Raw genomic sequence first — 72,089 nt, 5'->3', positions numbered from 1 at the left:
TAATTGGGTAATTTCGCTTAAACACACTGTGAAACCAGGAGGCGGTGCAACCAGAAATCGAGTAAACCTAATATCATGCTTAAGAGCATTCGGCAAATACAACACTTCGAAATAAGAACTTGAAGTTTCAATATTTAAATACGAAAATTGTGCATTATAGAACAGAGTCGATTTATATAAGCCTCTAAGCCTAAGACTATTAAACACGAGAAACCCTCCCTCAGACCATCAGAACCAACAGACCCTCAGACATACCACTTCGGACGACTATCTTTTTAGAGGTCTAATAGTGTCAAGATTGTCAGAGAGATGGTAAAATCAATCAGAAAAAATTTAACAGTATTTCTCTTTGGTAAATTCACCAGTTTGACGATATTTATTGTAGTAGAATTTCTCACTGTTGCGTAATAATAAAAACCATTAGCAGCTGCAGCAGTTTTCGCATATCGGGTTTTTTTTAGGTATTTTTGTCCAAAAAGAACAATATTATATTTGTATGTGTGTTAATATTTTCTGAGTTTCTAGTTATCTTCTGCGATATTTTTTATTTTTATTTTGTGAATATTGAAGTGTGATTATTTTGTTATTGTCGTAGCAATAAACTGCATAATTAATTTACATTTAGAAGAATTAATTCTGGATTTTGCACACAACTGTCTTCACATGTATTTGATTAAATTTTTTTTTTTTTTTTTTAATATTGAGAAGAGTTAAGTAATTATGAAAAGGAGAATACACTATGCAATATATATACTTTAAAAAGTATGTAGAAAGAAGGTGACTAATAACAATGCATCCCACTACTGTTTTAAAAAAAACATCATTTACAAAATACACACTTTTCCTTTTGTTCGGACTTTTTTTTTTCTTGCTTCATGGGTATTTTAGTTATTATTATTTTAAATTTTATATTTTTTCAAATTTTAATATTTAATATTTTACCATGTTAAAAATGATTTATGGGAAAATATTCGTCTAAAACGTTGTCTAATATTTTCAAATTTGGAAATCATTTTTCACGCACTTGTTTCTATTTGGTCCTACCATGTCATCCTCCTTAGTATTGTAGTATTTTGTTAATTCTTTTCACCAATATATTTTTCATAGATTCTTTATTTAATGCACACTAAGTGTGGAGGACGGAGCGATGGAAACGATTAGGGTTTGCTCCTGCAGAGTTATGATTGTTGCCGCTTCGGTCCTAAAGCCCGCCGCAGGGGCCAAAGGCGATTCAGGGCCTGGGATAACAGAGAACGCTGCTGGTAGACCGTTTCTAGCGTGATTGCCTACAGTGGAATGGCCTGTCATCCGCAGTCAAACGCCTCAAATCTTTCCAGATCTGCACGGCTACGTATCTGTGGAGGCTGCAGTCAAAAGGAATCAAGCGATTCCGGATCGGGGACGAGATAAAAGCGTTCAGCGAGAATGTGAGGCGAGGAAAACAACGGAAGCCCTTTTCTCTGCATGGATATTTGAGGAGGGTCTTCTCTCGCGAAAGAACGAGATCCTGAAATGCGCATTCGAACAAAGAAGATCTTGTGGCGTATGGTGCTTAGAGGAAAGGCCCTGTCAAAGCAAGAATACTCAGAGAAACGGCAGAGGGGGACTGCTCGATGCAGATCCGCTCTCTCTTTCATCGCATGGACCCAGCTACTGCAGTATTGGCTTAGATCTACTCGATCAAGCCTTTACCCGAGTACAGTTTGTCCCCAGGCCTCAGATCGAGGGCAAAAACCATAGATCGTGCAGAGTTTCTGCAGATCCGGGCATGCACAAGGAGGACCGAACAAAATCAGGGCCAGATCTGGGGTATAGCACGCCACCAGAGCAGGTAAAAACAAATAGTTTTCAGATTTTGATAAAACCCCCTCAGGGGAAATCTCGTCTAGTGTGGGTTCATGCAGGAATGACCGTTATGCAGCTGAAATATCAAATATGGGCAGAAATGGGATACCCTGTTCAAATCCAACATCTGGTCAGTGGTAGGCGGTCTCTCCAGGACTGCAGATCGATGGAAAGCTATGAGATCGGACCAGGATCGATCATTATCTTAAATCTTAGACTAAGAGGATGGGCTCTGCCTCAGGGACAAACAAGCTCCTCAGGGGGAGACAAAGGGAAAAAAGCAGCAGCCCAGCACCTACCAAAGGGATCATACAAAAACATCTTACAGGGCAGCAGGAATTCAGGTTTCTCTCCAGATCAAGGCGGACACATGCCCATGCCATACATAGTAGATCAGTCAGAGCAAACCCCAGCATTAAACCTAGATTCTTCAGGGCTTGATGATTACGTCAAGTCCTATGAAACGAAAGCCATAATCTGCCGTTTCAACAGCTTTTGGCCAAAACCTATGGATCTGTTCCACTGGATCTTCAACAACTGGACCATGGAATGCGACATTCATTTATGTGCAAAGGGTTTCTTCATAGTAAGATTCACATCCAAGGAGGTCAGAGATATAGTCATCAGTGTCGGACCATGGTTCTGGGGAACATCGGGGCTGTTTGTGACCCCATGGTTCCCGGATTTTGACCCAAATAAAATGACTGTAACCAAAATGCCAGTATGGGTTAGACTACATAATCTTCCTTTGCACTTTTGGGACGAACGAGTGCTGGAAGGCATTGGGAACAGCATAGGGAAATACATCAAAACAAACCTGGAAAGGATCGATGAAAGGATCTACACCTTCGCACGAATCTGTGTGGAAGTAGATTTAAGTAAGGGGCTGCCTGAAAGTATAAGGTTGATCTACAAACAACAGAACTAGTTGCAGGTACTAGATTATGAAAACACGGCTTTCAGATGTAGGATCTGTAGGCAGACAGGACACTTACAAAGTTCATGCCCAGAAGCCAAGAATAAAAAGAAGCAGCAAGGGAAGCCGAGGAAAGGATGGCACTTTTCTCCTCCAGATTCAGATGACGAAGAATCAGAAGCAGCAGAGGAAGAAATCCCAGCAGAGAAAACTGAGGTAGCCCAAGAAATGGAGAATCAGAAAGAAATCTCATCAGACAACAAGGCAGTGGAGACAAGCATGCAACCTAGTACGGGCGGCATAAAACGGCACCACCTCTCAGATACTTCAGATTCAGACAAAGAACCTGGCCCACAGAATATAGAAACACAGCTAGTCATTGCTTCGATCGAGCCCTCACAAGGAGTGTGGTGAAAGGTCGAAAAGAAAAAGGGGTGAAAAACTTGATGCGTGAGTTCAACTCACTGCCGGATTCCAGTTTTTGCCTCACATTCTCTCTCCTCTTCTCTCGTTTCTTATTCTTTGTGCACGTTAGTTTTCTAACGTTGCGTGGGGTGCGAAAGCATTCGGGCCCTTGCGGCAGCGTACGGATTGCTTCAATGCATCTGGGCACAAGCAATCTCAGCGGAATGTTTACTCATTCCTTTTGTAGCTTTTTTATTTTTTGATTAATAGAAAAGCACGGTTTTTTTCCTCGGAAAAAAAATGCACACTAAGTGTGCAAATATTTCAATGGATGGATCACTTAGAGTAACATCATCTCCTAAATCCCAAGTTTCCTATTGAGAAAATAGTGCATAGAGTTCAACCTTTTACAATTCGATCTCACCCTAGAAACCCTGACATGTTTGTAGCCATTAATAAAGTTTCTTTCTTGTAATTCAACATGTTCATATAATTTAAAAGATCCTCACATTGCCATCCCATTATTCACCTTCAAACATATCCTTAATTAGCTAACAGTTTGCAAATCCTCAAACCATTAGATGCCTTCGTCCACTCGATCATTCTCTATCATCCATGGATTTGCTTGATGTTTTCTCTACCTTTGATGATTATATGATTTTGTCCTAGTGATTAGTTAGCCCATCATATGTGTGGATACTTGCCATGTGTAATAATAAATCCTTCACATATCCACATTTCCTTTTGTACCTCCACAATTGAACATCAACCTTCTTGAAAGGTGCACTAGTGTGGTCATTGTGATTAATTACATGATCGAAAATAAATATAATATGAAATTTGATACAAAAGGTGAATTTGTTTTCTTAGAAATTTGTCGTTTTAAACTAGTTGAATATGTTGGAAATTATGTTACAACACCATACTACCATGAGGCTATGCTTATATATCAAGTATTGAATGCTAGAATATATCATTATATAACAGTGATCCCAACTTAAACATTATCACTGCAAGTTATGTGAGGTCACTAAAGGTCTTAGCTACAAATCATAATTAATACATTCATGTTATGTAGACAATAAAGCTTAATATCTTATAGCTCCATCATCTCCATTTCCTTTCACTAACACCTAACATTATCACTTCTTGACTTAATGGTCAGGCCCTCAATCACTAGTCCTTTTATCACTAAGACACACTTTCCATGTCTTATCAAGACCCTAAATCAAAACATACAAACTATTTACATCAATCCATGCTATTAATAATCAACACACAAATATTCAATTGATTAGCATATAATTTAAGAAAACATGAGAAGAGAAGACTTACCTATAAAGCGAAGATATCCCTTACTAGAGATTTCAGAGTTGTCGTCCTAATCGGATCCCGCTGACCACAACAATGTTCTGAGGATGAATCTCCACCCAACCATAGGCTCATCTGCATAGAATATTTTCTCAAGATAATTGTGGATTGTCCCATGGCCCATTCTAGAAAATCCACAGTTACCCGACATCTTGTTTCCTTCCAGCTGCAAGTACCACCCTTAATGCATATAAGAGGATGGGGCATCGTCCAGTAGGATTTTGAGTTGATGGAAGCCCCATTATTTAACATAAATTTTGACTGCGGGAATGTTAGATGTGTTGGGCATAGGTCTAAAATATTTGGAGTGCTACTGTCGAAGGAGAACCCATGTTTTGAAAAGGATGAGAATCCAGGGTGTGTAATAACTCTATATAAGGCACCACGTTAATTGTTGAACAATGCTTGTGTGTGTCAAGTAGGCTGAATTGCACACGAGTTATCATTTTTTTGTTGAACGTCTAGTGGTCCAACGAAGTATAGTGTAAGGCAAAATTCTCTTGCAATCCAATATCACCCTATCACATGTTGTTGTTTCTACTCCATTTGTAATCGACTTGTCGCAATACGAGAGCATCTCAGACTCCTCATGAGATTGACTGTACGAATCCCCACATCTACTAACTACAACAAGTGCTTGATAAAATGTCAGCTAGAATCCTATATGTGTGATTCAACATGATCTCACCTACACATAATATAGGTTTGTAATGATGAACATGATCTATGTCATGATGTGAAAGGGACTCTGAAACGACAACCTCAGCGACCATGGCGTCGTACATTAGAACACCTGAGATTCACGACCCAACGGATCATCGTGAGCTGCAGAAGTTGGGGCCTGATTCGATGTCGAGTTTTATTTTGGATTCCCTCTCAGATATGGACGAGGTGATTGGGTAATGTGTATAGGTATCCGTGGAATTTCTCATATCAGGCCCTGCTAGGCTTTTCCACGTAGAACCGTGAGAGAAGGTCCAATTCATAGGACTCTCTTCATTACAAAAACCATTGGCACGAATGGGCCCTCGTCATAGCAGAGTCTAAGCTCTAGGTCACATTAATGGCTAGGCCCACATTCGCGGGAGCCAACAAGGAGAAGCTCGTATGACAAATCAGGGAAACTATACTAGTGATGGAGAAAGCTACAACAATATTAATCAAAGTTGATTTGGTAACATAATATTTTCTGGTTGGCTCTAGAATTGAAGTTTGGACTTTATATAGTGGGTCATTTTTTAATTTGGGTCTGCTTTTTTATGGTTTGATATATAAAGCTATCGTGATTTTATTGTAATCATATGAAAGACCAATTAATGAACATAAAAACATCCTTCACGTTTATGGTTCTCAATGTTCTTCTGTGCCAAGAGAACACACCATTGACTTGTTTATATGACTTTTTTAGACGTTGATGGGTCTTGTTGTGCTTCGGGCTTCAAGAGCATCAATTACAGGTTATGTTATGATATCCATGTGTGTAGAAATGTTAGTTACATAATTAATTGTTGGATAGAGTCCAGTATCGAGATTGTCCTTCGGGAGATTGAGAAGCATCAATTATGCAAAGTTCATCAAAGATGGTTAGAGATGGTTATGTCTTAAATGAGTTGAATATGAAGCTCAAAGATTGTTGTGATGAAAAGAGCATTGTCTGGAAGACTTCAGAGTGGAAATAAGTGTTGAGGAAGACTAGCCAAACAGATGTGACATGTGAATTGTAGTTTTCCATTTTTTGTATTAATCTTTGTAATGATGTAAATGTAAGCATTAAAGGGGGCACTTGGAATAATGCTTACATTAGAATGTAGGAAAATTTTGTTTGTTAGTGGTTAGAGTCTGGCGAGGGATTTTGCAACAATATTCTTGTGTCTTAGAAAGTGTTCGATCTAATGACCATTATTTATGCTCCATAATTTTTCTTGATCAACACTGTCATAATAGAATATATTTATACCATCTTCTATATATTAGTTATTAATATTGTGCAATTAGTAAACATAAAATAAATATATATCATATGCTATGTTAATTATAATAGTTATATATTATATTATTATACGTGCCACATACATCGTATTAGGCATTCAATTTTTCTTTGAATACATATTACTTTGTCTTTGACCAAAAAATTCTATGTCTTATCCATAGTTTAATGTTAGGAATTCAATTTTTGTTATTTGTTATTATTATTTAAATTTATTTATTTGTAAAGTGATTGGTTGAGATCTTATTATGGGAAATTTAGTAACTTCCATTTCTATTAGTTACTAATTTTTTATTTTTAGTTTTATTTCCCTTTTATTTAAGTTTTTTTTTTTATAACTATTTCCATTTTACTTAATTATAGTTTTTTTTCTTTCCATATTTTCAATTTAAGATGACTTATTATTATATTAAAACTTATATCAGTAAATTTAATTATTAAAAATTATATATATTAATAAAAATAGAACACACACACATAAAATAAATATATATATTAAAGTGTATATATATGTTAATATAAAAAATATTAGGTAATCATATTTCTTAATTTTTGGTGATGACATTAACAATACAATATTTTATTAGTTGTTTTATTTTTGCAATGAAATCTTTGTCTTTATTATTTTTTAGTTTAATTAAGTTATATTTAAACTAAGCCGCAGGTACTACTATGTAGCTCTTGTTATATTTATATTATATTTATTAATTGTTAAAAAATCTTCTTAAAATTTAAAAGTTTTAATTAGAGAAAATTAATTGAAGTTTTAATTAGAGAAAATTAATTGAAACAATCTTTAACTTTTCTATGAGTTATAAGTTTTTTTTTTCTTACTCTCATTATTTCATATTGTTATCTTTTAATTTTGATTTTTCTAAATTTTTTTTGTCTTTTCTTTTGTTTTATTTATTTTCAATTTAATTTTACAAGAAATTTTAATTATTTTTACCAATACATATATTATAGAAATAAAATAAAAAAATACTTAGGTAAATAATTATAATCACATATTTACCTTTATAAAGAAATCCATTTTACGATAAATTGCACTAAGGAAAAAAAAGAAAAAGAAAAAGAAATAGTTTATAAAATCATTTACACGAAGGTAATTATGAAATCCGTAATGCTTAGATGATAAATGGATTTCTATAATTCTTTAAACAAACAATAATAATTATTTTATTTCTTAATTTATTATTATTATTTAAGCCTTACTTGAAAATTTATAAACTCGATTGATAAGGTGCTGGGTTGGCATACAAATTATGGCACTAATGTCCAATGTCCAATGTCATATCCCTCACGTAACTCAACGTAAAATAAGTTATGAATTAGTTACAAACTAATTCTTGATAACTGAACAAGGGAATGCCATGTAACGGGATGCCGGGCCACTTTCTCGGGAGGGAGGTTGAGCCATGAAGATTTTGTTGGTATGAGATCAAATGGGAGGATCGGATTGGGGTTCTTGTTGCAGGACTAATACGTGGCTCTTCCGCAATTAACTTCGACTCTCTGCGCACATTATGCTTCTGGAATCGGTGAAACCAGGAGAGCTGCAATTTAATGCAACTATGTACCGAGGCAGGCGAAATATGATGAGGTGCTGGTTTCGAAAACATGGCAGTGAAACTCAGAGCAGAGAACGAGATGACATCTATTGATGACGTTACACATTCAGTTACTTCTCTATCGACAGCAAGAACGGTAGGGTTTTGCTGTTTTCTTTTAGAGTTAATCGATGCTTTAATCCATGAATTTAAGCCGCAGTCGGTGCATTTGCCCTGTTCATTTAGGAAGGAGGCCACAGAGCCGGATCCTTGAATCTGCCTGCACTGTGCGAATTGTAGATCAAGATGGTATGAGAAAAAAACATATTTTCTAACAAATTTCATCCCTTTACAGTAATTATTCGAAACCGGAAATGCCTTTAAAGTTGGGAACTATGATCCTATGAATTTCATGTGTTGAGAGCACGCTGTTGTGTACATAAAATTCACAGCAGTAACGTTTGTCAAGTTGTCTTTAACATGATCTGTATCCAACAAAGGTATTGCTCTGCTATTGCGACATTATTTTTCAATTTAATTTGGTTTCATGGATAAGCATTGATCCATACGGTACCCGTAATTGCTTGACGGTCATATTCTGGTCAATTAAAAGAGTAGGTTGATACCTCGTTTAAGTTCAAATGTCCTCCTTGCCTTTAAGAGAGTCTTGCGTTGCTAATGCATCTGACAATGTGACAAGGTGAGACAGGTTGGTGCGGCCATGAGCATTGGTTCTGTTCTGAGTTTGCCACATTTTTCATTTTGATTTGGTTTTATTGGTACATATATGCCATACTGTGTATGTGACTGCTTGGGGCTCAGAATCTAGTCCATCATAAGGGTTTTGATAAGTCTTATTAAGCTCAATGTCGTCCTCACCTGTGAAAGAATTATGCACTGCCAGCGTCTGAGATCGTGGTGAGGTGGGGCAGTACCATTTCTGTTATCATGAGGACTCTTTCCAGACCAAGGTTTAGGCTAATGCCGTGTGTGAGAATAAGTGAAAAGTAGAACAAGAATTTACTTGATTAGATGTACTAGTTAGCTAGTATGTTATGCTTGCTCATGCACATGAGTAGATATTAAAAGATCTCTTTAGATGTTGATTATTGATTGAATAATATTGTAACTAATCTTGTTGCCAAGATTGTTATTATGACATGCTTGCTCATGCACATGAGTAGATATTAAAGATCTCTTTAGATGTTGATTATTGATTGAATAATATTGTAACTAATCTTGTTGCCAAGATTGTTATTATGACATGCTTGCTCATGCACATGAGTAGATATTAAAAGATCTCTTTAGATGTTGATTATTGTTTGAATAATATTGTAACTAATCTTGTTGCCAAGATTGTTATTATGACATGCTTGCTCATGCACATGAGTAGATATTAAAAGATCTCTTTAGAGGTTGATTATTGTTTGAATAATATTGTAACTAATCTTGTTGCCAAGATTGTTGATGACTGCATTGACAGGAAACGTTGGCAGATGGTGCCAAAGGAAAGTGATGTTTAACATTATGGCAGGAAAAGGGATTATTGGTCCATGTAGATGAGTTCAAGTTGCAGGATTGTTCATTACTAAACCATCATGCCACAAAGAATGTTGCATGTGGCGGTATGTAAGTGAAAGATTACATGGAAAATTGTATTAGCTTTTAGCTAGTTATGTGATAACTTAACGATAACTTATTGTAATGATTTTATAACAATGGTTAAGGGATGGAATCCCTTATAATCCATTGAGTGAGGGGTGAAATCCCTCACGAGCGTTTAATAATAAGATTAAACGTTTGCTGGTTTTCACCCTACGGGGTTTCCAAGGTAAATTGGTGTTCAAATGGTGTGATTGCCTTTTGTGTCCATTGATAATGATGAGTCCTTGATGATGATGGTTCTTTATTTGATGTGACAACTATAATGTCTTAGTACATGATTATCTAATATGTTTAAGAATATCAAGAAATGGATGCAAGGATTCATGAGACAGTTTATGTTATTACAGTGGTGGCGAAAGGTTATGCAATGGTTATGAAACTTACTGTCTTTGATGGCAATTTACTTGATGTAATAATGAATAGTATATCTACGGTTAATGATGATTTGTGGAGTTGTGAATTGATTAATTACTTGTGGTAATTGTATAAAAACTTCTAACTCCCTACTTTTACATGCGAGGTTATCGGGGTATATGACAAGTGGTATCAGAGCTAAAGGTTGCAGCACTGGCGCCTTTGGGAATTGGTAAGCGGAAAGGATATTGAGGTACACCATCAGTAGGCATTAACTCAGGTATGAGTTTAATCATTCACATATTGATTTACATAGTACACTATTTTGGCATGATATGTGTGATTCATATTTATAACTGCTTTGTGTAGTAAGTAGTAAAGTTGTTGCATAACTACATTCATAACATTGGTTCCTGATGAGGGAAAAAGACAATGAAACTTTTGTCGCACTTACAAACAATATTGAACACTCATTACACGTAAGAACAATATTGAACAGTCATTGAGGAAAGTGACAACGAACTACTAGCTTTTGATTTGCAAATATGACAATAACAATGATTCATTTATTAAACAAAATTGAAGTTACAATGAACAAAACTTAATGAGTCAATGCATGAATATAAATTATGGGGAACAACCTTGAATGGGATGACAAATTGTTTTAAAAGGACAATAGAAGACCCCTTAGATATTGGAAAACATGCAATGAGTCAAGCAGCGAGACTTGATTGTCATAACTAACTTTTGATTCAGTTTTGTCATGGATGCATGAAGACGATTGGTAGTTGAGATTGGTTAGTGTTGTATGACTAACCCATAGAACTTATATGCATTAATTGAATTGGACTTAAGATTATTACAATTCGAAAACAAGTGAAGGTTGATTGATGTCACATGCATGGAATGTGTGTATGAAGATTTTTACTCTCTCTGTGCTATAGTTCCAGTTGTTTAGGAGAAGAGTTCTTAATTTTATTCACCATGAGAATGCATGATGAATAGTATATGCTTATGTCTTAATAGATTTAATGATGATTACCCTCTAATTAAGTGAAATCCATTAGCATGGTATGTGTTTATGTTAATCATTACTTGTTGGGAGATAAAAACCATTGGAGCCTCGATTTAACGATGGTTGAATTTATCTCTACTATGGGAATGATGGATTTCTTATGCATGTTGCATTCCAGTGTGAAGTTAATTAGGCATGTTCAATGGGTAAAATTTCTAGGACCCATTCATGGTATAATTACATGTGATAATTATTCATAAATAGACTACCTGTGTTAATACAGTTGTCAGTAAACTCTAACTACCTTCCCCCAACTATAGATGCTTCCAAAGGAAAATGAAGCAAGGAGAAGGAAGAAGACCGTGCTGTAGGGAGAGACGGGATGGGAAAAGAAATTGCTAAGTCTGGTGATGACCAGATAGAGCAAGCTTTGAGTGTCAGAATCTTGCAGAAGACTCTAAGTCTGGGGATGACTAGATAACGCTTGATGTGCATGTGAGTATTCCCTTGACCATGCTTAAGGAGTTGGAAAATGATAACTATAGTGGGTTGATGTTAATGATTTTTCCTCATTCTTCTGAACACGAGCTTGTACGATTATGATTTACAATGTTGTATAAATTATTGTTTCGGGGGTTAGATTTGCTAACTCTGGTGGTGTATCTGTCAACTCTAAAGCCATTCTGAAGCCTGATTAATGTGAATCTAAAATATGTTGGGATTCTCACCGTGGCAGTGGGTATAGCCACTGTTGTCTTTTTCGGTGGGATACCATTTTACAGGCACAAGCTTCTTGCAGGCAGCCCCATCACTCATATTGCTTGCATTGTAATCTGTATTACAAGAAAGAGAAATATCAGCATGCCTTCCAATACGAAGTTGCTTTACAAGAACCACTATATAGAATCCGTTAAATCAGGCCAAACTACGCTATCACACAAATAATTTTCAGCAAGTTCCAGATTTTTAAATCATTTTATGAGTTAGGACTATTAGTCCAAAAATATCAAAGATAAAGCAGTATTAATAGATTCTCAGTCTTAAATAACTATCAACCCAAACTCATTTGTGTATACACAATTGTATCTTGATATCTACTTTTGGTTGGCAATGCGTTGTTTTTTGGACAAAGCAACAGCTATGGTGCAAGGCTCCTCAGAAAAGTATACTAATACACAGGGAAATACGAATTCAAATCCATAAAAAGTCTACGCAATAACTCAAGTAGAATAAACACTTATATTAATAATGGTGCCCATCTGGTTCATAAAGCAAGGTAGCTCCATGGATAAAAACGTTGGTTCACATTTCCAGGCCAAAGCTACTCTTGTGGCCCTTTCCAGGTTTTGTGGGTTTGTTCTCATAATTATATATGATTGTTGTCTTGTACCTCTAGCCAAAAGAATAACAGGAAAGGATCAACTGTTCTCCAAAGGGTTGGGATTGGTATGTTCTTTTTTGTTCTAAACATGGTGACTGTAACATTGATTGAAAAGAAGAGGATACATGTAGAAAAACATAAAGCTTACCATTGTTATTTTTGGAATAGAAAAGTATTTATTTTAAAAGGATGGTAGGAATAATTATATGATCAAAGTTTTCTGTGAGTGGCTAGTTTTCTCGGCAGTGTCATTATCTCTATAGTTGAAAAAATAAGCAAGCTTTCAAGGATGGTTGGGAACCCTTTAAATGAGTAAATTGGATTATTTTTTGGAATTTTTTTTTAGATATTTAGTCTCATCAATTTATGCTTTTATGTTTGTATTGCATAGATATAAGAAAAATAAATAATTTAAGGCTTGATATAACAAAATGTAAATAAGTTTATTCTTAGTATATAAAGATCTACACCTTTTATGAAACATAAATGCAGACTTAGTCCTTCTAAATCTGCATGTTTCAATCTTAGAAGTTGTTATGCATGTTTCATCCTAGAATCCTTTAGAGGGCACAAAGATATAATGTTTAGTCCCCAAAAATCTAGTCTTTAATCCCCAAATTTTCATGTTTCATCTTAGAAGTTGTTTCAAATGTTTCATCCTAGAAGTCTTTAGAGTCCATAGAGATATACGTGTTTTATGTTGGAGATTGACAAGAAAAATAAAAGTGAAAATTTCCTTCATTCATTTTAATATTTATTTTTATAATAAAATTAGGAATGCATTTTTGTTGTTGTTGTGAATATGCACTTTTTTTCCCATTATTGAACATTTCAAAATTGTGGTAGTTTATAATCAAGATTTCCTAAGGAGGTCATTCATCTCAAGACTCTTATAATTCAAGCACCCTTAATTATCAATTTTCTCCACAATTAAGTCCACTTAGCTTACTACTCATTTGCAAAACTTTATCAAGTATTATGCCATAAGATCACTAATATCAATTTCATTTACAATTTTTTACTAAACTAAAATAAAAATTATATTGATTCTTATATATTTGACTATGAATGTAAACAATTTACAAATTTATATATATTATAAAACAAAAGTTTCAATAAAAATATCAAATTTCCACCATTCACTTATTCAATTGAATATGAACATAAATTATATCCTAATTCATAAATATTGTAAAATAATAATTTTAGTTTCTTTATAAATTAATACATCTATATTATAGCATATTTGAGGATTCAATTACATTTAATTTTGGCTCATATTATAGTTTTATTTTATATTTAATTTTGGATTATATAAATTATGTTGGTGAGTTAAATTTATATTAAGTTATGATATAAAAGTTTTATTAAATTTTAGATAAGTAATTTTTAAATTATATATCATTTTTATTGGTGGTAGGCTGAAGGGGGTCTTTGATCTCAAGGGAAATCAAGAAACAACCTTTGAATGGGCTCTAGGTAGCCAAGTTAGGTTGTGGCTCTTTTCAAAATATTGAAACTCCTCTAGTTTATTTGTTATTAGGATTGGGTTGTAATAATCAAATAGATAGTTCCTCCTCGCTAAATGATGGAAACTGATGTTTGAAGGTCTTTTACTCAGTTGTCATTTGTTTGAAAGGATGTTGGAAAATGATCCAAAAATTGATTATGGTTGTCTACTCATTAAGTGTATGGAAATTGAAAGAGGGAATTTGTGGGTGTTCTCTAATGATTTCAGAATGGAACACAATTCACATTCTAGACTATGTCAAGCCACTAATATCCATGGAGTTGTGAGAAGAGAGGAAAGTCTCATTGAAGAGAATAGGAGTTCAATTTTCTATGTGAATGGTAGGATGCAATGTCATGAAGAAATTAGAGATATTAAATATGCATTCATCATGGAAAATATGTATGGTTAGAAGAGGCAAACATAATATTTTCAAGCTAGGTGTGCTGCTCTTTATCAGATGGTTTTGAATCTAGTTAAATTAGTTGTTGAGGAAATTCAAAAAGAAGAAATTACCCAACAACAACATGATAATGAGTAAATGATGCTTATGGACTAGAACTTTCAGGCCACATGAGAGAATCAAAAGGAAGCCAACAACTAACATGCCTTTATTTATTGTTAGTGTTTGAGGGTTTTCCAAATTTTTTTTGTTTAAGTCTTTTAGAGAATTTGGAAACTTTATTTTTTGAAGCAAAAATTCTAATTTTTAGATTATTTATCCATTACAAATGGCTTAGTATTTTACATTAAAATACAAAATATTCAATCAAATTCTTATTTAGTAATTTTTTTTAACCAATTAAAATAATATTCCAAATTTAGTTTTTTTCCTCCATAAACCAATTAATATATAATTTCAAATTTAAATTTTAAGTTGTGTTCCAAAATTATCTTAATATTTTAAATCACAACATTAACTTAACTTTCAACTTTTTTTGAGAATTTGGAAACTCAATTTTTTGAAGTAAAACTCTGTTTTTTTTTTTTAATTATCCATTGAAAATCACTTAGTATTTTACATTATAATAGAAAATATTCAATCAATTCATTATTTAGTAAAATTTATTTAAATAAAAATTTTTTTTTAATCAATTAGAATATAATTCCAAAGTTAGTTTTTTCTCCATAAATCAATTAATATATAATTTCAAATTTCAAATTTAACTTTTAATTTGTGTTCCAAAATTATCCTAATTGTGATAGACAACATTTTTAATTACTTAGATACTTTTTTACCTTTTAATATTTACTTTTACAATAAACAATGTCAATTAGTTTACATATAAATTAAATTATAATATAACATTTTAGTGCATAGATCTATTCAACCTATGTTAATATATATAACCATAATTTATGTATGTCTTTTAGTTTATTATATTTAACTATTTTCAATGACTATAAGTTTCTCTCTTCAAGAATATGGATAAAAAATAGAAGAACAATGGAGATAGTTGTAAAGCATTAGTCCCTAGTTCTTTGAATAATGAGATGGCCACAAAAGTTGAGTAGAAATGGTTTTATACCATATGTGATCAATGTGTGATTTTTCATGTGCATGCAAGTTTGATAATTAACCAACCATTACTACCTTATATGTTTGAGATACTTTTCTTTGGTGTTGCTAAGTGTTTATCTCAAATATGTATGCAATGATTATGACTGTGACAATACCTACCTTTGTCCAATTGCATCAAAGCTAGTCTTATTAACTTTGGCACGCAAGTTTACCAGAAATGGTTACAAGTCATAAACAAATACTGTGTGGCTTTTCATGTGCATAATAGTGTGAACCAACCATTTCCATCTTATATGTCATTAGTGGAATTCAATTATCCAAGTTCTATGAAAATCACTTACAAATTCTCTAAAGTTGTTGAATTTGAGCTTTCATAAAGATACATAATACTAGAAGATAGCCAAAATCATTCGACTAGAAACCCTACTTTATTTTTCCTAAATAATTGAACTAAATAATTTTTATGCATTACTTTCTAAAGTCAGATCACTCCATTTTGTTTACATGTTATGGAAATGCTAAACTAGCTCTAGTTTTGTTTACATGTTAGGGAAATGCCACATGGAAATAGGAGTTTGGTAACTTAACACATGTGTTTGCTCAATTCTCTTTGTGTGATGAAGTTGGAGACACTAAAGGACGCAGAAGCACAACAAGTGTGAAGGTGTTAGAGGCACTAATGATTCACATATTGGGATAACTCAATATTGTTTTGATTGTGAGGTAGAGCACACTATTTTCATGATCACTAAAGAGATTCAAATTTATTAGTATCAAAACTATATTCATGACCATTGAAGAGCATGAGATTTGCATCATCCCATAAAGTTTCTACTAAGACTCAAGGCTTCATTCATAGGGTCGATCATTCTTGTAATGAGTTCAAATAATATTCCTTCTAATTTTTGAAATTGTGAGCCTATGGAGTTTTCATTTCAGTTATCACATAAGTTGTATGAGAAATATGTTTTCTAGGGAAAATTCAATTGGTAGTTATAGATAGCTATGAGCCTAATGAGTTGTACATGTTTCCAGAATGTAAATCTAAAGGGGAATCTCTAGGTTTACAACAGGATACAATGATGGACTATAAGATACACACTAACATCATTGACAAGGTAAATTCTAACACTAACCTTAACGAACTTGGGGATGAAATTAAGCCATTTATTGTGACATTAGATGCTAAGGTAAAGGAACCAAGAGCTCAATTTGATTTTGTTTTCTATAGAATTAGAACTAGTTTAAGTTTTTTTTTCTACATTTTTATATGTGAACATTTTTGGAGAATTTTCATTTCAGTTTTCTTAAAATAAATACAAAAAGGGGAATTTTATTTTATTTGTATTAAGTTTCATGATAGATAATTTTTATAATGTTATTCACACACTACAATACAATATTTTTGACGTACTTAAATATTCACTATTTTAAGGTGAATGCTTCCATTGATAAGAAAGCTCATAGAACTGCTTCAACGAGAGTCAATGAAGTGTCTGTGGGAAAATGAGAAAGGGTCGGGGTGGGGAGCCGGGGGGAATAAAGAGGGAAGAAGAGAGAACGAGAGATAGGAAAATGTGAATGGAAATAAAGATATAGAGAGGGTTGGGTATAAATTAGTCATAATGGTATAAAAAAAAATTCCATCTATATAATTACATTCTATCAAATTATACATTACTAGGGTTTTCAAATTCCACAAAAGTAGGGTTTTTAAATGGCACAAAACTAGGGTATCCAAATTCCACTTTAATATACATCAACGAACATTGCTAACTTGCAATATAAGGTCATTATGGTGATTTTACTTACAATTTCTAATTATGTAGTCAAATTTAAACTCAGTATGTTGGAGTTTCTACATTCTACATTGCTACGATTTTCAATTTGTGCAAAGCTAGGGTTTGCATATTGCATAAACTAGGGATTTCAAATTACATAATAATATTTCCTAGGAATGCACCTGTTCTTCTAATCCATGCCAAGCTAGTGGCCTTGTTGGCATCGTGGTTGGTAGCCTAGGCCTTTCCAAGTCTAAATGCCTAGGAACACATATGCATTCTTAGGAACAAGCCCACATTCCTGTGGGAAAGTGTTCCTGATGGCCCCATTGCCACTTTTGGGGCCATCATTTTCATGCAAGCTCCATTAGTTGATTCACTTGTTTTGTCAATTATGCATAATCCTTTTGAAAGTCTCATTATATAATTTATTACGACATTCCTTCATGTACTTCATGCTAGGGGTTCGCTCATTAGTCAACATAGTTTATTTCCTTTGCCACACATAACCTATGTGATTCCACAACTGCTTTCCACATGATTTTTCATTTATAAGATATTTCTAGAGTGGTAAGTTAAATTTAATCATGACTATTCCGTAATTCCAAAAGCTTGCATCACATTTTGCTTGATTTCTTACACTTGTTTGAGAAACTTCCACATATTCAATTTATGTATCTATTTATTACCTTGTTATGTTCATCTCATCATTCTAGTTTGGTTGTGGTTATGAGTATTGCAATTGGTTATCCTCATTCATTTCTTAGAACCCTCATTTATTTATACTTATTTTTCTATATTCTAATAGGTTTATTATCATTTGAGGGGTAAGTTTCTTCCAATTTTGATTTCATCACGTGTACTTTAGGGAATTGCAATATTATTTCTCATTTATAATTTCTCCCAATCTGGATTCAATTATTATATTATTTGTCTTCTATCTCAATGCGTTAAGAGGGGAAAAATTAGAGGAATCAACTTGCAAGTTCATTTTTATTAATAGATCCCAGTTTGAAGAATTGGGGTCTCTAACATTGCAAATCCATTTTGAGGCATAATTTTTTTTTTGGGGCCAAAAAGCTCTTACTTGAGTGAGACCCTTTGGTTCTCAAAGTTCATATGAAAAATATATGCCTCCTTCAAGTTGATATATTATACTGACCACCATGGTACAAATGGATGTCACATCAGCCCTCGTTACTCATGCATATGGGGCTAGCCATGTGTGGACTATCAAAAAAGTCTCTAGAAAGTCCAAAATTTTAACTCTAGTTGAGGTTTGAGGGAGTCAAACTTTACATCTAGTTAGCTATTAGGCTATGTTAAATACTAAGCCACTTGGAGAAGTAGGGGTTCCATTAGATGCTATTGTATTTTTTTTCCATACTTGAGCTAAGCAACTGAGAGTGGGAAGTTAGAGAGAAAAACAAAAGGGGTTAATATTTTGTATCAACTTTATAATTCAGACGTCTTAGGTAACTCAATAGAGAACACCTCTTTCTTTGTCTATATATGTTTTTCCATACTTAGAGAGAATAGAGAGCAAAACAACCTCACCTTCTAGCTAGGTTTTCTCCCGTAAGGGTTTCCTAGGGAAATTTTGTGCCTATTTTGGTTGTTGTGTGTATTTATTTTCATTCTATATTCCTCACATTTTAGCTAATTTATTTGTAAGCATACACACAATAAATAAAGAATTTGAGATCTAAAAGGAATTAAATTCAAAGTAAAGATTTCAATATTTGATCAAATCTATTGTGAAGTGTTATTCCAATGGAATAAACACAAGAATTTACTAATCATCTCTAGATCTTGCCTAAATGGTTGATGTCTTCTTTCCATCCACACATCACATTGATCAATTTAGCATATTATGTGATTATATATTATTTCATATATGATGGTCATTTCTTAATGTCCATAGTTAGAATTTTATTGCCATTCTTCCCATATTTAAGATGCAATGTCCTCAAAGAAAGACAATCCAATAACCATTAATTAGGAGTTATGCTCAACAATCATCTTGAATCCATTTTACATTTGAGCCCATCATTCATGGAATTTCATTTGCAAATTATGCCATGATCATTAAGTTCTACTTTCATTGACCTTATCAAAAGATCTTAGCATAACGATAAGTGTAAAAGACAAATATTACATAAATTAATTACTCAAATGTCTTTGCCCACACATTATAACTGTGTCCAAAGGTAAGAAGTATATTTTAGTTTTTACTGATTATGTGATGAAGTGGGTGGAAGAAAGAGCACTACCTAGAGAAACAGAGAAAGAAGTGGTAGAATTTATTTTTTCTGATATTTTTGTAAGATTTGGGGTACCTAGGGAGATAGTTATTGATCAGGGTACTCAATTTGTGTCAAATATTATGCAGGGAATTGTACAGAAGTATCAAATTACTCATCGGAAGTCCACTCCTTATCATCCATAGGCCAATGGGCAAGGGAATCAACAAATAAGGTGTTGGAGACAATCCTTACAAAGACAGTGCAACTACATAAAAAGGATTGGTCTGATCGACTTCCTGAGGCATTGTGGGCCTACAAGATCACATGGAGAAACACCATTGGCTTCTCTCCATACAAATTGGTGTATGGAAAATAGGTTTTACTGAGTCCTTATGAATTTGAGAAATTTTTTGACAATGGATCTGTCCGGGTTAAAACAATTGAAAATGGGAATGTTTCCTTCTTGGTAAATGGGCACAAACTCAAGTTATATCAAAAACCCCAATCCAAGGAGGAATTTGTGGAAGAAATTGTGAAGAAGAAGGAGCTGGAAATGGCAGGAGAAGGAGTTGTTCCTTCTACTACCTCTTCTTGATCTTCTGCTGTCATAAACCGAGCTTACTTTGTTCCTTCTCGTGCTTAGTAAACCATGAGACGAATTTCTATTAGGTATATGTTTATTCCTCTTTCTGGGCACAATGGAATAATTACAGAAAATGAGACCCCTTGGAGTCTTCTTTTTCAGTATTTCAGACTCATGAATTTCCCTAGGCTCATTAAGATAACAGGAGAGTAGAACCTTTGGATCCTCAGAAATTTTTTTATTTTCCATCTAATCTTTGGATTTCTCATGTTGGATTGATGTGGGATTTATTAATTCCCTCCTTCCAACAATCTTGGCCCATCGACATTAGCAAATTATTTGGGCCCAAGATCAAGAGCCTTATGATTCCTTGAAGTTTGTATGCCTTAATGACAGGCTATCTTGCTAGAAGAAATGGGGAATCATCATGGCTCCTTGACTGCTAGATCCTACAGGGGGTTTGACATTAGCTCATAAGTTCACACCTGATAGGATGCATGAGGGTACCTTGGTCCTCACTCTCATTAATGGTGATGGGCCTCACATTGGTTAACAATTGACCTCAATGGTTGGTAATCCAATGAGCTCATTACACATTTGACATCAGCACCTTCATTCATTTGCAATGAACTGTACAAAACGGGGAAGAAATGGGTTTGTTTCCACATAAGAATTTCCTTTAGAACATTCATCAATTGTGCACAAAACAATTCCTGCAACATACCAACGATTTCCTGAAAATACAAGACAAAACATTATCTTTTTCGATAAAGTACTGATGATTTATTAATGGTTAAGATCACGAATTATGTAAGCATGTTTATAACCTATTATGTTTAATGTATACATGAATTATGTAATTCTAAGGTGTGTTATCATTTCGGAGACAATGGAAATCATCATCAAAGGATTGGATCATTGGGAGGTAAGATCAGTAAGGTACAGTTGGTGATAGGACACTTGAAGTGAAATGTAATGATGCTTTAATATTTTTTTTTAAATTTGCATGAACTTAAGCCTCGGTACCCTTTGCAGAAACGCACGACCATGATTGTTATGTCATAAATGGAGTTCCATGTCCACCTATCATAACTCTAACACATCCTTTGGTGATATTTCCAATATCCATTCCACAGGTCGGATCATGATGCTAATCATGATCACGACCAATGTCCTTTTTTAAAAATTACCATACTTCCCTAATACTTCCAAAATTAAAATTCTGCTGTCCAGTTTTTGCAAAGGTTCGGAGGCGCCACTGTGAGCTGAATTAGCACTGTTTCTTCTGCTCCTAACCATGTCTAAAATACATGCCCCTGTTTGGTTTGAACCGTAAGGCTCTGCATTGTTAGATGGTGATCCTAGAAGCAAAGCTAGGCTCGAGAAGGCAGGGTGGTTGCCCATGTTTCAGAAATTTTGTGGGCACAATTTGGAAGTGACCAAATCCTTCGCTCTTAACCTTAATGGTGACAAAGCGCAGGTGGGAAATGTCCAATTTCGATTGATGGAGGAGATGGTGGCTCGAGCCTATGGTATTCCACAGGAGGGAGAACATTGGTTTAAAAATGAACGGTTTGACAAAGGAATCTGCGTGCCCTTCCTCCGGAAGGAACACACAAACCCCGATTGGAGTAAAGGCATCCCACAAGAATACCTTCGGAGTAAGTATAGACACCTGATATTTTTCATACAGAAATATATAACTTGTGAAGACCATTTCCAGCTTGCATTTTTGTTTCATGTTCGCCTTTTCGGGCATTTCTGAGATAGGACTTTAAATTTTCCTTATTTCCTAAGGATGTCTTTGATGAAAATGACTACTACCGCTAAGGATAGAGCAACCCACGTAAAGGAAAACCTCTATAACCATGGGTTAATAAGAATTATCCTAACCGAGGTTCTGAAGAAGAAAAATAAAACTTGGGATGATTTCCTGGTAGAAAATCATTTTGTGGAAGATTAGAAGGACTCTAGTCCTTTTGAAGTTAAGGAATAAAAGCTAGATGAAAAGCCAAGGAAAAAGCCACGAACCCGAGGTATACTAATAAAGGAGAATCAGAAGGATGAAGAGGTAGTGGTGAGTGCAGAACTCCTAAATGGAGAAGCCTAAATTGACAAACTCCGCTACCCGTACTAAAAGAGTTACAAGGAGCCAGGTTGCAAAGCTGACCACAAAGGAAATCGCAGCAGAAGGAACATCACTGAGCAAACCCGATAAGAAGAAAAAGAAGCCCTAGAGCTTGGAAAAATGGAAGGAGAAGGTGGTATCGACCGAATTTATTGACAGAAAAGTAGTATCCTTCCAAGATCCACCACTACAAGAAAGTGAAGATAAGACAGTAGAATACCACCAAGGGTAGGAGGAGCCTAGATTTCCTTCATCCTCCCCTGGACGAAATGAGGCGGAGGTAACTTCTCAGAAAAAGTGGGGTCGACAGGAACTGGAAGAAATCATCCATGAGCTTACCGTGTTAGAGCAGGCTCTGTGGAAGGAGAATGAAACCTTGAAAGAAAACAATTTACGCATGTAGAAAGAGCACGATGAATGACATCAAAAGGCAACTTGAATTATGAAAAAGAAACAAAACTAGATTGACCACCTGAAGAAGAAGAATGAAATATATAAAGTCCAGCTTCAGGTAGAAACCAGTAAGACCCAATTGGACCATTTGGCTGTAGTAGCTGTAGCACAGGGCAAAGATTGATCTTTTCTAGAGGCTGCATAATTTTGCTTGCATAGTGGACATGCAAGAAGTTAGGCATGGGGTAATGTTGAGTCTTAGCTTCGCTCAATTTTGATAGCCTTCCAAGACCTTGTTTTCCCATTTTCGAACTCTATTTAACCCCTAGCTATACCTATTTCGATCATATTATCTAGATTTTGGCCAAAAGGGTACTATGTGCTTAAGGTATGCAAATTAACTTAAAAAGTGTCATTTTATCTTACTCTTAAGTAGTTCCTTAAGCTAACTGTTTCTTTATTGAAATTATCAAGTCAATTGATCGAAGTCTTATGCAAATTCAAAGTAGCTTTGCCATTTCCCGTAGACAACTTGCGGTCACCATTTGCTTGCAGACACTTTTCAATTTCTTGCAGGTGCGTATTTTCTATAGCTGTCCAGATTTCTTGCAATCATCTAGATTTCCTGCAACAAAATTGATGATTTTCTATGTTCCACTTAATCTCAGAACAAACGGGAACATGGGTTTTGTGGGGAAATCCACCTACATGGATGCTATCCTATTGGATGCTCCATATTTATCATCAAAACCACGCAGATCTCCAATCTCCTTCTCATTGGACGTATGAGGAAAAGCTCCAGCAGATGTAGAGAATTATAATGATCCATGCTTTCAGTCATGGATTATACTGAGAAGACCTATTTTTTATATTATGTACTTGTAATAATAGTAAATAGTTCAACAAGTATTTTTTCCTTATTTAGGCAAATCATATGCCTGCAAACTTGTATAAATACTATTATATTGTATGTGTAAGGGGATTGGTTGGCTGATCATTGCATCAAATTGTATAAGTCTATGATATTTTCCATATTAATACAATTTATATGTTCTGTTCATTCTATTGAGTAAACCCTTTTAATATTGAAGGGGCTATGAGTAAGGGAGGGCCCCCTTTACTCACAACTCCATTAGTAGTACTAGCGTATTCTTTTAATTATGTTTATGCAGTGATATTGTTGTTGCAAAGCTAGTGTTCTCTTTTCTGATTCAACAACATATATCAATTGATTTATGGTTAAGATTTATGTGATTCATTTAATCAGTTTTAGCTTTCCATTGTTAAATTGATTTCTTTTGGCTATGTGTTTGATCTTTTATCTTTTCTGATCAACATCAACAATATCAGAGTTGTAGAGGGAGGTGAATCCACTCTATAGCCTTTGCTGCCAAGTGTTGATGCAGAAAAGAGGCATTAGTGTTGTGTATATGTGACTGATTTAATTAGGAAGCACTTGAGGTATCAAGCCTGCATATATTTTGCACGACATCTCGCAAGTTTACTTACCCTTGGTTGATAATTTATGTTGGTAAATTATAAGTCTATAATTTAACTCAACATTTTGGCACCATTGTCGGGGAGGCACTAAGGGATGATACTGAAAGTGTTTTAGTTTGATTTCTGTTGTTTAATATTTTTAGGACTAGGGGAGTCAAAGTGGTAAGACGTAGGGTAAAGCCTACGCACCTGTAGAGTTCAAAATTCACCAAAGCCATGTCCTGATTGCTTGGTAAGTAGAAGCTTTTGAATTTGTTTGCATAATAGATAAATAGGGTCCAATATTTACAAATGTATTTTGTGGTGGTGTGAGCACCACTTCATTCACTAATAAACTGGCAAGAAAAAGAAGTCTGCAAGAAATAAGGAAACAAAAGAAGAAGAATCCGAACAGGAGGTCTGTGGTCCTGAAGATAGCTTGGTCTCCGACCCTAAGCAGATTAATACTTCCACAACAAAATCTTTTGTTGAAAAATCTTCTGTTGCTGCCCATTTAGAACCTCCTCTTACAAGGAAGACAATATCTCTGCTCAGTGGTCAACCTGAGAAGGAATTCCTCATCAATCCTATCTAAGAACTGGAGTTCTGGACCATTGACTCTAAAGAATCTATAGTTTATAAGGGTCCTACTTTCTCTTGGATCGACATGGCTCATGAAGAAGGTACCGTAATACATATGGAGGCCACATTGAAGAGGAACTAGTCACATTTGAATTTTCGATTAGGGAGACTGTTGGAGCTACTCAAATGAAAAATATTCCTCCTTCAGCCTTGCCCAACTTTCATGGTGTCTCTAGTGAAGATCCTGATGCCTTCTTATTCGAATTCGATGTATTATGCAGGAGCTATGACTATTCTTCCAATGCTCAGAAGTTGAAGTTGTTTCCTGCTACATTAAAGGATGCAACTCTCAGGTGGTTTATGGGGTTGGGCTCAAACTCCATTGCAACCTGGGATGAAATGAAGAAGGTATTCCTGAAAAAGTACCAAGATTATTGTAAAACTAGGGACCTTAGGGAAGAAATTTTTGGCATGACTCAGAAGGAAGGGGAGAGCCTTGAGGACTTGGTGGAAAGATTTCAATATAATCTCCAGAGATCCAAGATGAACTAGCTGAGCAAAGAAACCTTGAGAACAATTTTTCTCAGGGAAATCAGACCAGAATATCTGGAGGTTTTGAACCTAATGGGAGTAGGTGATGTATCAAAATTGAGCTATGATGATGTGTGTGAGTTGTGCAGACGTTATTCATGAGGAAATTCTAAGGTTGGAGGAGGATCAAGAGACACTTCTTCCAGGATTGTCAAATCAGTTGCCGGAGCTAGAGTAACTAGAGCTGAAATGGGTAACTTATTTGAAAATTTTAAGACTAATATTCTTAGCACTTTATCTTCATAATTGGATGTTTTGTAGGCTAAGAAGAAACAAGAGGAATTGGAAAAATCCTTGGCCATATTTTGCTCCAAATGTAGGAAGAAACATGCTCTAAGGGAATTCCTTGCTAACAACATAGAGGTATGTTGAATTTGTGAAGCCGAGCATTCTACTGATCAATGTCCCTCTCTTCCTGAGATTAAAGTAACCTATGCAGCAGATCAGGAAGTTGTCAATGCACTCTATGCAATGGCACCTCAACGACCATGGCAACCACGTCCTACAGGTATGTCACAGTCACATTTTCAATTTCCGTATGCTCATAATCAGATGTGGAATGTTCCAATGCCCTAGCAGCCCTGGCCTCCTCAACAAACTTGGTAGGGGAACTTTTCTTACCCTGTTGCATAGAATTTTCCACCTCAGAACTTTTATCCACCACAACCCATGCGCAAAAAATGGTACAGCCACAACAACAACAACTTCAGTTGCCTGCCCCACCAAATCAACCTCGTCCCACACAACTTCCTGCTCAGCCAATATCTAACCCCAATAATAAAACCATCCAATCTGCTCACAATATTGGATTGGTCACTTATCCCACTTTTCCTACTTATTGTATTGCCCCACAACCACTGCAGGAAGTTTCTGTTCCTTTACTGTAGGAATTTCCTGTGTCGCTACAGGAAATCAAACTCCGATATGGAAAAGTGGTGACTCAGCCTGAAAGAATTGAAGAGGTTGTAGGGGAAGACACTCTGGAACCACCTGAAGTAGAAAACATACCTAAACTAGCAGAACAAATCACTTTAGGATCACAAGAACCTTCCTCATCCCATACAGTCCAACCTCCTTTTCCAGAGAGGTTGGAAATGAAAATAAAACAACCTGAGTTTGATCTTGTGTCTGAACTAAGAAATTTGTGCATTAAAATCCCATTACTGCAAGAAATTAAGGATATCCCGATTTATGCCAAAACAGTGAGGGAACTATGTACCAAGAAGCCAGGAAGACAGAAGAAAGAACCCTCGACAATTCAAGTAGGTGGAAAACTTGCAAGTCTTATGTCCACCAGATTTGCTACTGAAAAATATGCAGATCCTGGAATCCCTGTGGTTACCACCTTTATCAATGGGTATCCAATAAAAAACACTTTAATTGATTTAGGTGCAGCCATCAATGTGATGACCATGGAGACTTTATCTCACATAGGATCCTTTGACTTACTACCTACTCCTACCATGTTAGAATTAGCAGATAGGTCTAAGGTAAAGCCATAGGGGGTATTAGAAGATATTGTCATCTCATTGGATTCTTGGGAATACCCTGCAGAATTTTATGTTCTTCAACCTAAAACTAACTTGGGAGGGCATCCTTTGATCTTGGGGAGGTTGTGGTTAGCCACAACAGATGCCTACATAGGGTGTAGATCAGGGAATATGACTATCACTCACGGGGCTGAAACAAAGCATATAAATTGATATCCCCCTGCTAAACCCCTCTCAAGATAAAAAAATACACAGTGGGTTGAAGAAGAGGAGCATGATTTAGAATGTACCCAACCAGTTTTAACAATAGCCCAAGCCATGAGCCTTAAGGAAAACTCAAAAGAAAATCTTATAAATTGTTATATTTCTAATCCTGACTTTTCGCAGCATGAAGAAGGGTAGTCTAGTCATAATATAGATAGCATTACTAACTTGCAGAATTATTATGAGCATAGTACAACGACTGAATTACATTCAACCCTCTTATATGTATTTCCTGCATATTCAATGACTGAATTTGGAGCTAAGGTAGTTGAAATTTTTCCTGAAAAAACTCTTAATATTAATGTTGCCTTGACTCTTGAACAAGAAAAACAATTAATTCAAACATTAGAAGAATTTTCAGATACATTTTCATGGGAATATACAGACATGAGAGGTATTCACCCAGATACTTGCATTCATCATATTTACATTGAGGGAAGTGCCAAACCCGTAAGACAACCACAAAGGAGGATGAACCCCGCTTTAAGAGAAATTGTGAAAAATGAATTGTAGAAATTGTTAGATGTAGGGTTCATCTATCCTATTTCAGATAGCCAGTGGGTGTCCCCATTGGTTATTGTCCCTAAAAATAATGGTAAATTGTGAGTGTGTATAGATTATAGGGAACTAAACAAAGCTACATTAAAAGACCACTTTCCCTTGCCTTTTATAGACCAAGTGTTGGACACTTTAGCAGGGAAGAAGTATTTCTCCTTCCTAGATGGATTCAGTGGGTACAATCAAATCAGGATAGCTCCAGAGGACCAAGAGAAGACAACATTCACATGTCCCTGGGGTACCTATGCATATAAGGTACTACCATTTGGTTTATGTAACACACCAGCCACATTTCAAAGGGCAATACTTGGTATTTTCTCTGATATTTTGCATGATTGCGTAGAGGTCTATATGGATGATTTTACAGTAATAGGTGATACTTTTGAAGAAGCTTTACATAATCTTAGGAGAGTTTTGCAGAGATGTAGAGAAACTAATCTTTCATTGAGTAATGAAAAGTGTTTTATGATTATGACTGAGGGCATTGTTTTGGGACATCATGTTTCTGTTGCAGGAATCAAAGTTGATCCGGCTAAAATCAAAGTAATTGTAAAAATGCCCCACCAACCAATCAAAAGGGAGTGCAAAGTTTTCTTGGACATGCGGGCTACTATAGAAGGTTTGTTGAGAATTTTACAAAGGTAGCCTCACCATTGTTTAAATTATTAACTAAAGAATCTGAATTTCATTGGAGTGATGAATGTCAAGCTGCTTTTGATACACTCAAGGAAAAGATTTCTTCAACACCTGTCTTGAGAGGTCTAGATTGGAAATTTCCCTTTCACATTTCCACTGATGCCTCTGATTCAACTATAGGAGTGGTATTGGGCCAAAAGGAAAATCTCGTAATCCATGCTATTTATTTTGTTAGTAAAAATTTAACTCCTGCAGAGCTGAATTACACCGTAACTAAGAAAGAATTCCTTGCTGTAATTTATGCTATTAACAAGTTTAGACATTACATCACTGGTTACAAAGTTTTTGTACATACTGATCATTCTGCTATTCGATATCTCATGAAAAAACCAGTCACTAATGGCAAGATTACTAGGTGGTTGTTGCTGCTACAGGAATTTGACATCACAGTATTGGACATGCCAGGAAAAGAAAATCAGGTAGTTGATTTCCTATCTAGGCTTAACCATGCAGGTGAGGATGTTCCTGTTAATGATAACTTTCTTGATGAAAATATATTTTCTATCTCTGTTAAAACACCTTGGTTTGTAGATATGGCCAACTACCTTGCTGCAGGAAAGTTACCCCCCTACTTTTCATCTAGTCAAAAGAAAAGAATTATTAGGAAAAGTGCTAATTACTCTTGGATAATAGGAGACCTATTTTTCACCGAACTTGATTTGATTATTCGCAGGTGTGTTAGGGAGGACGAGATGTATGATATCTTGAGAGATTGTCACAATGAACCTTGTGGAGGTCACTTTGCAGATAAGTGGACAACCTATAAGATGCTTCGCTCAGGTTATTATTGGCCAAGCATTTTTAAATATGTAAGGTAGTATATCTGGAAGTGTGATAGCTTCCAGAGAATAGGGCGACCTGTTCAATAAGATGAAATGCCCTTGTAGCCACAAGTTCTCATAGAACCATTCGAGAGGTGGGCTCTTGATTTTGTAGGTCCCATCAATCCTATGTCCAAAGGTAAGAAGTATATTTTAGTTTGTACTGATTATGTGATGAAGTGGGTGGAAGCAAGAGCACTACCTAGAGCAACAGAGAAAGCAGTGGTAGAATTTATTTTTTATGATATTTTTGTAAGATTTGGGGTACCTAGGGAGATAGTTACTGATCAGGGTACTCAGTTTGTGTCAAAGATTATGCAGGGAATTGTACAAAAATATCATATTACTCATCAGAAGTCCACCCCTTATCATCCACAGGCCAATGGGAAAGTGGAATCAACAAATAAGGTGTTGGAGACAATCCTTACAAAGACAGTGAAACTACATAAAAAGGATTGGTCTGATCGACTTCCTGAGGCATTGTGGGCCTACAGGATCACATGGAGAAACACCACTGGCTTCTCTCCATACGAATTGGTGTATGGAAAACAGGTTTTACTGCCCATTGAATTTCATATCAGAACTTTCAAGATGATAACAGAGGATCTTGCAGCTCAATGAGTTGGATGAGATTAGGCAGGATGCTTTTCAGCATACTGACTTGATCCAACAACAACGGGCTAAATGGCATGACAGATACATAAAGAAGAAGCAGTTTAAAGAGGGAGACTGGGCATTGTTGTATGATTCAAGATTTAAGAACTTTAAAGGGAAATTCAATACACATTGGCTGGGTCCCTATGAAATTGAGAAATTTTTGACAATGGATCTGTTCGGGTTAAAACAATTGACAATGGGAATGTTGCCTTCTTAGTAAATGGGCATAGACTCAAGTTATATAAAAAAACCCAATCCAAGGAGGAATTTGTAGAAGAAATTGTGAAGAAGAAGGAGATAGAAATGGCAAGAGAAGGAGTTGTTCCTTCTACTAACTCTTCTTGATCTTCTGCTGTCATAAACTGAGCTTACTTTGTTCCTTTGCATGATCAATAAACTATAGAAAATTAGCCCCCTTGGAGTCTTCTTTTTTAGTATTTCAGACTCTCTAAAATTGGAACCTGAAGAGCATGAATTTCCCTGGGCTTGTTAAGATAACAAGACAATAGTTCCTTTGGATCCTTGGAATAAATTTTACTTTTCAGCTAATATTTGGACTACTCATGTTGGATTGATGTGGGATTTCTTAAGTCCCCTTCCAACAATCTTGGCCCATCGACATTGTTAGTGTCAGTCTTTGAAGCCTTCCACCAGTGATCAAATATGCTCTTACAAAGTGGTTTTAGGATGTTGCAGTCAAATTTTGTCATTTTAGAGAATCTTCAAGTAAAATTTGGTCACTAGGTATTAGGGCTAGGGTTTGTTTTCACTCCTTTCAAAGTTGTCCAAATGTCGGTACATGTCACCACTCAGCTGAGTGTAACATCATTTAGAGGGTTTTCATCATCATGTTAGGTTCCAATGGGTCATTTTACACCTTGTTCATGCTTCAGTTGTGCCTAGGTAAGGTTCATTTCCCTCTCCTAGGGTTTTGAAGGTAATTTCTCTTGGATGGTCAAATCATCAAAAAACTTGTATTCTGATGTTCATACACCTTCCCCTATACTTAATGTACCTTATTAAACACTTCCCATCACTTATATCCCTCAAATTACTCATTTTCACACAAAACTCTAGTTTCTTGCTACAATTTGACAATTTTCTAGGCTAGGCCAGTGTTTTTCCCCTTTTGGACCCCTTCCCCTCACTCAATATTTGAAATTTCACTTTCCCCTGTTTCCTAACATCCCTCCCTACTTCCCAAAAATTTCTCAAGAATTTAGAAGCCCATTATCCCCTTCATTTCACTTCATTTCGACAAATCCCTTGTTCCACACATTGGGATAGGTTTTACTCAAATGATGTTTCTGAGCAAGAAAAGATGAATTTTGAAAAATTGAAAGACATTTTGTCCAAAATAGGACAAGGAAGAAAAACCTCCTTTACTTTTTACACAGGTGTCATGGTTGTAGAGAAATGTCAAAAATAAAGTTGCCTGAGAAGGGTTGCTGCACCTCTGGAGTGGCCTTGGGAAAATCAATATTTATCCTAGCTTGGTTGGCCAAATGACTTGCTTGATGAGTGAAATGATATCTAGATAGAGAGGGCTTTCCAAAGAGCTATGATGAGCTCCATTTGGAGTTGAGGAAGACCTTCAAAATTAACTGCAACAACACTTTGCCTTTAGGCAGCCTCATTTTGCACATTTTGACCAGTCTTGGGAGATTTGACTTTTGATAGGGAAAATGAACTCAAAATTGAAAAATTCAAGTTGTGTTTGAAAGTATACTCAATAATATTTCCAACAAGCTATCTCACACCCAATTTGGACACTGGGAAGGCCTCTAAAACGGGTCTACAAAAAGGCACTATGCACCTATTCCTTGGTGCTACACACCTGTTCCTTGTCGCTACGCACCTGTTCCAAAAGCCAGAAACACTTCAAAACTATTCCAAACTTACTAAAAATAAAATTAAATCTTGTTCCAACTAAAAGGTTGCTCCTTGTTCAGGGAAGTTGTGTTTGGTGCCTTGGATGTTTGTGGTTTCCTTTAAGAAAAACCCTAGCTAAATTGCTAACATAAACCCTAGCTAATTCTTAAATCCTCTTTTGCAAGTTTTTAAAGGGCATTGCTCTTCTTTTTCACTTCATCCATTTTTAGCTTGGAAAATCCCATGCCCTTTCCCTAACATCATCAACATTCACTCCCTAAACCCACTCCCATTTACCAAACCCTAGCCCTATACTTTATTCCCAAACCCTAACTCCCACTTCCTATTCCTTCACTACATCCACTTCATTATCAAATCCCTCATTCCACATTCATAATACCATCCACTACCCTCATTCCCAAATGAAACCCTTCCTCCTATAATTCACTTCCTTATACACACCACTCACCTCATATTTCAAAATCTCTTCATACTCATCTACTTTCACTTCAAATTCATAAGCATGGAGACAGATTTAGACTATGAGAGGGAAGAGGAAACTCTCAGTGATTCTTCCAGAGAAGCTCATGTACCAAAAAAGCCACACAAAGGGGGAAAGATCATCCAGGAGGACACTATCAGTTTCAAGAGTTGCTTGCTTGTCCTCTTGCTATATCTTGTTTTAGACATCATTCTTGCTATGAGCTTGCCCGGTTGTTTGTCACTCATCTACATAATGGCCAAGTGAACCTTGCTGGTGTCTCCTTCACCTTGTCACCTACCACTATCTCAGAAGCAACAGGTATTCCAAATGTTGGTGAATAATGGAATAAAGGATAGTGTGTTGACAGTATAATGAAGAGGCTTAAGCCTAAGTTGAAAAAGGGCCTTAAGAAAGCAAAAAGAGCATGATAAGCTCAAGATCTTGGCTGAAGCTTCATTGGCCCAACATAGCACCTAACATAGATCACTCATGCCAAATTTCAAGAAATTTGGTAAACTTTTTGACATTTTTGAATTTTTCATGGAAAAAACAGGGTTTTTCGGCAGGTGCGTAGCGCCACCTGGCGCTTGCTTTTGATGGGGACCTCCATTTGAAGAAAACTTGGAATTTTTGGATTCCTTATGAAAAGTTATGCACGCTCAAAAATTACTATGAAATTTTGACAAGTTTTGGATCTCCAAAAGGGTCAAAAACACCCAAAAAATGCCCTCTCTGCCACTTTTTGGCCACTCAGGAAGCAGTTCTGGGAGATTGCAATTTTGGAGGGGCAAATGGACTCCAAATCAAAAAATTCAAGTTGTTCCAAAAAGTAGACTCATAGTGTTTTTGAACGAGCTATCCTAAACCTGATTTTAACATCGTGAAGCCCTCCAAAAGCAGCTTGGAAAAAGCATTACGCACAGAAAAAATGGCGCTACGCACAGGATGAAAAAGTGCCAATTTTGCTCAAAAACTCTGTTTTTCGCCTAGTTTTCTTCTAGTTCGACTTTTTCTCTCTTATGGTAAAATTCATGATGTGGCATGATGTAAATTGATTTACTATGATGTAAAAATGATAAAAATTGACTTGATAAGGTAGATACATCAGTTGTAGGTGGTTTTGAGTTGAATGAATCAATTTCTTAGATTTTAGAGGCAAGTTGTTCCACTGCCTATTTTTGTGTTCCTAGTTTAAATATGGTCGAAACCACCTCTCTTCTCATGGATTCAACCCCTGATGGATAGCACAGGTGGTTTGGAGGTCTATATCATGTGTTTTTTTAGTCATTTGTAAAGGTTGGACTCTTGTGAATGCTTTGAGCACTATTGTACATCATCTCTGCAGTTTGGCAAGGAAATAGACCAGGGTTTGCAGCATTTTGTGGGATTCTTGTGGCAAGGTGACTTAGTATTGTTTTTCCTTATGTTATTGAAGTTATCATATTTTTATGTGTGCCATTATCTCTCTCTTTTCTACTTAACTAAATGAATCAAGTATAAAGGTGGAAATCATTGATGTTGCAGTGCTCTACCTTAGGGTTTCATTAGTTTTACATGTTTTCTACTGTTTGAAGAGGACTCATGACACATTCATGCCCTCTCCAACTCCTCACCAGTCTCAAGACTCACCATTACACCTAATCTAAAGTACTAAATCATTTTCCTATCTCGCCCCATAGAAATCTCTGCAAGACTGAGTTCATTCCCCGGACCCAAAACTATCTTTCACATCTGATCCAACAAACCACCATAAAACTCAATCAAATTCCTCTGAGCATATACCTAGCCTAAAATTAGTCTTTACATCAATCATCTTAAGCCTCATTTGCTATATTTTCCTCAGATTGACAAGGAGAGCCCTCTCCCGACCTGGTAGGGCTAGCTACCAGGTTAAGCGTGGTTTGATGTTACCCTAGACCTGCCTTTCTCAGCCTGAGGTAGATTTAGGCCATAACATATTGGCAACTCTACTGGGGAAGAAAAGTTTGTTTATTTGTTATTGTTGTTTGCTTTATAAACTACAGACGGAGCCTGAAGTTAGCCAGGTAGCCTTCGAACTGCTCTTGCTCTGCAAGTGCATAATAGATGAACGTTGCTTCAGTCAATCTCCGGTTTAGTTTATGAACTGAACATCTGGTTTCCTCAGCAAAATGTAATCAAGTTCAGATTTGATTGTTGATGGTGAACAACGATCAGACATAGCAAGGCTGAAATCATTCACCTGGCGACTTCAAATCAGTTTCGAGATCAGATCCAAGGACTCCACTGGAGGATGAACTTGACCAACAGAAACATGAAAGGACAATATGGAAAGATGAGGTATTCAAGTTGGAATTTCATCCAAGACATTTTGTTCTTTGTCATAAATTATTTCTTCAATTTTCCCGAGAATGTCAAGAAGGCTTTGCAAAGTATATTGTATTTGAGAAAAGATCCTCGACCTGCATTTGATTCTTTCCCTTTGAAGATTACAAATACCAAATATTCGCATGCCTTTGATCTTGATCAAGACCCTTTTTCTGAAGCTTGTGATGATCGTCTTCAAACTGATGAGCCTCAAGAGACGAAGACTGATTCTACACCTTCTGTACATACCCCTATACCTTGTAAAATTCCAGATCAATACAAGCCTCTGATTTTACCTCCTATATCCCATGCTTTCCCTATAAATCATGACCTATATCTACCAATATTTGATGGTGAACGCGACAACATCACTGCTGAGAGACATGTTCTGAATTGTGAGTATTTTCTCGACCTTTTTGAAGTTTATGAAGAAGATGTCAGTATTAGGCTTTTTTCTCTTTCTTTGCAAGGCAAAGTCAAGAGTTGGTGAAAAACCCTGCCTGATGCGAGCATCTTAGATTTCCAGCAGTTCGTCAAAATTTTCCTTGACATGTGGGTGGTTAGACAGAACCCTTTCTTGATTGTAGAAGAGTATAAATAGCTGAAAAGACTGCCAGGGGAGATAGTACAACAATTTTCTGCCAGATTTAACCAAGTCTATTTTTTGATGCTGGTTAATATAAGGCCTCCTCCTGGATCCACTCTCTTGCACTACCCAGAAGCCTTTGATCCGGAAATGGAGTTTCAGCTGAGAGAAAGGAACCTTGCAACACTTGAAGAGATGCAAAACAGTGTAGTAGATGTAGAGGCTAATTTGTTGATCAGAAGGGCAGAGTTGAAGGAAGAAGAGGTGAAGAACATAGATCCAAAGGAATTGTCATCTTTAGAGGTAAATCTCGACATTTTGGTAAGTGCAGTGGAAGAGATGATGAAAAAGATCACCACAAGGAATCAATATGATGTTCAAGACCATGGCTCACTGATTGAAGAAGAACAAGTGGTTGATCCAAACATTTTCTTTCTTATCCCAGTTGTCATAGATCTGATAATGATTGTTTTATAGGTCATCTTGGAGAAGAGAGATTTGTTGATATGACATGTATGCTTGATGATGTGTTTTATACTGATGATTTTTGTCAGTTTGATCAATATGATGATGATTATGTCCTCCGAACAGAAGCTAGTTTTACAGATAAATCAGCAGCTGGTTTGTGGAAGGAGGAAGTTCACTTTCAACAGTTCGAGTACACTAATCAGCCGTTGCATATCAGCTATGAAAGTGAGGAGGAAAGTGAAGCAAATTTTGAGGTAAATGATCTTTGCCTTTCTGTTTTGCTTCGTTTCAATTCATCAGAGACAACTTTCATGCAATTAGAAATCAACTGTTGACAGGTCTTGATCTTGACCATCTTGAGGGCAATGAAATCCTTGTTCAAGACTTTTCATATCCAGAGTTGCAACCCTGAAATTCCTTTTATTGTCAAGTTTCAATTGAAGACATGGAAGCTGGAACATATGATCAAATGATGCAAGCTGATTTCTTACCATTTTGTTTTGAATCATTTCAGTTTTTGAAGGGAAAATTGCGTAGCATATCTTCAAATGAGAAACCTGTAGAAAATCATGCAATCTCATTAGAACGAATAGAAAATGGGTTGCAGGGGTCTTTTCAAGTTTTTCACGATCCAATAGCTGATGTTTTGGATGATGTCTACAGTCAAAGTCCTTCTCCTATCCGTGAGCTGGACAAAAGTATTGATACAAACTTGATTAGGCAGCCAGTTTCTTTGTCATTTTCAATAGGAGTCTCGTCACAAAGCTCAGATCAAAGTTTGCATTCATGGTATGAGGAGAAGAGAAGTAATCCATTGGATGAGCTAAGTCCCAGTGTGCATGAACTTCAAGATCCTTATGCAGTGTTTTTGGAGGCAGATAGAGAATCCATATCATTCAACGGATCTGTTTCAAAGTTTTCATGGGAATTTCCTTTTAGTAGTTCCCTCTTGTTGTTCATAAGCAAGCACTTGTGGAGAATGCAAACAACAGCCAGAATGCTTACTTGGTTGCATTGGTTGTTTCATTTCACTTGATCAGGTGATGAATGGAACTGTTAGAGTAGGTTTTGATAAATAAGCTCTATTTTGAACATCGTTTCCAGTTTGTCGGTTGCGTTTTAGTATTGAGTCAGTTTCAAGTCAGTTTGTGTCTTTGAGTCATTAGTATTCAGTCATGTAATTTCATCTTGAGTTTTTGACTCCATGCCCAATGGATAAGGCACTATTCTCCTCTCCCAAAGATCTGGTGTTCTTGGCACCTCTAAGGAGCTACCATCCCCATTGGAGCCAATCTTAGTGTCAGTCTTTGAAGCCTTCCACCAGTGATCAAATATGCTTTTACAAAGTGGTTTTAGGATGTTGCAGTCAAATTTTGTCATTTCAGAGAATCTTCAAGTAAAATTTGGTCACTAGGTATTAGGTCTAGGGTTTGTTTTTACTCCTTTCAAAGTTTTCCAAATGTCAGTACATGTCACCATTCAGATGAGTGTACCATCATTTAGAGGGTTTTCATCATCATGTCAGGTTCCAATGGGTCATTTTACACCTTGTTCATGCTTCAGCTGTGCCTAGGTAAGGTTCATTTCCCTCTCCTAGGGTTTTGAAGGTAATTTCTCTTGGATGATCAAATCATCAAAAAGCTTGTAACCTGATGTTCATACACCTTCCCCTATCCTCAATGTACGTTATTAAACACTTCCCATCACTTATATCCCTCAAATTCCTCATTTTCACACAAATCCTAGTTTCTTGCTACAATTTGACAATTTTCTAGGATAGGCCTGTGTTTTTCCCTTTTGGATCCTTTCACCTAACTCAATCTTTGAAATTCCACTTTCCCCTATTTCCTAACATCCCTCCCTACTTCACAAAATTTTCTCAAGAATTTAGAAGCCCCTTATCCCCTTCATTTCACTTCATTTCGACAAATCCCTTGTTCCACACATCGGGATAGGTTTTAATAAAATGATGTTTCTGAGCAAGAAAAGATGAATTTGGAAAAATTGAGAGAGGTTTTTGTCCAAAATAGGCTCAGGAAGAAACAACTCCTTATATTTTTACACAGGTGTCATGATTGTAGAGAAATGTCAAAAATAAAGTTGCTTGAGGAGGGTTGCTGCACCTCTGGAGTGGCCTTCGGAAAATCAAGATTTCTCCTAGCTTGTTTGGCCAAATGACTTGCTTGATGAGTGAAATGATATCTAGATGGTGAGGGATTTCCAAATAGCTATCATGAGCTCAATTTGGAGTTGAGGAAGACCTTCAATAGTTAACTGCAACAGTACTCTGCCTTTAGGAAGCCTCATTTTGCACATTTTGACCAGTCTTGGAAAATTTGAATTTTGATAGGGAAAATGAACTCCAAACTAAAAAATTCAAGTTGTGTTGGAATGTAGAGTCAATAAGATTTCCAACAAGCTATCTCACGCCCAATGTTGACACCAGGAAGGCCTCCAAAATTGGTCTACAAAACGGCGCTATGCACCTGTTCCTTGGCGCTACGCACCTGTTCCAAAAGCCAGAAACACTTCAAAACTCTTCCAAACTTCCTAAAAATCAAATTAAAGCTTGTTCAAGTAAGTAAAACATTCCTCCTTGTTCAGGGAAGTTGCGTTTGGTGCCTTGGATGTTTGTGGTTTCCTTTAAGAAACACCCTAGCTAAATTGCTAACATAAACCCTAGATTAGACGGTATGCTTTTCAGCATACTGACTTGATCCAACAACAACGTGCTAAATGGCATGACAGATACATAAAGAAGAAGCAGTTTAAAGAGGGAGATTGGGCATTTTAGTATGATTCAATATTTAAGAACTTTAAAGGGAAATTCAATACAAATTGGCTAGGTCCCTATGAAATTGAGAAATTTTTGACAATGGATCTGTTCGGGTTAAAACAATTGACATTGGGAATGTTGCCTTCTTAGTAAATGGGCATAGACTCAAGTTATATAAAAAAACCCAATCCAAGGAGGAATTTGTAGAAGAAATTGTGAAGAAGAAGGAGATAGAAATGGCAAGAGAAGGAGTTGTTCCTTCTACTAACTCTTCTTGATCTTCTGCTGTCATAAACTGAGCTTACTTTGTTCCTTTGCATGATCAATAAACTATAGAAAATTAGCCCCCTTGGAGTCTTATTTTTTAGTATTTCAGACTCTCTAAAATTGGAACCTGAAGAGCATGAATTTCCCTGGGCTTGTTAAGATAACAAGACAATAGTTCCTTTGGATCCTTGGAATAAATTTTACTTTTCAGCTAATATTTGGACTACTCATGTTGGATTGATGTGGGATTTCTTAAGTCCCTCCTTCCAACAATCTTGGCCCATCGACATTGTTAGTGTCAGTCTTTGAAGCCTTCCACCAGTGATCAAATATGCTCTTACAAAGTGGTTTTAGGATGTTGCAGTCAAATTTTGTCATTTTAGAGAATCTTCAAGTAAAATTTGGTCACTAGGTATTAGGGCTAGGGTTTGTTTTCACTCCTTTCAAAGTTGTCCAAATGTCGGTACATGTCACCACTCAGCTGAGTGTAACATCATTTAGAGGGTTTTCATCATCATGTTAGGTTCCAATGGGTCATTTTACACCTTGTTCATGCTTCAGTTGTGCCTAGGTAAGGTTCATTTCCCTCTCCTAGGGTTTTGAAGGTAATTTCTCTTGGATGGTCAAATCATCAAAAAACTTGTATTCTGATGTTCATACACCTTCCCCTATACTTAATGTACCTTATTAAACACTTCCCATCACTTATATCCCTCAAATTACTCATTTTCACACAAACTCTAGTTTCTTGCTACAATTTGACAATTTTCTAGGCTAGGCCAGTGTTTTTCCCTTTTGGACCCCTTCCCCTCACTCAATATTTGAAATTTCACTTTCCCCTGTTTCCTAACATCCCTCCCTACTTCCCAAAAATTTCTCAAGAATTTAGAAGCCCATTATCCCCTTCATTTCACTTCATTTCGACAAATCCCTTGTTCCACACATTGGGATAGGTTTTACTCAAATGATGTTTCTGAGCAAGAAAAGATGAATTTTGAAAAATTGAAAGACATTTTGTCCAAAATAGGACAAGGAAGAAAAACCTCCTTTACTTTTACACAGGTGTCATGGTTGTAGAGAAATGTCAAAAATAAAGTTGCCTGAGAAGGGTTGCTGCACCTCTGGAGTGGCCTTGGGAAAATCAATATTTATCCTAGCTTGGTTGGCCAAATGACTTGCTTGATGAGTGAAATGATATCTAGATAGAGAGGGCTTTCCAAAGAGCTATGATGAGCTCCATTTGGAGTTGAGGAAGACCTTCAAAATTAACTGCAACAACACTTTGCCTTTAGGCAGCCTCATTTTGCACATTTTGACCAGTCTTGGGAGATTTGACTTTTGATAGGGAAAATGAACTCAAAATTGAAAAATTCAAGTTGTGTTTGAAAGTATACTCAATAATATTTCCAACAAGCTATCTCACACCCAATTTGGACACTGGGAAGGCCTCTAAAACGGGTCTACAAAAAGGCACTATGCACCTATTCCTTGGTGCTACACACCTGTTCCTTGTCGCTACGCACCTGTTCCAAAAGCCAGAAACACTTCAAAACTATTCCAAACTTACTAAAAATAAAATTAAATCTTGTTCCAACTAAAAGGTTGCTCCTTGTTCAGGGAAGTTGTGTTTGGTGCCTTGGATGTTTGTGGTTTCCTTTAAGAAAAACCCTAGCTAAATTGCTAACATAAACCCTAGCTAATTCTTAAATCCTCTTTTGCAAGTTTTTAAAGGGCATTGCTCTTCTTTTTCACTTCATCCATTTTTATCTTGGAAAATCCCATGCCCTTTCCCTAACATCATCAACATTCACTCCCTAAACCCCACTCCCATTTACCAAACCCTAGCCCTATACTTTATTCCCAAACCCTAACTACCACTTCCTATTCCTTCACTACATCCACTTCATTATCAAATCCCTCATTCCACATTCATAATACCATCCACTACCCTCATTCCCAAACAAAACCCTTCCTCCTAGCATTCACTTCCTTATACACACCACTCACCTCATATTTCGAAATCTCTTCATACTCATTTGCTTTCACTTCAAATTCATAAGCATGGAGACAGATTCAGACTATGAGAGGGAAGATGAAACTCTCAGTGATTCTTCCAGAGAAGCTCATGTACCAAAAAAGCCACACAAATAAGGAAAGATCATCTGGGGGGACACTATCAGTTTCAAGAGTTGTTTGCTTGTCCTCTTGCTATATCTTGTTTTAGACATCATTCTTGCTATGAGCTTGCCCAGTTGTTTTTCACTCATCTACATAATGGCCGAGTGAACCTTTATGGTGTCTCCTTCACCTTGTCACCTACCACTATCTCAGAAACAACAAGAATTCCAAATGTTGGTGAACAGTGGAGTAAAGGATAGTATGCTAACAGTATAATGAAGAGGCTTAAGCCTAAGTTGAAAAAGGGCCTTAAGAAAGCAAAAATAGCATGATAAGCTCAAGATCTCTGCTGAATCTTCACTAGCCCAGCATAGCACCTAACATAGATCACTCATGCCAAATTTCAAGAAATTTGGTAAACTTTTTGACATTTTTGAATTTTTCATGGAAAAAACAGGTTTTTCCGGCAGGTGCGTAGCGCCACCTGGCGCTCGCTTTTGATGGGGACCTCCATTTGAAGAAAACTTGGCATTTTTGGATTCCTTATGAAAATTTATGCATGCTCAGAAATTACTAGGAAATTTTGACAAGTTTTGGACCTCCAAAAGGGCCAAAAACACCCAAAAAATGCCCTCTTTGCCACTTTTTGGCCACACAGGAAGCAATCTTGGGAGATTGAAATTTTGGAGGGGAAAATGGACTCCAAATAAAAAAATTCAAGTTGTTCCAGAAAGTAGACTCACAAGGATTTCCAATGAGCTATCCTGCACATGATTTTGACATCGCGAAGCCCTCCAAAAGCAGCTTGGAAAAAGCACTACGCACGGGAAAAATGGCGCTATGCACAGGATTAAAAAGTGCCAATTTTGCTCAAAAACTCTGTTTTTTCCCTAGTTTTCTTCTAGTGTGACATGATGTAAATTGATGTACTATGATGTAAAAATGATAAAAATTGACTTGATAAAGTAGATACATCAGCTGTAGGTGGTTTTGAGTTGAATGAATCAATTTCCTAGGTTTTAGAGGCAAGTTGTTCCACTACCTATTTTTGTGTTCCTAGTTTAGATATGGTTAAAACCACCCGTATTCTCATGGATTTGACCCCTGATGGATAGCACAGGTGGTTTGAAGGTCTATATCATGTATTTTTTTAGTCATTTGTAAAGGTTGGACTCTTGTGAATGCTTTGAGCACTATTGTACATCATCTCTGCAGTTTGGTAAGGAAATAGACCAGGGTTTGTAGCATTTTGTGGGATTCTTGTGGCAAGGTGACTTAGTATTATTTTTCCTTCTATGATTCAAGTTAACATATGTTTATGTGTGTCATTATCTCTCTCTTTTCTGCTTAACTAAATGAATCAAGTATAAAGGTGGAAATCATTGATGTTGCAGTGCTCTACCTTAGGGTTTCATTAGTTTTACATGTTTTCTACTATTTGAAGAGGACTCATGACACATTCATGCCCTCTCCAAATCCTCACCAGTCTCAAGACTCACCATTACACCTAATTTGAAGTACTAAAGTATTTTCCTATCTTGCCCCACAGAAATCTCTGCAAGACTGAGTTCATTCCCCGGACCCAAAACTACCTTTCACATTTGATCCAACAAACCACCATAAAACTCAATCAAACTCACCTGAGCATATACCTAGCCTAGAATTAGTCTTTACATCAGTCATCTCAAGCCTCATTTGCTATATTTTTCTGAGATTGACAAGGAGAGAGCCCTCTCCTGACCTGGTAGGGCTAGCTACCAGGTTAAGCATGGTTTGATGTTACCCTAGACCTGCCTTTCTCAGCCTGAGGTAGATTTAGGCCATAACAGACATCAGCAAATTATCTAGGCCCAAGATCAAGAGCCTTATGATGCCTTGAAGCTTGTATGCCTTAATGACAGGCTATCTTGCCAGCAGCAATGGGGAATCATCATGGCTCCTTGACTGCTGGATCCTATAGGGGGTTCGACATCAGCTCATAAATTCACACCTGATAGGATGCATCAAGGTACCTTGGTCCTCACTCTCATTAATGGTGATGGGCTTCGCATTGGTTAACAGTTGACCTCAATGGTTGGTAATCCAATGAGCTCATTGCACATTCGACATCAACACCTTCATTCATGTGCAATGAACTGTACAAAAAGGGGAAGAAATGGGTTTGTTTTCTATAGAAGAATTTCCTGCAGAACATTCAACAATTGTGCACAGAACAATTCCTGCAACATACCAATGGTTTCTTGAAAATACAAGATAGAACATTAGCTTTTTTGATAAAGTACTAATGATTTATTAATGGTTAAGATCACGAATTATGTAATCATGTTTATAACATGTTATGTTTAATGTATACATGAATTATGTAATTCTAAGGTGCGTTATCATTTTGAAGATAGTGGCAATCATCATCAAAGGACTGGATCGTTGGGAGGTAAGATCGGTAAGGTACAATTGGTGATAGGACTCTTGAAGTGAAAGGTAATGATGCTTTAATTTTTTTTTTAAATTTGGATGAACTTAAGCCTCAGTACCCTTTGTAGAAATGTGCGGCCATGATCGTTACGTCATAAATGGAGTTCCATGTCCACCTATCATAACTCTAACACATCCTTTGGTGATATTTCTGATATCCATTCCACATGTCGGATCATGATGCTAATCATTATCACGACCAAAGTCCTTTTCTAAAAATTTCCATACTTCCCTAATACTTCCAAAATTAAAATTCTGCTCTCGAGTTTTTGCAAAGGCTTGGAGGTGTCACTGTGAGCCAAATTAGCTTTGTTTCTTCTACTCCTAATCATGTCTAAACTGTGTACCGCTGTTCAGTTTGAACCACAAGGCTCATCATTGTTAGATGTTGATCCTAGAAGCAAAGCTAGGTTGGAGAAGGCAAGGTGGTTGCCCCTGTTTCATAAATTATGTAAACACAATTTGGAAGTCAACAAATCCTTCGCTCTTAACCTTAATGGTGACAAAGCGCAGGTGGGAAATATCCAATTTTGATTGTCGGAGGAGCTAGTGGCTCGAGCCTGCGGTATTGCACAGGAGGGTGAGCGTTGGTTTAAAAATCAATGGTTTGACAAAGGAATCTGTGCGCCCTTCCTCTGGAAGGAGCACACAAACCCCGATTTGAGTAAAGGCATCCCGTAAGAATATCTCTAGAGCAAGTATCAACACCTGCTATTTTTCTTATAGAACTATATAACCTACGAAGGCTGTTTCTAGCTTGCATTTCTGTTTCATGTTTGCCTTCTCGGGCATTTCCGAGACAGGCCTTTAACTTTACCTTATTTCTTAAGGACTTCTTTGATGGAAATGTCTACTGTCGTTAAGGACAGAACAACCCACATAGAGGAAAGACTCTATCACCATGGGTTAATAAGAATTATCCTGACCGAGGTTCTAAAGAAGAAAAATAAAACGTGGGATGATTTCCTGTCAGAAAATCATTTCGTGGAAGATGAGAAGGACTCTAGTCCTTCTGAAGTTAAGGAAGAAAAGCCAGATGAAAAGCCAAGGAAAAAGCCATGAACCTGAGGTCTACTGATAAAGGAGAATCGGAAGGATGAAGAGGTAGTGGTGGCTAGAGAACTCATAAGGGAGAAGCCTAAAATGAAAAACTATGTTACCCCTACTAAAATAGTTACAAGGATCCAAGTTGCAAAGCTGGCCATAAAGGAAATCACAGCAGAAGGGACATCACCAAGTAGACTTGATAATAAGAAAAAGAAGCCCCAGAGCTTGGAAAAAGGGAAGGAGAAGGTGGTATCGACTGAATTTATTGACAGAAAAGCAGTATCCTTCCAGGATCCACCGCTACAGGAAAGTGGAGATAAGACATTAGAAGACCACCAAGGGCAGGAGGAGCCCAGTTTTCCTCAATCCTCCCCTGGACGACACGAGGCAAAGGTAACTTCTCAGAAAAAGCAAGGTCGACAGGAATTGGAAGAAATCATCCATGAGCTTACTGTGTCAGAGTGGGCTCTACGAAAGGAGAATGAAACCTGTAAAGAAAACAATTTACGCATGTAGAAAGAGCATGACGAATGGCATCAGAAGAGAACTCAAATTATGAAAAAGAAACAAAACCAGATTGACCACCTAAAGAAGAAGAATGAAATATATAGAAGCTAGATTTTGGTAGAATCCAGTAAGACCCAATTGGACCATTTAGCTACAATAGCTACAACACAGGAAAAGGATTGATATTTTTTAGAGGCTACATAATTTTTCTTGCATAGGGGACATGCAAGAAGTTAGGAATGGGGGAATGTTGAGTCCCACTTTTGCTCAATTTTGACAAGCTTCCAAGACCTTGTTTTCCCATTTTCAAACTCTATTTGACCCCTAACTATACCTATTTCGATCATATTATTTAGATTTTGTCCAAAATGGTACTATGTGCTTAAGGTATGCAAATTAACTTAAAAAGTGTCATTTTATCTTACTCTTAAGTAGTCCCTTAAGATAAATGTTTCCTTATTGAAATTAACAAGTCAATTAATCGAAGTCTTATGTAGATTCGAAGCAGCTTTGCCATTTCTCATAGATAGCTTGCGGTCGCCATTTTCCTATAGACACTCTGCAATTTCCTGCAGGTGTGGATATTATACAACCGTCCAGATTTCCTGCAATCATCCAGATTTCCTGCAATAGAATCATCGATTTTCTATGTTCCACTTAATCTCAGAACAAACGGGAACATGGGTTTTGTGGGGAAATCCACCTACACAGACACTGTCCTATTGGATGCTCCAGATTTATCATCAAAGCACCCAGATCTCCAATCTCATTCTTGTTGGCCACATGAGGAAAAACTCCAGCAGATATAGCGAATTAGTGTGATCCATGCTTTCAGTCATGGATCATACTTAGAAGAGCTATTTTTGATATTTTGTACCTTAAATAATAGTAAATAGTTAAGCAAGTAGTTTTTCCTTATTCAGGAAAATCATATGCCTGCAAACTTGTATAAATACTATTGTATTGTATGTGTAAGGGGGTTGATTGGCTGATTAGTGCATCAGATTGTATAAAGCTATGACCTTTTCCATATTAATACAAGATATATGTTATGTTCATTCTATTGAGTAAACCCTTTTAATATTGAAGGGGTTGTGAGTAAGGGAGGGCCCCCTTTACTCACAACTCCATTAGTAGTACTAGCATATTCTTTTAATTATGTTTATGCAGTGATATTGTTGTTGCATAGCTAGTGTTCTCTTTTTCGATTCAACAACATATATCAATTGATTTATGGTTAAGATTTATGTGATTCATTTAATCAATTTTAGCTTTCCATTGTTAAATTGATTTATTTTGGCTGTGTATTTGATATTTTATCTTTTCTGATCAACATTAGCAATGTCAGAGCTCTGTAGCATTTGCTGCCAAGTGTTGATGCAGAAAAGAGGCATTAGTGTTGTGTATATGTGATTGATTTAATTAGGAAGCACTTGAGGTATCAAGCTTGCATATATTTTGCACGACTTCTCGCAAGTGTACTTACCCTTGGTTGATAATTTATGTTGGTAAATTATAAGCCTATAATTCAACTCAACACATTGGGATTAATTACATGATACACAATAAGTATAATTTTAAATTTGGTACAAAAGGATAATTTGTTTTCTTGGAAATTTATCATTTTAAACTATTGAATATGTTGGAAATTTTGTTACAACACCATATTTCCATTAGATTATTCTTATATATTGAGTACTTAATGTTAGAATATGTCATTGTATAGTAACAATCTCAACCTAAACATTATCAATGTAAGTAATGTGTGGTCGCTAGAGGTATTGAGTAGAAACCCTAACTAATACATTCATGTTATGTAGTCACTAAGGAATCACACTTTCTAGCTTAATCAGTCCCATCGCCTTTCACTACCACTTACCATTATCACTCCTTCACTTAATGTCCAGGCCTTCAATATCCTTTTGTCACTAAGAAACACTTTCCATGTCTACCCATGATGACTTCAAAAGGAAGTATGACTCCTTCAATAAGTTAACATGGTCATAATTTCAAAAAGTTATGACTGTATGATCATAATGCATTAACACCAACATATTCAACATTATCAACTAAACTTCATATGTTCAATTTTCTTCCCATCCATGTAAGTAATGTGTGGTCACTATGTTATCAGGAAATCTAATGTCTATGTAGAGCTGCTAGTCTCACTAAGGCTGGTAGCTACCTTAGAAACAAACAAACTAAAACCACTTTCGTTTTCCTTTATGAGAAGTAGATAAGAGGGGAATAAAGGAGACCATCCTCTGTCTTGCGCTTGGTTCCTTGCTTGATTCCTCTCCCTTCTGATAGATCTTTGCCACTCGCTTCCTCGTCTACCCAGCTTCAAAGAGCACCTGTAGAATCAAAGCAGCATAACACTATCCAAGAACATAGATCTACTATCATAAACAAAATAGGATCAGATATATATTGACCACACAAATGCATATATCATCAATCATACAACAATGTGGAGGAAAACTCGAATAGCTTTATTAATAATCAAGAATAGCAAAGAGGATTACAACCAATTGTTCTGACCCAGCACCATCCTCTCAGCAAGAAAGCCCTTCTTCACCTCATGAAAAGCTTAGATCACCCAACACTATGATGTTACACCAAGAAACCAGTAGCACTTCCTTACAAGATACAAAATTCCAGCCTCTGGATCTCTGGGATGAGGGATCCATATATAGATGTTTGCAAGGGAGGTGAGTCAGCTTTTGAGATTTGTTTAGTGTCCTCTCTCTGATAGTTCTTGATTCCACTTGGAGATTGATGATCTCTTACTCATCCCTGGGCGAATGCAGAGAGGCAAGTGTCACAAGAGAAGTTTTTGGAAGATTCCATGATCCTCCACCTTGCAAATTGACCTTGCCATTTGTCCACTCTCACCCATCGCACCCCATAGAAGGGCTTTTCAGTATGCATCGCACCTCCCGTGTGTATTTAGGTGGGATGCAGCGCACTTTGACCATGGAGCAGGTGAGATGGTCCAGTTTTGACCAGTTCTGAGTAGTTTTTCATGGAGAACTTCTGGGAGAAGATGTAATCAGTTGACCTTGTTCTTTTAGAGGTTAGAATAACACTTTTAGGGACTTAAGAGCCCTTGGTTTATGGACATTTATGATTGGGGTTGCAGTGCCCAAAAATGTCTATAACAGTTGCCCCCTAAAGCATGAGGTCGTTAATCTGTTGATGTCGGGTGAAATGCTTTATCATGAGGATCTGAAGTTTTTTCGAGCTGGAAGGCGACTTGTAATAAGATACAATACAATACATTATCTTCATAATATTTTCATGATCTAGCTGAGGCGGGCATTCCCATGCTCAGCTTTATAAATTCATCTTCATGTACATAATACAGACAATCGTCTAAGTGTAGATTGATGATTCTGGTAGAGCCATCATCTCTTAGGTTGGATGATTATCTGTGCAGTAATGATGTACATTTGATGTCTTCATTTTCCTGAATATATATCGCAACCCGGATGGATGAAACTAGATCCAGGGTCTTCAATCTCGTTCGATCTTCACTCAAAGTACAAGTCGATCCATGTGAGAGATGTTCTGGAGTCGAACATGGAAAGACATCGCCTGATTACCAGCCAATGATGTAAGCTGTTAACAGGTGCGAGAGGAATCACCGATAATGATGATGACCCTCAAGGTACTACAATACAATTCACATGGTGTGAATAAGGGACTTGGTGTCGAACACCACGCAAAATCTTTCGGTCGAAGGCCATTGATGTAAACCTATTGCCAGAAGTGAGAAACTTGCCATTGAGGCATGCAAGCTTCAAAGTACTGAAAGGGTTGTTCCTAGATCGACTTCTTGGATAATGAGCTGATGTCGACAAGAAGCGACCCGTCATAGGAGGGCCTTAGTGAATCTCACATCAATGACATGGAACGGAGCAAATGATTTTAATGGAGGTGAAAACGATCTGATGATATAAGGTTCAGGGTGGTAATCATGAAAGAATGGAGTGTAAATGTATTGCAGTGGATGAGACACAGGTGAATTCTCTGAGCGACTTCTCTTGAACATATTGCGACACTGACATGATGGATTGGTAGCGTTAACCCCAAATATGGATGGTGTGATGGACCCATGGTGATATGACTAGTGAATGGAACAACCCAACCCGACTCAGATGTGGAGTGAAAGTGTCATGTTCAAGAGCGACTTACTACCAATAAAGTTTCTTCGAGTTTTCTTCCCAATTTTTCCCCAGTGATTGCTGACCAGTACCTCTTTATTTTTGTCAAGCTTGAGGAGGATAACATATGCTTGTTCTATAATTTTCCCTTCGGGCAAACCCATCGCTATGTTTTAACGAGCCTAGCGATAGTGAAACTCGTTCTTGTCTATATGGACAAGTTTGTCGCTATTCGGTTTTAACGAGTTTAACGACAAAGATAACTCGGTCCTTTTCAATTTTAGAGAGTCTGAAAAAGGGACGTAAAGAAAACTCCAATAATCCTTTTTCGTCATATAATCGCTTGAGTCCGAAAAATTATAAAACAATACAAAAGGGATAAATTTTCGGTACTTTTAACGAGCCGAACAAAACAAGCGCTCGATATTTTTGTGTAATAATCCCTCAGGTCCAAAAAGATTAAAATCTAAAGGAGGGATAGCACTTCCGGTCACTTTAACGAGCTGGAGAGGCCAATTACTCGGCAATCTTTTCATATTTTACGAGTCAGTTGAAAAGAGCTTAAAGGAGACTCATTTTTTGAGGAACGAGTGATAAATTTGGGTAGCAGCTAATTCCAGGTAAGGTTTGGAATTTTCCAATCATGGCAGTGTCACAAGGATGGCTAACAGGATCACTCTTCGCAGCTATTCCTCAAAAAGGGTAAACAATCAAATGGAGGTGAATGATCGGCCAATACAGAGTGGAGGTGATGATGAGAACACGACCAAGGCTTCAAAGGCTGATGATAATACATTCACGATGGTTATTTACCGGAAATTGGTTCATTTTTTAATGAGCTTAAACTTTAGGGGAACATTTGCTCATTTCTTATGTTTATTTTTTAACGAGCTTGAATTCCGCGTTAAAACTGCTTGATCCAGTCGTATAATAAGGATGTCTCATATAAAATGGCATTTTTTCAAAGATTTTCCCCACATCCTTTCTTTATGCAAGTTAGGAAACGACCAATCCTACGAGTTTAAAGGGTTAGAGGACCTACAAATTTAAAAAATAAATGGTCGTTCTTCGCTTGCATGCCAAAAGGTTTGCATGCCCCCAGGTATAGTGAAGTAGAGTTTCCAAGGTACCCCTCAATTTGCAGACAAAACATTCGTTTTATCGAGAAAGGCCTACCCTTTAATAGAGGTATCTTATTCCGGTCTAACCCCATTTTCCTAAATGGACGGGTGTGTCAACCAGTCATATATCCTTCGCGGAAACCTACCCTATACCCAAGGTTTTCCTGTCGAAACAGGCCAGGGTGCATGCCCCCTGGGTTTCAGTCATATCCTCCGAATCACTCGCGCTCATCAGGAGGAAAAACTGGGGATTGATGAGACCTTCCTTGCATGAAAAGACCATTCAGGGATGGTATATGACTATTTGCTATGTGTGAACCGGGGAATGAAAGCTGGTCTACGAGCTTGACCACTCTTCCTTCATGCGGAAAACATATTACTCTAAAGAGTGAGGAGACAATGGCTCCCATGCAATAAATATAGTCACGTCCAAGGAGTAGATTATAATCCAGGGGTCCTTGGACTACCATTACGTTCACGTGAATAGTTTTCCTTCTCAATGTTATCAGCACCTTGGGAAGGATCCCTAACGGTCGATTGGTTCCTTTGTCAAAGCCTGTTAGATTTCTCATTTCAGGAAAAAGTGATAGCGAACCAAGCGCTTTCCAAGCAGTTGAGGAAAGGATACTCACAGAAGCCCCTTCATCTATGATGGTACCAGCCATGACCATTCTATATATTTGAGCAATGATTCGAAATGGCACACTAGCCAGTAAGCGAGGTCTGCCTAGTAGATTCCAATCGAAGGAAATAACTAGGTTACTTGGAGGTGGAACCGAATAGATGGCCGGATATGACTCTGACGAACTTCCTTCCTGCGGTAAAGGAACAGGTAGACTGCCCCCATGTTCATCGGAGTCTATGCTTACGAAGAGAATTTGGACGTTGCCGTTTTTGTTCTCTCCTGTGACTATATCATCTGAAGATGGATACTCTGAAGGCAAGACCGGGTCAACTGCCGCCTCGACCTTTTGAATTTCGTCTAGTGTGGATTCAGAGGGTTCATTTTCAATGATAGACGCTTCAGCCGACCACAACGGTGTGTCAGCCGGATTTTCAACTAGTGACGGACTCGGCAAGAGTTTCTTATATCCAGGAGGAAGTTGTAACGGTGAAACCGGACGGTCGTCCAAAACTCTTTTAGCCTCATCTAAGAAGGGACAACGGTGGACGGCGTGATCGCCTTCACACAGTTTACAAGGAAATTTACATTTTCCTTTTTGTCCAGGGGCTTCACTTTCACTAGTCGACGGTGTATTTTCAACATGATCATCAGAGGTTGATGACACCGGATTGTGCAAACGAGGAGACCAGTCCCTTAAGATCTGAGGGATGCAAGGACAATCTCGATGATAGTGGTCTCCTTTGCAAATGACACATGGCGATTTAGGCTTGGACGGTGCAGTGTGTGGATTTTCGCTAGACGATGCTTGGTTGCCCCTTTTCGCCTTTGGCTCCTTCTTCTTCTTCTCTTTCTTCTTCTTCTCCTTCTTCTTCTCGGTTACTTGATTTTTGGCTTTACCAGCTTCATCAAGTGAAGAGGAAGGAGGAGAGGAAGAATTGGACGAAGTAGAAGGTTGGGGGGTAACTCTGGTATCGTTTAGTTGCTGACTTGATTGTTCAGGAATCACGGTGTTCTGAACGACAAAGGTTGAGAAGAGCCATACGGGCAAGCCGATTGTCAATCTTGGAAGTGACAATGTGGCCATATGGGGCGCACCAACATCTCCCCAAGAGGAGAAAGGACTAGGATTTCCCGAACTCCTTGGTTGGTGGACCCCATTTTTCTCAACCTAAGACCAACGTAGGAAAGGTGATATTTATTCCGATTAAAATAAATTTTAGACGCTTTGACACAACTTGGTTTTTCAATTTTTAAGAGTCGAGAAAAAACAAAAGATGACTCTAGTCGCCTTCGATTTTTAATGAGCTTGAAGTGACAAGTGCTCAGATGGACCTTTTCCTTTAAGGAGTCTGAAAAGGAACGAAAGAGACTACTCTGGAAATCTAGACAGAGGGATTACCAAACCAATCGCAAAACTGCAGAATACTTTTTACAGTACGGCAGTCAATCTTCCCGAATGTTGTGTTCAGTGCATTGCGATCGATAGGGCGGTAGACATGGCTTCCTATGGATAAAGGATAAAGCCTATTGTGGTCTCCCAATATATACTCGACGGTACGTGGGAGCACAAGTCCGTACTGGCACTTATCGTCTCAAAGTGGAGGAATCACCCAACCAGCAATGAAAACAACAGTTACCAGGCTTTACGACGCCGGAATACGTCTCTAGCCTAGACTTCTAAATGTTGTGCGTTAGGTTCCAAAGCGTTTTTAGATTCATTAAATTTATTTTATAGTTGACCTTGCTTAAGAAATTTTCCTTTCAGGTTCATCGCGTGATGTAGATGTACAATTCCTAAAATGCAATCTAAGATGTTAAACAATCGTTTAATCTTCTTTTTGCAATGAAAATCCTAGCTACTAAGGAAAGAGAGACGAAATTCTTTCAACATAGAGTAGAGAGCACACACTATATGCACTGTCCTAAATCAAACCAACAAACAGTCTAAATGCAAATACACATGCATATATTTGTTTTCAGCCTTCTTAATGTGTGAATGATAAAAAGAAAGCTAAGCGCAAATCTGAATTATTTTTCAAAGCAACATTACTAACAAGTTTCTTTTCAAGACAAAATGAAGACAATGACGACACTTTGCGATTTGGAATTGAAAACTTGCTTTCGACACTTGAAAAACTACTAATTCAAATAAAATACAAGAGTAACAGTGTAATCGACTATCAAGAACAATCAGATTCTCTTCTATGACTGAAAACGACACTTGCGACACTTTCGAATCAAGAAACGAAAGTTCAATTACGCTACTTCTTTGTAAAAGAGAACTGAAAATGGATCAAAATACATAAAAACATTTAGAGTTCTTTGCACAATGGAGGCGGAATAATGGCAAGGAAGGGGGTTGCAACGGAGGTATACTGACTACAGACAGCAAAACCCCTGAATAGAGCTGAAAAGAGTGAACACAGAAACCAAAATCTAGGAGCAGAAGAGGTCTAGTTTGATCAGCACACCTGTAACACAGGGAAAGTAAGATGCAGCGCACCTACTACACTCGGGAAGTGCGATGCATCCAGATTCCAAAGAAGAGATAGTGCGATGGTCCAGTGACGAGACTTCAACTAGGTTCCGGGTCATAGTTTGCAGCTCAGTTCAGGGATTTAGGCCGAGCAAATGGTAATTAGTAAATAAATCACAGGGGTAGATCTAAGGAGGTTACTAGAGCCACCACAAGGGCAATTAGAGAGCTTGTAAATCGATTGTTCAGTTTATAAACAAAACCCAGAGATAGACTGAAGCAGCATTGATCTACTTTGCACTTACATAGCAAATGCAGTTCGAAGGCTAGCTGGCTTGAATTCAGGCTTCGTCTGTAAGTTTATAAAGTAAACAAATATAGACAAACAAACAATCTATTCGCTCCCCAGCGGAGTCGCCATTTTGTTATCGGGAAATCTAGTGTCTATGCAGAGCTGCTAGAAACAAACAAACTAAAAGCACTTTTGTTTTCCTTTATGAGAAGTAGATAAGAGGGGAATAAAGGAGACCAACCTTTGTCTTGCCTTGGTTCATTGCTTGATTCCTCTCCCTTCTAATAGATCTTTGCCACTCGCTTCCTCGTCTACCCAGCTTCAAAGAGCACCTGTAGAATCAAAGCAGCATAACACTATCCAAGAACATAGTTCTACTATCATAAGCAAAATAGGATCAGATATATATTGACCACACAAATGCATATATCATCAATCATACAAGAATGTGGAGGAAAACTCGAATAGCTTTACTAATAATCAAGAATAGCAAAGAGGATTACAACCAATTGTTCTGACCCAGCATCATCCTCTCAGCAGGAAAGCCCTTCTTCACCTCATGAAAAGCTTAGATCACCCAACACTATGATGTTACACCAAGAAACCAGCAGCACTTCCTTACAAGATACAAAATTCCAGCCTCTGGATCTCTGGGATGAGGGATCCATATATAGATGTTTGCAAGGGGGGTGAGTCAGCTTTTGAGATTTGATTAGTGTCCTCTCTCTGATAGTTCTTGATTCCACTTGGAGATTGATGATCTCTTACTCATCCCTGGGCGAATGCAGAGAGGCAAGTGTCACAGGAGAAGTTTCTGGAAGATTCCATGATCCTCCACCTTGCAGATTGACCCTGCCATTTGTCCACTCTCGCCCATCGCACCAGAGCTTTTCAGTATGCATCGCACCTCTCGTGTGTATTTAGGTGGGATGCAACGCACTTTGACCATGGAGCAGGTGAGATGGTCCAGTTTTGACCAGTTCTGAGTAGTTTTTCGTGGAGAACTTCTGGGAGAAGATGTAATCAGTTGACCTTGTTCTTTTAGAGGTTGGAACAACACTTTTAGGGACTTAAGAGCCCTTGGTTTATGGACATTTATGATTGGGGTTGCAGTGCCCAAAAATGTCTATAACACACTAGAGGTCTTGAGTAGAAACCATAACTAATACATTCATGTTGTGTAGCAACTAAAAACTCACACTTTCTAGCTTAATCGCCCCCATCTCCTTTCACTACAACCTACCATTATCACTCGTTCACTTAATGGCCATGCCTTTAATCACCAGTCCTTTTATTACTAGGACACACTTTGCATGGCTACCCATGATGGCTTTAAAAGAAAGTACGACTCCTCCAATAACTTAACACGGTCATATATTTAGAAATCTAGGATTGTATCATAATTTAACACCAACAAATTAAACACTATCAACTAAACTTCATATGTTCAATTAGTTGTCCATCTTTAGATTAGGAATTTCTTTCTTACAATATGATTCCACTAACCTATGTTGACCACAGTAAGTAATACTCTCACCACCATTCCAAAGGCTATCTTGATTCTAGTATGTGGAATGAAAATCTAGCTTTTGGTGTTAGTGGCAACCAATGTGGAATAAATGTTGTCATCATTTATTATAAATGTGTTCTCTATCACGCCTCTCGTTAATAAGAATAATCAAATCTCTAAATGTAATCCGAACTTAATCCTCACCAACTCATTCCACTCATCTCAAGTTGGCTATATCATAGAAATTAACAAGTTCAAAGAGCATATAGTAAAGGATTGACATCACCTAGCTAGCACAATCCTTAGATCGCTGAAAATGATCAAACCCTAATTTCGTTAAGTGCACATAAACTTTATAAAATCTACATTGTATGGAAACTATTTGTTTTCATTTATGTGAACCTTACTTGTCCACTTATACATGCACGTAATAAACCATCATCGAATTAGCGCATCAATAGAAAGAAAGTCACATCATTGCGGTGGGATGGATATGATGGCCATATTCTCAATAAGGGAACAAATTTCTTCTTTCAAATTTGAATTTTCACTTCTTATCATTTATTTAAACTATTAATAATATTCATCTTCCTCATAATAATTCTAAACTTGTTAATTCAAGCAAGCCCGGTAAACACCTCGAAGGATTACTTAAAAATCCATATCATAGGGAATCCATTCACTCTTTAAAAATCCATATCATAGGGAATCCATTCATTCTTTAATAACTGAAATACAATTTTTTTGTCTAGTTGATGTTAGATATCATGTTAAGTGGGCACTTAAGTATACTCATTCATATGCTTTGAAAAGGACGAAAATGGACTAGTTCCTTTTTTGTTTTTTTTTAATAACTTAAGTTATTTAATCTTAGTGAATAGTTTAAGTAGTTTCATTAAATCTATGTAATTAGTTTTATTAAAAAGTTAATTTTTTTAAATTTATAAAATTATTTTATTAATATAATACATATTTATTTATTTATAATAATAATAATATACATAAAGTAATTAGTTTTATTAAAAAGTTAATTTTTTTAAATTTATAAAATTATTTTATTAATATAATACATATTTATTTATTTATAATAATAATAATATACATAAACTCTAATAAAAATATGTTTAAAGGTGTATGTTGTAATAATAAAAAATAATATGTTTTAAAAAATGAGTATATGTTTGTATTGGGTGATTTTAATAATGTTTTGAATTAATTTTTTTTGGACTATGGCCCTTCTAAACAAATTATTAACCAAATAGGTTAAAGGGATATATGTTACGAGATTGGTAATATAATGGTACGAAAGAAGAAGTAGGTTAAAGTTGATTGTATAATAAATATTAGCTAAGATTCATTTTAATTTTGGATTTACTAAGTATACAGAGAGATCATATATATTTTTACTCTAAAAGAGGTTTGCATTTCAAGGGATTTGATCCTTTAGGCATTTGATAAGTATGAAATTAAGATGGGTCTAAACTGATTTAGTTATTAATTATAATTAATTATAATTATAAATATAATTACTAATTTGATGTTGTTTATTTCTTAGTTTTATGAAAATTAAATCTAGCGAAAATGTTTATATATAATTTATTTTAGGCTAGTCAAAATATTTATAAGACATTACAACATCTCTATTATATTGAACTGAAAGGCCCCTAGACACAATTATGATTCAATGATTTATAAATAAAAATATATTTTTTAAAATATAAATTTAAAATTATTTTTATTATTTGACATGATATTATAATTTAAAATAATAATTTAGTTAAATTTATCAAATGCATGATTATATCTTCATTTTTAACAAATATTTCAACAGTAATTTATTCATATGCTTTTCAATATCAATTAAGATTTTCAAATTTTTTTTTTTTAAAGGAACAGATAACATTTCATTATAATGACTGGAAATCGGCTAGGTCCCTTACAAAATGTCGATGTCCCTTTCTCTGCACTAGAAATCAATGAAGAAGTGACCAACTCTGATGACATCCACAACATTCATAATAAAGTGTCAGCATAGATACAATAGATATAAATATTGTTGATGATGTCAATCATTATTGGAAATACCAGTGATCTTAAATATATTTATTCCATGCCATGCTCTGTATCTTGGTTTATTTAATTCAACTTGAGAGTGAAATTAAGTTATGCCAAATTTTCTCATACTGCTTAGAAATGGGTAGACCAATGCATAAGCATTGAAATTATTATCCATTAACAAGTTGGATTTCAACCAGCCGTGTGCATAGTGATACCCATTCTAGACAAAATTTTTGATAAGTATGACAAGGTCAAGTTAAGCAAAGATTCATTCATGATTCTTGATACCACCCTTCAGTGTAGGTGGTTTTGAACCTAAAAATGATAGCTAGTTAATAAATTGAAACAAAAATAGACAGAATAGGGTGTTCAAAGTACACACTAAATCTAACCATTTTTCATCCATCTTCGGCTAAACAAAGATACATTATATAAAAATGAGTGAAACAAATCCCTCCTAAAACTCTACAGCATAAACGACCCTGCATTTACTCAATAACCTACAGACAGACTACAACAACACTATACATGTGCACTACATTCATCTGATGTGTTGTCTACTATTATAGAAAACATTAAATTGTTGATTAAATTCCCCCAAATATTCAACTATATTTTTTGCAACTTTGACACCTACTTAATCAAATATTTTTCAAGTAAGAGCTAGTACATTAAACCTGTTTTGCAAAACTCGAACTTGATTCTTGGTAATGCTTTTGTCAATGCATCTTCCATCATTTCTGTTGTACAGTACACCATCTATAATTTTTTCTTATCAATTTATTCACAAATCAAGTGGTATTGTATCCCTATATACTTAACATTTCCATGATACTTTGAATGGTCTGTCATGGTTATACATTTGTTTCTGTCACTCTGCAATATTATTGGTTCAACTTGAGTGAGCCTAATGTCCTGCAATAATCTTCTCCACCATTTTAATTCCTTTGAAGTTTGACATGTTGCTATGTACTACGCTGACACAACCGTTTTCAATGCTTTAAAAATTATTGACTAAAATTGTGATAACATATTCATTCAATTTCAACAAGGGCATGCTTGGTATCACCAACATGAAGGAGGTGAAAACCCAAAAGTAATTTCTTAACACCACTTCCATCCACAATACTCATATCTTTGCACACATCAATGCTAAAATGCACTCTTTCTGTGCCTCCTACACCAACATGGACTTTTATGAAGCCCATCAGGTGCTTCTGTGGAGTCCCTTGAATAGAAGGAGGACTAGCAATAACAAGCTCACTATGTCAAGCCCCTCTTCTTCTACTTCTTGGTTTGATCCTACGATTATCACTGTGGCATTTGCTTGGGATGTTGCCTCAGAAGCCTCACTTATTAGTATATAATTGATCTGGCAGGTTGCATTTTCACAACCAAGCTTATGTATAGTTGCTATGTATTTATGTAAACCTTTTAGAGGTGTTGTGTATCTGCATGGTATACCTGTAGACATTTGAGAAGAAGGTGAGTTGGAGAGTGCCTTGAGTTACCAATATTGGGGTGAGTAAAATCATAATTGGGTCATTCATGAACTACAATGTTGAAAATTGGCATGTGAGCTGCAACCATGAAGAAATAGGTAATTTTTAGGAGGTAATTTGGAGAGGGGATCCAATACTTCACTGAGATTAAGACAAATCCAACATTTTAGAATTTCTTTATATAAAATATTAATTTTTATACTTCTATTAAAAATGTAAAATGTATCTTTAATCTATAAAATGATAACAATATACTTATATTATTTATTTGAAACATCATGTTGTGTAAATATGGATCTTTGCCAAAGAAACCAATCTGAGAAGCAAATTTCTTCACATCACTCCCATCCACAATACTCAGATCTTTGCACACATCAATGTTGAAATGCACTCTTTATGTGCCTCCTGCACCAACATGGACTTTTTTGAAGCCCATTAGGCGCTTCTGTGGAGTTCCCTGAATAGCAGGAGGACTAGAAATACAAGTTGTTCTTGTTGTCCAGGCAATAACAGGCTCACTTTGTCAAGCCCCTTTGCTTCTATTGTTTGGTCTGCTCCTATGATTATCACTGTGGCATCTGCTTGAGAAGTTGCCTCAGAATCCTCACTTATTAGTATAGAATTGCTCTCGTAGGCTACAATTTCACAATGAAGCTTATGTATAGTTGTTTTCTATTTACCTAAACCTTGTAGAGGTTTTGTGTATCCACATGGTATACCTGTAAACATTTGAGAAGAAGAGGACATGTTTCTTTTGGTATTTATTTGGTTTGGTAGTAGTTTCTTCTTTTCATAGTCCTTATTTCAAAAATTGTCTTGTTAGAGCTTGTCCATTTTCTTCCTCCTTTCCGTAAGCCCCAGGGCACGAAATATTTGTATAGATTTTCCCTATAGTTCTCACCAAAATAAAAGCCTTATATCATTATCATAATATCAAAATAAATATATGTATCAAATCGACAAAGAACAATGGTGGAGAATTGCAGATTGGTGGAGAATTGTGAGAACTATAGGGATGGGATGCATGGATAGGATGTAATAATGGAAGGGGTAGGGAACATGAGTCAAGGCCTTTGGTTAACTTGTACAAAGATCAAATAATTGGGATTTTTATTAGTGTTGAATTTAATTTGATTGGGTTATAGAATGTGCCTCTCCATGCAACTAAGAATATTCTAAAATATTCTATGAAGGTGAAGTCCCTCCTATCTACCTAATAGTTATTAATAATTAAATTAAAATTTTGAAAGCCCTATTCCAAAATAGACATGACTAATTAATTGGTTTGTAAATGCCAATATTTGTCAATTCAAAAATCACGTTTATTTATTTATTTTATTTTATTTTTTATTTTTTTCTCAGAACGAAAAAGCACCATTGTATTATATTGAGACAATATAAAACTAACAGATAGTACATCATAAGGCTTTTAGAAGCTAGATAACTCTTAAACATAGAATTAAAACTAGAGGATATGTCTATCCAAAAAGGAAGCGATATGAGCTGACACACATCTAAAACAGATACAAGTCTTTTATGCAGCACATGAGATTTTCTGAATTATAACCTTGATTTCAGAGATAGTTTGGTCATTCATATACCATACATATTCGAGGAGAAAACAAAAGGATAAAGAAGAGCAAACCTGGAGATTATCAAAAAGTGAGTTAAGAGCCAGGGATGGAGAAATCCTGAATGAGAAAGGATTTCTCGTCAGATATTACCTTCATGGTCCAGGTACCTGTTTCTAATAGAAGACCTTCCTTTGACAGAATGTCCACTTGCTGGTTCTGAGCTCTATAAATGTGTTGAATGGAGCATCCTTTCACAAGTCCCCAAAAAAACATAATTCTGTCCATCCAGCCTGCAAGGTGTGGGCTCCTGATATGGCATTTACCCTTAACATGATCGACCATGATTTTGGAGTCCCCAAAGATTGAAATAGACTGTATATCAAAAAAGATGTAGAACGCAAGAAGACCCGCTAGAGCCCTCGCCTCAGCCATGCTATTTGAGCCCTTTCCTCCATTCCATGAAATGAGATATTGAAGATTCTCGTCCATTATGATATGAACCCCACAGCCACAAGAGTTTTGCTGAGCAGCTCCATCAAAAAACGCTCTTGGGACCCTTGAGAGATTATCTTCTTGCTCATTTCTGTTGGCATTTTTCCTTTTGAGTTGCTTTATCGGCATGGAATCATAGATGGATACAATATGTTGTAAAATAGCCTTAAAAGGCTCTTTCATTGCTTTGAAGATTATGTTGTTCCTCCACCTCCATGCACACCAGAGGACTATGATAATTATTGGTCTCCATGAATCTCTCTGCCCACTCCACCATTCAAAGGCTGCATGCGTTGAAGCATGAGACACAAGAGGGAAACCGAATAAAATTGCCAAGTCATGCCATAATTGCAAAGTAGATTGGCATTGGAAGAACATGTGATAGTTGGTTTCCTCGGCTGATTCACACATTAAGCACATGCTTGGCCCGTGCCAGTTCCTTTTCTTCAGATTTTTCCAAGACAGGCTTTTATTATGGAAGACCAGCCACGAGAAATATATTAATTTGGGAGGGCATCCTGTTTTCCAAAAGGCTGATGGAAACATAGGGCTAGAGTGCATGGCCTTTAATCCAATCAGATTTGCATAAATATCCTTTACACAAACCTAAGCACTTGCTTTTGGCACCTTCCAGACAAGAAAATCTTCTGGCATAGAACGATGAAATCCACAGCTTCTCAAGCCATCCCTGATAATGTTCCATTGCCTTGCCAAAGACTCTGACATCCCTAGACCATCAGCCTCTGTCCAAAGAGGAAGTGGGCCCTGCCATACTGCTATGAGTTTATCCCAAGTGAAAAGACCTTTTCTATGGAAGAAGTTTAGAAGCCTTTCAGGAATGGTTATCTTCTCTCGATCGCACATGAGGGGGTAAATTCTAATGAGGATCCTACTACCGGATTGTAAGCTCCATATCAAATTCTTTAGAAAATATTGCTCAATTTTGTGAAAGCTGAACCATATAGCTGACCCATATGTGGCTCCAATCCTCCCTAATCTGTACCAGTGTTCCATGTCTTTGCCTTCCATATATTTATTTTTTATAGTGATACTCCAGGGTCCTTCTCTGAATATCCCTCTCCACAGGGATTTGCACAAGAGTGCTTTCCCAAAAGTCCTCAAATCCAATAATCCCCATCCACCTGAATTCTTCGGCACAGAGATCTTTGCCATTCTAGTAAGATGATATTTTCTCTATTCTGATTTGCTGCCCCATATAAAGTTTGCAGTTATCTTGTTCATTTTCTAGATGATACTTGCAGGGAGGAAAAATAAGTGTGCCCAATATACAGCAAGTTGCGTTAATACTGTTTGTGTTAGAACAATTCTTCCTACCAATGATAGACACTTGTATTCCCAAGCAGATATCTTCTTATAGTACCTGTTAATTATCCATTGCCAGTCCACTTTAGAGTAACCCTTGGCTTTTAGCTGAAATCCTAGATATTTTAAACCGTCCTTGATTGATCACATCTCTACCCCAAACAGCACAGAAATCCATTCCACTGTTTCCATGTTGACGTCATTGTGGAAGAGGATGGATTTAGATTCGTTTATTTTAAGACCTGTAGAGTTTTGGAATTTATTTAGAATGTTGTTGAGACATATCCACGTGACTCTGCACAACATTGCAAATATGAGCACATCGTCTACAAATAAGTTGTGCGAGATGTAGTTGTTCCTGCAAATCTTCATAGGTCGACACCTGTTTTCACTAACTGCTCTGTTAATATGAAGACTTAAAGAGTTCATTGCTAGAATAAACAACAGAGGAGAAAGGGGGCATCCTTGACGCAACCCCCTTTCTGCTGGAAAAAAAGGAGAAGGAATCCCATTTATGATGACAACATAGTTTACGTTCTCAACACATGCCATGATCCATCTTATTATATTAGATTTCAGGTCGATCTTAGCTAATAAACATCTAATGAACCCCCAATCTAAGCAATCACATGCTTTTTGTAGATCAATTTTTAGAATGGCAGCTTCAGATTTTTTTGAGAGCATGGTGAACAGGCTTTCTTGTGTATTAGGGACGGCATCCAAAATATTCCTTCCCTTTAAAAAAGCATGCTGATCCTTTGTTAAAAAACTGGCTAAGGTAGCTTTAATCCTTTCAGCAATAATTTTTGTGATGATTTTGAAAGTTATATTGCATAGGGAAATCGGCCTAAAATCTTGAAAGGAATCAGCCTCCATTTTTTTTGGGATAAGTGCTATCTGAGTGGAGGATGTAACCTGATGTATGCTGCCTAAGATTCTCGCTGCTTCGACCATCCTCAGCAAATCTTGTTTGATGATATCAAAGAAGTGGATAAAGAATTCTATTGTCCAGCCATCCGGGCCAGGACATTTATCCTTCTTGAAAGCCTTCATAACTCCTAGAAGTTCTTCCTCTGTTATGGGCTGGAACAGGCATTCATTTTTTTCATCATCAAACATTTGTGGGACCAGATCAATACCCCATAAGATATCCTGAAACCTGCAAACATCCATTCTTTTATATTGGTTTTTAAAGTGTCTCACAGCTTCCTTTGAGATGTCTTGTTGAGAGAATAGGAAGCCCCCCTGACCATCACTTATTTTCCATATGGAATTTCTCTCTCGCCTGGAATTTGCATATTTGTGGAAAAATTTTGTGTTCCTGTCACCTTCCTTGAGCCAAATTGCCCTGCTCTTAAGTCTCCATGAAGCTTCTTCCTGCTTCAGAATTTTTTGTTTTTTCCTTTCAAGCTCTTTTATGCGACATCTCATATTAAATGGAAGTGAATTGGCAACCAAAACTTTGGAGATACTATCCAGTTCCATCTGTATTTCTCGAAGGGCCAATCTGTCCAAATGTCTTTTTTTAAACTGCCATTCTTTGACCACCTTTCTCATAGAGGAAAGTTTGTCTCTAAAGGTCATAAACGGGGGTATCATGTCTTTTGCAGATAAATCCTTCCATGTTTTTGTTATGACTTCATTAAAGTCTGGATCTTCTAACCATGATCTGTTGAATTTAAAAGGGTACCCTTTCCTAAAACCCTTTTCCCTCCAGCTGAGATATATCGGCCTATGGTCAGATATGAATACATTTCCAATGGACGAGTAAGGCATGCCCATTCTATCAATAATGCTGACATGTACAATGAAACGATCAATTCTTTTTGCAATATATGCCTCTTCTATTCTTCCATTGTCCCATGTAGGCATCATTTTGGAAGGAATTATGTCTACAAGATTCCTGTGCAAAAGTTCATATTTGATGCGGTCTGCGAGCGGGTCTCTTTTCTTGCTTTTCCCCCATCGTTCCTCTGAACTTAGAGTTACGTTTAGATCACCTGCAATCATCAATGATTCAATATCAAAAATTTCTGATGCAAATAATTTTTCCCAGAACGGGATCCTGTTCTTATGGGGGCATAGATATTCAAGATATTAATGGGATAGTCTTTTCCTCTGATAGAGGCTGAGATGAGAATGCCCGCAAAGCATTTATAAGCTTTAGCTCTAATCCAGACAGGATCCCATAAAACCGCCAGCCCCCCTGAAAGACCCTTGGCTTTCGAAGCTACCAGGTGCCAAGAGGGAAACATTTTCCTAAAATAGGAGATGGACACATGATTGCTATGCATGGTTTCTTGAATTAAAATAATTTTTGGCTGAGCTGAGTAGAAAAGATTCTTTAGTGCCAAAAATTTATGGTCTGCTCCCAGACCTCTTATGTTCATAGATATGATGAAAGTCATTGAGGAGTTTTTTCAGCTGCGCTTGCTCTAAGAGGCTGAATCTCTGACATATCAATGATGGGTACATCAACAAGGGACAAATTTCTTACACCTCTGTCTGCACCATCAGTCCTTCCCCTAAAATGTCTACTGCCTCCATTGTTTTTTCTTCTCACCGTTATATTTCTTGCAGAGTCCGGGCTTATAAAAGGAGGCGAAGGTTTTCTTGGTTTATGGATGGTTAAGGGTTCCAGCTCAAGTGATTTCTTGCTTAGAAGATAGTCTAAGTCGTTGTCATACAAATTTGTTGGAGATGAGACTGGGGAGTTTAGAGGGGTGGATGATACCATTGGCTCTTTGCCTTTCGCAGATGGGATAACTCTCTTTTTGGGCGAAGGCGAAGATGATGAAATAAAGATGGTTTGGGAACCCACAGTAAAGTCCTTGAAAGGCTGGATGATCGGTGGAGGAGGAGGTACTTCTTTTTCATCATTTGGTTCTGGGGGAGGCGGACAAAGGATAGCTTGGGTATTTTTATCAACAATGGATCCTATCCTTGTCGAGCTTTCAGGCATGGTGCCATGACTCTGAGAAAAATCCTGAGAGAAATACTGAGGAGATTGGCTGATTTTGTTTTCCAAATTTTTAAATTCTTGCACAGCATCATGTTTCGACGGAGACAAACTAACTGTAGGAGATAGCTTCTCATTTTCAGAAAACTGGGGATACATCTTATAATTGTTGGTGTCTGCGCGGATTTTTTCATGAGCCGGGCGTTGAGGGCAGTTTTTAATTAGGTGTCCTATCCTGTGACATGCTGAGAATCTGAAGGGGATTCCCCAAAAATCCAGTCTTTGTTTTATTTTTAAGTCTCTCCAGGCAATCTCTATGTGGTCAGGAAACCCTCCCCTGTAAGCCTTTTCTATAAGAATCCATGCTATTCGCTTGTCTTTTTCCCCAAGACATCTTGGGTCAACGTAGACAAATCTTCCTATGGCATTTCCTATCTTAGTCAAGGTTTCCTTAGACCACAACTCCAGGGGAAGGCTGGGGAGTTTGACCCAAATCAAGTTATTTGAAGGGGTGTTCTTCAGTGGGTTGTACCCAATGTACCATCTGTAAAGAGCAAGGAAGCTCCTTCTATGAACCCAAGGGCGTTTCTGAATGGTATCTAGATCACTGGCGCTTAAAAAATGAAAGCAGTACCACTCTTTCATAAGATTAGAAACAATGGGAATATATCCAATCAGTGGTTTCCACTGAACCTCGAGCCATTTTCTCATCCTGGCATCATCCATCTCTGGGAAGTGCCATCTGCCCACCAAAGCAAGTTCCTGTAGGCTTTCTATACGCTCGGTCAAGTGGATGCTATCCAATTTTATTGCAGCAGGCGGGGGGTGGTTTTAACAGGATTCTGATTCTTATTGTAGCGGCTTGCATGTTCACGCATAACCTTTTCCTTCTGTTGAAAATCACTTTTCTTGTTGACCTCCCATAAAGTTTTCTCTCTTTGTAGCCCTTCCCTATCCCTGTCCGCAGCTGGCATTGTTGGTTGGACAACCACGTCATCCAAAGTAGATTGCCATCCTCCTGATAACGTGGCGCCCTCCCATCCCTCTTCGGCCTGTATTGCGGCCCGTATCATGGCCTCCGTGGCCGATGCATCTGACCCACACTCCATGCGATGCCAAAATCCTCTCCCTGGCTTAACTTGAGTACCTTTGTGTCCTGACTAGATTTCCCGAATCGGGACTTTACTCCAGTAATAAATAGAAAACTGACCGTTCTCTGAACATATAACCCGGATGAGATAAGGCCAAAAGAGGGAATTTAAGACTATTCTGACATGGGACCTGGCATAAGGAAGACTTGAGAAGGAGGATCTCACTTTTCGAGAGAGGCGCGGAAACAGATATAGCCAGCTGTCCTGAGATAATAACTTTGGATGACGACACCTATTAAGGCGAATGACGGATGAAGGACTGGTGTAAATTCTTTATTCCCACAAGTACAGGACACATCACCTATGGTACTATCATCCCAAAAACCTATGATATTTGAAATATAATGCTCTGCAGTCTTTCAGACGGTGGCTTTGGAGATTTAAGTTTCCGGTTGAGATGATTTTCCGCCCAGAAAAACCAGGGAATCTGCTTTGGTGGGAAAAAACCTACAGACTACGGTCCATGGGAGCCCCAGCTCCTTCAGAGTGTGAGAGTGTCAGCAGCAGTAGTAGGCTAGTGAACTAGGCGAAAACAGTCCCTATCAAGTAATCTTCCTAGGCTTACTGAGAAAATTCAACTCCCTGCAAATTGTTAACTAGATGATGAATCCTGGCAAGCTATGCAACAGCAATATATTTCGAAAATACACCACCAGGCTCCTATTTTAAATCGAAAGTCTGAGCAAGGTTTATAAATCACTACATATTTCTTCAATTTATGAATGATTACCCAAAACATACTGAAGAAAACAGACCCTGACATGAGAGCTTAAATAGAACTTCAACCCAGGATGATTGTGGCCGTTCCAGAACTCAGACTCTTCATTTTTTTAAAACATCAATGCATAACTATTCCATACTATAAAACTCACTGTAACTGAGAAACTCTATAATTCAAAAATAAATATCGCAATCCATAAACTAAAAAGAGTAAGTATAAACTGTAAAACAGGAAGCCTGACCTTTTACTGGGTGCGTGCCGAGAAGAGAGCGCCTATAATCCTCCAGCAAACCGAAACTAGAAAATTTTGAGCTAGAGCATATAAATGTCGATAATGAATGCGAATGGAGGTAGCTGAGAACTGCCAACTTATGAGAATAAGTCAGTCCTGCGCCTGAGCGCGCAGGGTAGAGAGAGGGACGAGCCAAACCTTTACCCTCCTTGCCAAAGACTGGTTTTATAATATCTTCAGAGACGAAAGGCCAACGAGATGAGGAATGAGCGAGTCAACATATGGTTTTGCATGAATGGCTATAGGCTCGGCTGTCGGCAAGTGGCGCAGGAAAGAAGCATGTCAAATAGTCAGACATGTAGGACCGTTCAGACAAAAAGACACAGCTTTCTACCGGGGTAAACGTAGCGATAAACGGAATAAGCAAGGCATGTATTGGCTCTAGCACTCACCTGTTTAACAGTCATAGGCTGAGTCCCCGCAAGACGCAGGCATGTAGTGACCTGGTTGGTTGCTTTCGACAACGCTCCCCTCTAGCAACTCCTTCCTCCCCATAAATCCTCATAACAATGCTTATTAGGTTCTTTATATTCAATTAGATAAACACATATATGAAAATTTACTACCTATCATAATTTATGCAATTCTTCACATAAGATTTAGATAGGAATAAAAATGTAAATATGCAAATTTAAATGATTGCTCACAAAATTTATAAAGAAATTAGTAATTTTCGGTGAATTTAAATTTGAGAAAATAAAATCACACTTAGGTTCATCATACTATTCAATTTTTAAAATCCCTTCCAATTTCAAAATCCACATATAAAAAAAATTAAAATTCTTAAACATCCAAATCTTAAAAGGATCAATTTATCATCCAATTACAAAATCAACACATAAAAAAATAAATTTAACATCAAAACATGTACAAAGATCAAGTCACCATCCAATTACAAAGTCACATAACAAAATCCCTAGAAAGATAGCATACTGAAAGTAACAAATAAAAAATAATTTATGAAAAATAATTACCTAAGAGAGGCGCGCTCTCCAACTCTGGACGTCATGATCTATGGGTATGAAGCGCAAACCAACTGAGCCAAATAAAACCAAAACAACTCTCCAACTCTGGACGTCAAGATCTATGGGTATGAAGCGCAAACCAACTGAGCCAAATAAAACCAAAACAACTACCCTTTTATTATGTATTTAAATAATCAAGCATATATTTTTTCCCAAGAAGGGGTAGAGTTTATTATAATTTAGTTACTAGAAGGATTTTATTATTTATTTATTTTTAAATTTAAATTTAAATTTATTAATGTTAATATAGATTTATTTTAATTTTAAATCTACTAAATATTAGAAAGAATTTTTTCAGGATGGTTTTTTAATGTTAAATTTAAAGAAATGTTTATATTTCTAGAGATTTGATTTATCTAGGCTCTTAAAAGATTTGGAGTTAATATAGATATATGATGGTTTTGAGCAACCCATATATATATATATATACAATTTTTTTTTTACTTTCTCTTGTTGAACTTAAGTGGGGATATTATCATTAAACCCTCTCAACCAAGTGAGACACACTCAATTAACATTTTTCTTAACCATTTTCATTGTTATTTTTCCAAAATTAAAACATATTTATGAAAAAATAACAATGAAAATGGTTAAGAAAAATAACATACAATTTGAAGAGGGTTAGTTTAATGATGAAACCATTATTAAAAAGGAGAAGAACTTTTTTTAATTAAAAAAATTATATAAATTATAATTAAAATAAAATAGAGAAAAATGAAAACAAAGTAAAAAAAGAAATGCAAAAAAAATACAAGGTTCAAAGATTGCCTAAATTTATATCCATTTTTCGTTAATACTTTTTAATTTGGATGGATTTTTGCAGACCAAAAGTTGAAAGTGGTTTATGGAGCCTTTACAAATGTAAAGATTCAATAGGGCGAAGTGCTTCAGATCAAGTCGGTAGGGAGACTGAAAAGTTCAACATGGTCATGGACAAGAGCATCGACAAGAAAAAAGGCAAATGATGTTCAAATTGTTTGCTGGTGTTCTGGCTGCTCTCAAGGAGCCGAGCAAGAAAATCGATGATGAGATAATGGTCTGCCATCTGCCAACTGAGATGCCGACCCCTGATCCTCAACAAGTCACTGCCTAGAAGATCTACATGGGTGGGCTGCCGAAGGACGTCGACTCCGATGATGAGTAAGACTGTATTCACAAATAGAAGCATTAGCAGATAGAAGCCAATGTTGATTGTCCCATGCCGGATTTGAAAACCAAATTATAATAGATTTTCCACTATAAATAATAAAGAATAAACTTTAATCATAATTTAAAATCCTTTTTAACACAATTTTAACCCTAAGTATCGACATGAAAAATTTTATACAGACTCTGGTTCCCCAAATGAAACCTCTATCTCAAACAAACTATGAAACATGAAATGTTAGAGATAATGGAGAATATCTTAGAATAGTGATTCAGTTCACAAGACCTCAGGATAGGAATTAGTTTCTATTTTTTAGGTTATTGTTCTAACTTCCCTAAATCTGTGATTACTATATATTGTGTAATGTACTTGAACAATGTAGAGCGTTTTGCGGAGCCAAACTCTCTTGGTTCAGACTCTCTTTCGTAGAGCTGACCAGTGGGTTTCATTTCATGTAATATAAAACATTGCATATTTTATCATGGTATCAAAGCGACAAGGCTGAGAAAACTTGTTCGCCGAGTGAGGAACTTGCCAATGGCACTTATTGCGAAATTGTCACAAGTCTTTGAGGTACAACTACGATGATAACACTATAGCACTTTTGCACGTTCTCATTTTCTGGATTGTCACAGCTATCACGTGTACATTTGTGATGAGATCGTCGCAGCTATCACGTGTACGTCTGCGACGATTGTGGTGAGAGAAGCCGAGAGAAGGCTGCCAGGTCGGGAAACAACAAACAACATCACAACAGAAAGAGGGGTTGAGTTTTGATGGTGGCTGTCAAGAGAAGGCTGTGCGAAGAACGAGGTCTGCTGAGAAGAAGACCTGAAGGAGGCCGTTGAAAAGAACATTGGAGATCAACAATCTCTGTCTTTGTCACAGATCTGGGGTAAATCCAACATTTTTTTACCTGTCAATTTTGTTCTAATCGCCAAGATGAATAATCAGATGTTTGAAGCATGCTTGAATGAGCATAACAAGCTCGATGGCTCCAATTATGCGAATTGGAAATTCAAGATGTAGACTCTATTAGAAGTGCAGAGTGCTTGGACAATTGCAAATGGGGATGAACAGAAGCCAACAACTGGATCCGCAACAGTCCCAGATTGGGAGAAGCATGAGGGTAAAGCAAGGACGCTACTGAAGATGTTAGTGAAAGATTGCATTATACCACATATCAGAGAATGTAAATCAGCAAGCGAAATTTGGGGAATTTTGAAGGATCTGTATGAGATCAGGAATACAAATCGTCTTCTGTTTCTGAAGAGCAAGATCTTATCCCTGAAGATGGAGGAGAATGAAACAGTTGTTGCCTTCATAGCAAGGATCAAAGATCTAAAAAACAAATTGGCAGACATTGGTCATACAGTTGACGATACAAATCTTATAACAATTACTATGAATGGTGTGACCGATGGCTACCAAATGTTCATCACTACGATAAATGCGAGAGAGAAAATCCCAAAATTTGAAGAACTGACACTTTGAAAATTTGGTTTTATGTTTCTATTTTTTAAAATTATTCAGTAAATATATTTATTGGATCAATATTCTTAAAATATTGTATAAATATGATATATTATTAACATCATGATAAAATACATTTAATTTATTGATTTATCAAAATGAAAAATTTTTGTGTGGAGTTTTTGAATTATCATTTATTATCCTTGTCGTAGCTAGGTGTATAACATATTACTTTCAAATTAATTTTAATTTGACAAAAAATTAAACTATTTTTTCTAATGTGTACATTATAACAAAATAATTTATTTTTGTTTAAATTTTTTAAATTTTATTTTTTTAAATGGTCATGGTTGAATGAGACTGAGGTGTTGTTTTGGCACTTAGTGATATATTTGGAGGTCTCAGGTCTCAGTTCATAAATGACCATCATTTCCTCATTTCATCTTTATTATTACCTTTAGTTCCACATAAACACCAAACAAATTCAATATTTTATGAATCTTTACACAAATTTTGATGCGAGGACTCCTTGCTTGGACGTTGATCACACCTCGACTAATTGTAACACCCGACTATAGTCGACTCCGCCACCTCCACTTAGATTCGGAAGTCGGGCTTGCTTCTTGGACATTGATCACTAATAAATAAACTAAAGACAATCATAGATATCACTACCCAAACAATAATATAATAAAATATAATTTTATAACGTTATATAAGACCTTTAAAAATAAGATATTTGATACCGTACATGATTTGCAAGCAACTCATGATACTATTGTCTACATCATCGAAATTAACTATGGTTTTCCACAAAGATTATTAATCTTTTGCTTCTCTATCACATCGGTGGATATTTTAATTAAATAAAGGTTTAATATTAAACATATTAGTAAAATAACAATATATTAATTATTTATTATATAATAATATAATATTTAGATATTTAAAATTATTTTTAAAAATGATTTTGGTTTTAGTGAAAGAATTTTAGTTAGAGTGGTTTGTTGAACAATTTGTTTCCTAGTTGTGTGGGTTTATGTGTTTCGAAACATAGTTGTATCTTGTGAAATAGTGACAGCGAAAATAAGAATTTTAAATATAAAATACTAATGAAAATAAAAAATTTCTATAAACAAATTAGTTATATTTGATGAACAAATCACCCTTACTCATCAGAATTCCATTACTAATAACTACTTATTTACCAAAATTAACTATTCTTCAAAATTCCCATTACTAATATTAATTTTAATTTCGATTAAATTTTCATAATAATAATAATAATAATAATTATTATTATTATTATTATTTTGATTTTAATTTCAATTTCGATTACATTTTCATTTTCATTTTCAGAAATTCGTGAATATCATCTCAATTACTATTTTATTTTAATTTTCATTTTATATAAAAACTGTAATGCTTTGCGATATTAAAATAGAAAAA

This window comes from Pinus tabuliformis, chromosome 5_2 (genome assembly GCF_031772625.1).
Source record: "Pinus tabuliformis cultivar Carrire ecotype Pingquan chromosome 5_2, CPIR1, whole genome shotgun sequence".
NCBI classification, from domain to species: domain Eukaryota; kingdom Viridiplantae; phylum Streptophyta; class Pinopsida; order Pinales; family Pinaceae; genus Pinus; species Pinus tabuliformis.
Note: the sequence above shows the minus strand (reverse complement) of the source record.